This window comes from Tachyglossus aculeatus, chromosome 5, assembly GCF_015852505.1.
Source record: "Tachyglossus aculeatus isolate mTacAcu1 chromosome 5, mTacAcu1.pri, whole genome shotgun sequence".
NCBI classification, from domain to species: Eukaryota; Metazoa; Chordata; class Mammalia; order Monotremata; family Tachyglossidae; genus Tachyglossus; species Tachyglossus aculeatus.
The window spans coordinates 96800123-96871805 of record NC_052070.1 but is presented as its reverse complement, the minus strand read 5'-3'; the positions used below and the strand labels follow the sequence as shown (position 1 = coordinate 96871805).

At 45.2% G+C, this 71683-nt stretch overlaps 1 protein-coding gene, 1 long non-coding RNA gene and 1 other non-coding gene across 3 annotated transcripts; all 3 read left to right on the top strand.

The window, feature by feature from the left end:
• The first annotated feature begins 15288 nt into the window (after positions 1–15288).
• Positions 15289–47090, top strand: FAM174B (family with sequence similarity 174 member B). The gene is made up of 4 exons (XM_038747352.1): positions 15289–15626; positions 39395–39526; positions 40888–40995; positions 46577–47090. Exons 1-4 carry the CDS (start codon positions 15289–15291, stop codon positions 46644–46646), a joined length of 648 nt encoding a protein of 215 aa, XP_038603280.1. The 3' UTR covers positions 46647–47090.
• Positions 47091–47861: 771 nt separating this feature from the next.
• Positions 47862–51918, top strand: LOC119928149. The gene is made up of 2 exons (XR_005451049.1): positions 47862–48419; positions 50093–51918. It is a non-coding gene; the product is annotated as an uncharacterized LOC119928149 (long non-coding RNA).
• A 5193-nt stretch (positions 51919–57111) lies between these two features.
• On the top strand, positions 57112–57249 carry LOC119929317. The gene has a single exon (XR_005451447.1). It is a non-coding gene; the product is annotated as a small nucleolar RNA SNORA7 (small nucleolar RNA).
• The last annotated feature ends 14434 nt before the right edge of the window (positions 57250–71683 follow it).

The window sequence follows — 71683 nt, the reverse complement described above, 5'->3', positions numbered from 1 at the left end:
CACAAAATATAGGTATGTTCTTATTCTCAACTGCAATACTCAGTTCTGTACTATATGCTTCATTTTTCTCAGCACGCTGTCTTCTCAACTCAGAGTCCAGCTTTTGTCTGGCTCACTCTTAACCTTGCCAGGCAGTTTGATGAGGTAACTCAATCTCCACTAGCCGAAAGCTCTCACTTAATCTGGGGGATAAGGACACCAGCCTTGAATGTGGTGCTAAGAGAATAAGGTCCTGGAGGATCTGGAACAGGAATAAATTGGAAAGCAGGTTATTCATTCATCAAGCCCGACAATGTTTGTTAATTTTGTCATCTTGAGGAATCACGATCCTCTTTTCTGAGGGTAGTACCACCCATTGATGTTGCTATTCTGGTGACTGGTTCCCAGCAATGCCAGGGACCTTGCTAACAATTCAATACTAGTCAGTCAATCATATTTACAGAGCACTTACTGTATACAAAGCACTGTACTAAGAGCTTGGGAAGAGTACAATATAACAGATACATTCCCTGCCCATAGCGAACTTGTATTTTTTGTCACAATTCAGCAGAGTAGGATTCAAACTTATTAGCTGGATCTGAAGTAGGAGGGTTCTGTTTTCTGAGCGGTTCTTCTGGAATGACTTCGGATTAGTCAGGCCCTCCCTGATGAACACTTAGCCCAGCTGGAGGCTGGGAAGGTCAAAATGCCACTTGTTAATCAGGATAGGGTGGTAGGCAGGGCTAGTGATCTGCTGCACCAAATAATAATAATAATAATAATAACGATGACATTTGTTAAGTGGTTACTATGTGCCAAGCACTGTTCTAAGCAAATTCTGCCATGTCACAAACTCCACTGTTGTTATGTTACTGCCAAATGTTGTTGAGCACTGGGCAAAAATCACAATTTCCTACAGGAACAATTTTTAACAGTTAAAAATAACTGTTAGTAGTAATGACTGTTGGTAGTAAGATAATTTGTTAAGCATAATTAATAATAATAATTGTGGTATTCGTTAAGCGCTTACTATGTTCCAGGCACTGTATTAAGCGCTGGAGTAGATACGAGACAATTGGTTCCTGGCCTACGTAGGGCTCACAGTCTTAACCCCATTTTATAGATGAGGTAACTATGGCACAGAGAAGTTAAGTGACTTACCCAAAATCACACAGCAGACAAGTGGCAGAGCTGGGATTAGGACCCAGGTCCTTCTGACTCCCAGGCCTGTGCTCTATCCATTAGGCCAAGCTGCATCTCTGTACAAAATTCTATACTAAACACTGGGAAAAAAAATCCAAGTTTGAGAATTAGACACAGTCCCTGCCCCCCCACCCCACCCCCAAGGGACTCCCAAGAATGAAGTTGGGGAGAAGGACAGGCAGTAAATACATAAGGAAATATAAAGCAATATAAACATGGAAACACCACAGGAGAAGGACAGGGATAAATACAGCCTATAGGGGGAGGCAGACATTAATATAAATAAATTATGGATTAATTTAAATAAATTATGGATATGTATATAAGTGCTATGGGACAGAGGGGTGAATAATAGGTGTAAATCCAAGTGCAAAGGTGACCCAGAAGGGAGTGGGAGAGGTGGAAATGAGAACTTAGTCAGGGAAGGCCTCTTGGAGGAGATGTGCTTTTAAAAAGGTTTTGAAGGTGGAGAGATCTCCCTGTTGCTATGAAGAGGGAGGGAGTTCCAGGTCAGAGGCAGAAAGTGGGTGAGACATTGGCGGCAAGGTTAAATGAGATCAAGGTACAGCAAGAAGGTTAGCATTAGAGGAACGAAGTATGGAGGCTGGGTGGTGGTAGGAGAGTAGTGAGGTGGGAGGGGGCAAGATGACTGAGTGCTTTAAAGCCAAAGATAAGGAGTTTCCATTTAATGTGGAGGTGAATGAGCAACCACTGGGGGGTCTTGAGGAGTGGGGAAACTTGGATGGAATGATTTTGTAGAAAAATGATCTGGGCAACAGAGTGAAGTATGGATTGGAGTGGGGAGAGACAAGAGGCAGGGAGGTCAGCAAGGAAGCAGTTGCAGTAATCAGGGCAAGATAGGATAAATGCATGGATTAATGTGGTAGCAGTTCGGATGGAGAGGGAAGGACAGATTTTAGTGACGTTGTGACGGTTGAACCACCATGATTTGGTGACAGTTTGAATGTGTGGGTTGAATGGGAGAGATGAGTGGAGGATTACACCAAGGTTACAGGCTTGTGAGACAGGGAGGATGGTCATGCTGTTTACAGTGATGAGAAAATCGTGGGGAGGACAGGATTTGTATGGGAAGATAAGGAGTTTTGTTTTGAACATATTCAAGTTTCAGGTATCAGTAGGACATCCAGTTAAAGTCATCCCGAAGGCAGGAGCAAATGCCAGACTGCAGAGAAGAGAGTTCAGGGCTGGAGATGTAGATTTGGGAATCACTCATATACAGATAATAATGATAATAATAATAATTGTTGTATTAAGTGCTTACTATGTGCCAGGCACTGTATTAAGCACTGGGGTGGACACAAGCAAATCAGGTTGGACAAAGTCCAACAGTCCACAGAGACGGTAGTCGAAACCACGGGAGCAAATATGAAAGTAATAATACAAAGTTCTGTTCCTGGTTTTAGAGGAGAAAATTAGTTATATTAATGGCTGCCTCCCACTGTAGACTGTATTCGTCTTTATCATTGTTCTTCTCCTGTGGTGTTTCTGTGTTTATAGCCACAAATGAACCTGTCAGGCTGCTTATTTTCTAAGTAAAAGACTCCCCCTAGGATTAACTGCCCCCACAAAAAAGTGTGCAAGAATACTCAGTGCTGTGATAGATGCCTGATTAGTCAAGGAAAGTTATTCTGTATTCAGAATTACTGTGGTAGCTTATGCACAAAACAGATTCCTACCTTAGTTTCAGAGGCAACAAAATAGTTCTGGAATCTTAGGATCAACGGTTGGCAAATCTCATGGATTTAAGGGATATTTCTGGAGTAGAGACCATCTTTGAGATGAAATGTTTATTTATGAGGTACTAGCAAATTCAGTGACTCGCATTTTTGCAGTTCTGTTAATAACAGTTTGTGTGATGTCACTGAAAGGGGATTGTGAAATCACTTATTCCCAAGCAGAATGGGAAATCTGTCTAAGTTATGCACACAATATTTGAAATAATAGCAATGTCATGAGAAAAATCTCTGAAACCCCATTAAAGAATAAAAATAGTTCTCAAATGTTTTTTATTACTCACCAGTTACGGCAAACATACTTTCACCAAAAAATAGTCAAAAAGCATTCAATGGACAGAAACTAGAGGGTTGCGAGATCACTTCTGAAACAGTATTTGTAGTTAATGTTAATGATCCTTTTTTTAACCTAACTGTAAATGTCTTCTAAGGACTGATAAAACCCAAAACACAGTTCAAACACTTCAGAAATGCTGCAAAAACCTGGTTAAATCAAAGCCACCATAATGAAACAATCAGTCAGATGACTTTCCGCTACCAAAGGGGCATCAACCAAAGAGGATTTTAAAAATGATTTTAAAAATAGCTAACTATGCTTTTCATACATCAAGACTAGGACAGAACAGGAATTCCTTTCATCTTCTAGGATCCAGCAAGAGATGCTCTACAGACTAAAATTGGGGATTTTCCCCATACCACATTTAAAATCTCCTTAACTCATATTCTCATGCTAATTTTCTTCTACATTTTTCCTTTGACCTTCACTACCATGTACATAAAAGCAATGCAGCTCAGGGTCAAAACCAAAATAAGGTTACACATGGTTTGCTTCATGCCAGACAAATTCCAGCCCTGATGTTTCAAGCTGTGCCTTGATCATTTTTCTTGATGCTGAGAAAATGAGAACTCCGAAGTTTTTGTTTGGGAGAAGGGGGTAGAAGGAAGAGAGGAGGTAGAGAAAAACAAAACGTCTGGATTCCAATCTGCCTCTTAGCACATATCAAGGGATTTAGTAGCTTTGAGAGCGCTTACCCATTCTGAAGTTCGGACGGCTCTGCTACACAGTTCATTGCATTGTGAAAGCTGCTGTTAGGTCAGCCAGAGGGTCTTCTAGGGCAGTATCAGAATGGATTAGTCCTGAAGGAAATTAACTCAATGCTCAGAAAAGTGGTGGGGTTTTCTTAAGTGAGGTGGTCCTCTGCAGGCTTTACTGAAGCTAATTGACAGTCTCCTGTCCATTTTCTGGGTGGAGATTCTGAGTCTTGAAAAGATTAAGTGTTTTTCTTGAGACTTCCCCATGCCAACCTCGTTCACTTCAAGTTTATCCTTTCCTGCCTTAACTCAGCCCTCTCCGCTGCCAGACAAAACTATTTCTCCTCCCTTATTGACACCCAGGCCCATCATCCCTGTCAGCTCTTCCGTACATTCAACTCCCTTCTCAGGCCCCCGGTTCCTCCCCCTCCTCCTTCCCTCACCCCCAACGATCTGGCCTCCTACTTCATTAATAAAATTCAATCCATCAGGTCCGACCTCCCCAAAGTCACTCCCCCCCTTCTCCAACCCCCTGGCTCTCAACACTCTCTGCTACTCTCCCATCCTTCCCAGCAGTATCCTCAGAGGAACTCTCCTCCCACCTCTCAAGTGCTACTCCAGCCACCTGTGCTTCTGACCCCATTTCCTCTCATCTTATGAAATCTCTCGCTCCGTCCCTTCTCCCCTCAACTTCCATCTTCAACCGCTCATTCTCCACTGGTTTCTTCCCCTCTGCCTTCAAAGATGCCCATGTCTCTCCCATCCTAAAAAAACCCTCTCTTGACCCCACCTCACCTTCTAGTTATCACTCCATCTCCCTCCTACCATTCCTTTCCAAACTCCTTGAACGAGTTGTCTACACGTGCTGCCTCGAATTCCTCAACACCAACTCTCTCCTCGACCCCCTCCGGTCTGGCTTCCGTCCCCTACATTCCAGGGAAACTGCCCTCTCAAAGGTCACCAATGACCTCCTGCTTGCCAAATCCAACGGCTCATACTCTATCCTAATCTTCCTTGACCTCTCAGCTGCCTTCAACACTGTGGACCACCCCCTTCTCCTCAACACGCTATCCAACCTTGGCTTCACAGACTCCGTCCTTCCTGGTTCTCCTCTTATCTCTGCAGTCATTCATTCTCAGTCTCTTTTGCAGGTTCCTCCTCCTCCTCCCATCCCCTTACTGTGGGGGTTCCCCAAGGTTCAGTTCTCAGTCCCCTTTTGTTCTCCATCTACACTCACTCCCTTGGTGACCTCATTCGCTCCCACGGCTTCAACTATCATCTCTATGCTGATGACACTCAAATCTACATCTCTGTCCCTGCTCTCTCCCCCTCCCTCCAGGATCGCATCTCCTCCTGCCTTCAGGACATTTCCATCTGGATGTCTGCCCACCACCTAAAACTCAACATGTCCAAGACTGAACTCCTTGTCTTCTCTCCCAAACCCTGCCCTCTCCCTGACTTTCCCATCACTGTTGACGGCACTACCATCCTTCCCGTCTCACAAGCCCGTAACCTTGGTGTCATCCTCGACTCCACTCTCTCATTCACCACTCACATCCAAGCCATCACCAAAACCTGCCGGTCTCAGCTCCGCAACATTGCCAAGATCCGCCCTTTCCTCTCCATCCAAACCGCTACCCTGCTCGTTCAAGCTCTCATCTTATCCCGTCTGGACTACTGCATCAGCCTCCTCTCTGATCTCCCATCCTCGTGTCTCTCCCCACTTCAATCCATACTTCACGCCGCTGCCCGGACTGTCTTTGTCCAGAAACGCTCTGGGCATGTTACTCCCCTCTTTAAAAATCTCCAGTGGCTACCAATCAATCTGCGCATCAGGCAGAAACTCCTCACCCTCGGCTTCAAGGCTGTCCATCACCTTGCCCCCTCCTACCTCACCTCCCTTCTCTCCTTCTACAGCCCAGCCCGCACCCTCCGCTCCTTTGCCGCTAATCTCCTCACCGTGCCTCGTTCTTGCCTGTCCCGCCGTTGACCCCCGGCCCACATCACCCCCCTGGCCTGGAATGCCCTCCCTCCCCACATCCACCAAGCTAGCTCTCTTCCTCCCTTCAAGGCCCTACTGAGAGCTCACCTCCTCCAGGAGGCCTTCCCAGACTGATCCCCCTCCTTCCTCTCCCCCTCCTCCCCATCCCCCCATCTTACCTCCTTCCCTTCCCCACAGCACCTGTATACGTGTATATATGTTTGTACATATTTATTACTCGATTTATTCATTTTACTTGTACATATCTATTCTATTTATTTTATTTTGTTAATATGTTTGGTTTTGTTCTCTGTCTCCCCCTTCTAGACTGTGAGCCCACTGTTGGGTAGGGACCGTCTCTATATGTTGCCAACTTATACTTCCCAAGCACTTAGTACAGTGCTCTGCACACAGTAAGCGCTCAATAAATATGATTGATTGACTTCACGGGGGTGGGGGGTGAGGGGGTAGCAGAATAACCAGGAACAGGACACTCTAGGCTGTGAGCTTGTTGTGGGCAGGGAATGCGCATGTTTATTCTTATATTGTATTCTCCTGAGTGCTTAGTACAGTGCTTTGCACAGAGTATGCGCTCAATAAATATGAATTGAATGAAAGAAAAGAGAATAGGTGTCAGCTGCCTCTTCCAGTTGGAATTCTTTCCAAGCAGGTGCCCTTCCAGTGGGATTGTTTTCGGTTCTGAGCTGACCCCGGGACTCCATGGCAATGGGAAGGCTTGGCTGCCCCTCAAAGGGGAGCATGCCAGGGAGCAGAGGTGGCCCCGGGCACAGCACCAGCCCCTGCCCGAGGCCGCAGGAGCAGATACGTATGTGTTCCCGGGACCAGTCAGCCACCAGCAAGGCTCACGGACCGCTAATCAATCAGTAGTATTTACTGAGTGTTTACTGTGTGCAGAGGACCGTACTAAGCACTTGGGCAGGAACAATACAGTGATGTTGGTAGACATGACCCTTGCCAGGATGGAACTGGAGGGCAGGAGGGCCACTTTGGGAAGGGTGAGGGGGTTTGTGGGAAGCTGGCCCTGGCACGTGTAGCTCCCACTGTTTTTTGGCCTCTGGCATGGCTGGGGGACTCCAAGCCCCATGCCCCTATTTCCTGTGTTCTGAGAAACAGCGTGGCCTATTGGAAAGAGCAAGGGCCAGGGAGTTAGAGGACCTGGATTCTAACCCTGACTCCGCCACTTTTCTGCTGTTTGACCTTGGGCAAGTCAATTCACTTCTGTGTGTCTGTTACCTCTCCTGCAAAATGGAGATTAGGACTGTGAGTCCTATGTGGGACAGGAACTGTGCGTCCAACCTGCCATGAGTGCAAAGTCTTTGCAATGAGTTCTGTTACATTTCGGTCCTCTCTGAATCAATCTTCTTTTTGAATTGCTTGGTAGCTTCATTAGTAGTGTGATTATCTTCTAACCCAAGTCTTTGGGTAGGTGGTTAACTTTTAACTTTGCAATAAATAGAGGCCAGCAATCTCCTTCCAGGAGCTGCTTGACCTAGTGAGTTTAGTTCCTGGTGGTCATTCATCAACATTTGGATGGCTGAGAAGTGGGTATCTCTTAGATGAGCAGGTTAAAGTGCTCAGAATCCCAACTGACTTGTTATTCACCTCTGTAGTTGGTGGTTGCAACTTTGCAGATGTTGTCAGCAGTCATCCGCTAGATTTGCTCTCCTGAACCTTGAAAAACTGGGTAATGATATCTGTTTCAATACATCTTGCTGTGGGTGGGAAATGTGTCTGTGATAATGCACTCTCCCAAGTACTTGGGACAGTGTTCTGCACAACAGTAAATGCTCAATAAATCCGATCGATTGATTTATATGGGGAGAACAATCTTAGAGGACCCTTCTCTTTGTAGGCTAAAGAATTTTAGGGCTCCATCAAATGGGAGCTGAACTCAATAGGCAGGTACTCGCTCTCTCTTTTCCTGTTTCTCCTCACCAGCCAGCACAATGTAGTGCTTAAGTGTCAAAGTGAAATCTGAAATACGCTGTGTAGCAGCTGGCAGGTGTCCACTGAGCAGGTTGGGCCCATCCCCATAATACTGTTTACAAATAATAAATCAGAGGGTCTCACACAAACCTTTTGGGGAGGAGGGGATCCCGTTGAACTGTCCGGACCTGTCCAGCCGGTCTTTGCTACAGAAAGACCAATACAGGCTCTCAAGTAGAGCAGGGAAAATATTTACCCAGATAAGCAGCTGCAGCCAGATGGAACAAAGCTCCACTTCACAGGTTTTGTGCATGTTCCATATATTATGCCCTTTAATGTTTGTGGTCCCACTGAAATTCCTGAAAAAAGGCATTGCTTTACTAACTGGGTGGCACTAGATAATTTGATATGATTGGTTGCAAAGGTTTACTGAACCAGTACTATTTCATTGCTGGCTTCATCTGTCTCTCTTGGTGGGGGGGCTGGGGGGGATACTTAAGAATCGGAGAACAAATTACTTGTCTACTTGGCAAGACCTTGCAATTTTTGATGTTTTATGATTCTTTTGAAATGGTAACACCAGAAGATGTATAAAATTTGATGAAACGATAAATACAAGAGGACTTGAATTGGACGTGGCTAACAATCTCAGATAAACATGCTGAGAATAAATACATTGGTTTTCACTAGCTACAGCTTGAAATCAATGATCCTCTTATGTATGGTAGTGGTGTTCTTGTCATTAAAAAACCCCAAACCACTTTCTACAGAATAGAAAATGGAATTAATGAAACTACAAGAGGGTGGCAAGCTATTAAAACGTCATAGAGAGATGAAAATGGTATGGTCTGTGGCAGAACTCTTTTAATTCCAAGTTTCCCTGAGGCACTAAACAGGCCCTTCCCTCCTCAATTGTCCTCAAATTACCTGTGACCACAATTTCCACAAACACACTGTGTTTGAATAGTGTGTGAAAGAACTGCTTTTGTAAAATATGTAGATTTCTATACATGTTTATCTTGCTGATTTGGAACCCCTGATACTAAGCTCTCAAAGGAAGGTGATTGAATGTTTTGCTCTTGCAAGTGCTTAGAACAATGCTTCATACTCAGGGGCTCCATAAAAGCCAATAATGATGTTATCAGTATTAAAGTCAACCCCGAATTTCTGCATGCATCAAGTGTGCATCAACTGAGAGCTTAGAGGGATTTTTTTTTTCATGCTAAAAATAGGTGGAAAGTGTGTTTAAACTGCAGAAACCTCACACAATAGTCTGGACAGCTAGAACGTGATTATTTTATGAACACGGGACGCAGTGTGGCCTAGTGTAAAGAGCAAGGGACTGGGAGTTGGAAGACATGAGTTCTGATCCTAAAACTCAACATGTCCAAGACTGAAGTCCTTGTCTTCCCTCCCAAACCCTGCCCTCTCCCTGACTTTCCCATCACTGTTGACTGCACTACCATCCTTCCTGTCTCACAAGCCCGTAACCTTGGTGTCATCCTCGACTCAGCTCCCTCGTTCACCCCTCACATCCAAGCCGTCACCAAAACCTGCCGGTCTCAGCTCTGCAACATTGCCAAGAGCCACCCTTTCCTCCCCATCCAAACCGCTATCCTGCTCGTTCAAGCTCTCATCCTATCCCGTCTGGACTACTGTATCAGCCTCCTCTCCGATCTCCCATCCTCCTGTCTCTCCCCACTTCAATCCATACTTCACGCCGCTGCCCAGATCGTCTTTGTCCAGAAAAGCTCTGGGCATGTTACTCCCCTCCTCAAAAATCTCCAGTGGCTACCAATCAACCTACACATCAGGCAGAAACTCCTCATCCTAGGCTTCAAGGCTCTCCATCACCTTGCCCCCTCCTACCTCACCTCCCTTCTCTCCATCTACAGCCGAGCCCGCACCCTCCGCTCCTCTGCCGCTAAATCTCCTCACCGTGCCTTGTTCTCGCCTGTCCCGCCATCGACCCCCGGCCCACATCACCCCCCTGGCCTGGAATGCCCTCCCTCCCCACATCCACCAAGCTAGCTCTCTTCCTCCCTTCAAGGCCCTACTGAGAGCTCACCTCCTCCAGGAGGTCTTCCCAGACTGAGCCCCCTCCTTCCTCTCTCCCTCGTCCCCCTCTCCATCCCCCCATCTTACCTCCTTCCCTTACCCACAGCACCTGTATATATGCATATGTTTGTACATATTTATTACTCTATTGATTTATTTTACTTGTACATATTCATTCTATTTATTTTATTCTGTTAATGTGTTTTGTTTTGTTCTCTGTCTCCCCCTTCTAGACTGTGAGCCCACTGTTGGGTAGGGACCGTCTCTATATGTTGCCAAATTGTACTTCCCAAGCACTTAGTACAGTGCTCTGCACACAGTAAGCGCTCAGTAAATACCATTGATTGATCCTGCATCAGCCACTTCTCTGCTCTGTGACCTTGAGCAAGTCGCTTCACTTCTCTGTGCTCCACCTACCTCATCTGTAAAATTGGGATTAAGACGCTGAGCCCCATGTGGAACAGGGACTTTTTCCAACCTGATTAGCCTGAGTCCACCCCAGAGCTTTGTTACAGTGCCTGGCGCTTAGCTTAGCAAATACCATTTAAAAAGTAGTTAAATGGATAATTGGGCAGCAGGTGATCTGTTCGGGATCACTATAAACTTGTGGAGACTAGAAAAGCAAGGAGTTATCAGCTGAAGGGACTAAATGAATATGAAATTTAGGAAATCATGGAAAACTAAAACCAATCTTTTGCTCCTGCCTCTGTGACATTCAATTTTAATTTCCTCTACAAATTGAATGCAAAGTGGGAGGAAGAACAGTTGTGGGGTGGGGAAGGGATAGAGCAAACACCTACAGCTCAAATCTATATGTTGCCAAAATCTAGGAAAAAAGGTGTTTTTAGGGTAATGCATTAGTCTTTTTAAATGAAAAAAAAAAATCCAGAAATGGCTTGGTGGAGCAAGGAAGAGGTGGGGTGGGGAAAGAAAAAGAAAAGGGAGGCTGAAGGTGTGGGGAAGTGAGGGGAAAAAGAGAGAAGGTGAGGGTGAGGAATGTTAGGCTAACACACCCCTGGTGAATCCAGCAATTTCTTTCAGGTGCTGCAGCTGTTCTTCCAATACAAGGGATGAAAGCAAACCTCCATCATTCTTGAAAACCTTTAAACTGTATGAATATGATATCTCCTTCACCCACCTGAAGTCTCTCACTAAACAATAATAGTGATAGTATTTGTTAAGCACTTACTATGTGCCGTGCACTGTTCTAAGCGGGATAGTTACAAGGTAATCATCATCATCATCAATCGTATTTATTGAGCACTTACTATGTGCAGAGCACTGTACTAAGCGCTTGGGAAGTACAAATTGGCAACATATAGAGACAGTCCCTACCCAACAGTGGGCTCACAGTCTAAAAGGGGGAGACAGAGAACAAAACCAAACATACTAACAAAATAAAATAAATAATGAGGTTGTCCCACATGGGGCTCACAGTCTTAATCCCCATTTTACAGATGAGGGAACTGAGGCATATAGAAGTGATGTGACTTGCCCAAGGACACACAGTAACACTTTCCTGTAACTATTTACAGATGTAGAGATTTAGTAAGGAATATTGCATGTCCTGCTAGAATTTACTATAAAGGTGAATGATATAATTTCCTCAAATGTGCTGGTCACCCTAAAAGAAATTTAAGCATTTCCCAAAAACTGGAGTCAAAGGGGTAAGGGTTCAAATTACAGTTAGGGTCAGTTTAAATATGAAGCTATCACAATATACTTAAAAATAAAAAATATCCCCATCCTTCCATGTTGAGTTTTGAATCCCTTTGTCTGCACCTAGTGATTTTGCTAGCATAGGGCCCTGAAAAAGAGGCAACATATTAACTAATTAACTTGCACCTACCACAGCATTTTGAACACTGCTTGACACATAGTCAGCACTTAACAAATACCATTAAAAAAAAAAAAATCATTTTAGATCGTGAACCCCTGGAAAGGTGAGGACAGTGTCTAATTCCAACCAACGTATACTTTCCCAGTACTTAGTACAGTGCTCTCTGCACACAGTAAGCACTTATCAAATACTCTTACTGCTACTTCCTGAATTCCATCAAGTTGATCCCCAGAAGAAAGAGTAACCTGTTACCTTGACGCACTGGGGATGTTGGAGAGACAAAGTTTCATGGCCTAGTGGCAACAGCACGGGCTTGGGAGTCAGAGGTCGTGGTTGCTAATCTTGGCTCAGCCACTTGTCTGCTGTACAACCTTGGGTAAGTCACTTCACTTCTCTGTGCCTGTTACCTCATCTGTAAAATGGGGATTGAGACTGTGAGCCCCATGTGGGGCAGAGACTGTGTCCAACCTGATTACCTAGTATCTACCCCAGTGTTTACAGCAGTGCTTAGCACAGAGTAAGTGCTTAAATACCATAATTATTATTATTTCAATTTCCTGCTCTCAGTCTTGCCAGTGAACAATGAGTTAAGGGACCAACACATCAAGTACCTTCAAGATCATAGGTAGAGCCACATGGGTGGGATTTGACCAGGGAAGCAGCATGGCTCAGTGGAAAGAACACGGGCTTGGGAGTCAGAGGTTGTGGGTTCTAATCCTGACTCCACCACTTGTCAGCTGTGTGACTTTGTACAAGTCACTTTATGTCTTTGTGCCTCAGTTACCTTATCTGTAAAATGGGGATCAAGACTGTGACAACCTCATTACCTTGTATCTACCCCAGCACTTAGAACAGTGCTTGGCTCATAGTATATGCTTAACACATACCATTATCCCCTCCCCATCACCCCCACTCCCTCCCTCTGCCCTACCACCTTCCCCTCCCCACAGCACTTGTGTACATTTGTACATATTTATTACTCTATTTTATTAATGATGTGTATATAGCTATAATTCTATTTATTCTGATGGTATTGACACCTGTCTACTTGTTTTGTTTTGTTGCCTGTCTCCCCTTTCTAGAATGTGAGCCCGTGGTTGGGTAGGGACCATCTCTATATGTTGCCAATTTGTACTTCCCAAGTGCTCTGCTCACAGTAAGCGCTCAATAAATACGGTTTAATGAATGAATGAAGTGGCCAAACCTAAATGGCCCTGACTACAGCAAGCACGATAATGGCAAGCAGCTTCCCGAACCCTATTCATTCATTCAATCGTTTTTACTGAGCTCTGTGTGCAAAGCACTGTACTAAGCCCTTGGGAGAGTACACTAGAACAACAAACAGACACATTCCTGCCCACAGTGAGCTCACATGAGTTATATGATGGGGGCTAACTGATGGATCCGGAGGGAAAGTGGGGGAAATTCTGACACCTGCTCGCTCCCCCAACCCCTCCAGGTTCTGAACCTCTGCAGAAAACATCATCATTTTTATGTTCCATGGGACAAGTGGGGGACTTTCCCCTTCCCTGGGGCCCTCACTCCACAACTAGCATGGTTAAACTGATGAAGCAGTATGGCTTAGTGGATATAGCCCAGGCCCGGGAGTCCAAAGGTTATGGGTTCTAATCCCAGCTCGGCCATTTGTCAGCCGTGTGACCTTAGACAAGTCACTTCACTTCCTGGGCCTCAGTTTCCTCACCTGTAAACTGGGGACTGAGACGTGGACAGGGGACTGTGTCCAATACGACTTGATTGTATCCACCCCAGCATTTAGTACGGTGCCTGGCACATAGTGAGCGCTTAAACTGTACCATAACTATGACTTAGACTGTGAGCCCCCATTGTTGAGTAGGGATTGTCTCTGTTGCCGAATTGCACTCTCCCAAGCGCCTAGTACAGTGCTCTGCACACTAAGCGCTCAATAAATCCGATTGAAGGACTGAATTATGACCGTCTGTCCCCTTCCACCGATGGTAGCTCTGATGAATAGTTAGTCTGTACGGGCAGGTGGAGAGGGTCAGGGGCAGCGGAGATGTGTAGATCTGGAGGAAAGGCCAGGGCACGGGTGGGTCCCGGGGGCGAAGCAGCAGGCGGGGGCTCCATCGGTCCGCCTTCTGAGCCAAGGACAAATGATCCTGTAAGTTTGGAAGAGCAGAGGCGGCCCCCCGGTTGCGGAGCCGAGGCAGCGTCTGGGGCGGGAAAGCCTCCCCACCCCGGGCCGGGCCGCTCCCGACCCCCGCACAGCCCTCCCCTTTGAGCGCTCCCCCCTCCCCCTTCTCTTAGCCCCCTCCTCTTTCCTCTCCCCCGTCTCCCTTCTCCTCCTCCTCTCTCCCTCCCCCCTCCTCCTCTCCCCCCTCCCCTCCCCTCCCCCTCCCTCTTCTCTCCTCCCCTCCCCCCCCCTCTTCTCTCCTCCTCTCCCCCTCCCTCTTCTCTCCTCCTCTCCCCCTCCCCTCCTCCTCTCCCCCTCCCCTCCTCCTCTTCCCCTCCCCTCCTCCTCTTCCCCCTCCCCTTCTCTCCTCCTCTTCCCCCTCCCCTTCTCTCCTCCTCTCCCCCTCCCCTTCCCTCCTCCTCTCCCCCTCCCCTTCCCTCCTCCTCTCCCCCCTCCCCCTTCCCTCCTCCTCTCCCCCTCCCCCTTCCCTCCTCCTCTCCCCCCTCCCCCTTCCCTCCTCCTCTCCCCCCTCCCCTTCCCTCCTCCTCTCCCCTTCCCCTCCTCCTTCCCTCTTCCTCTCCCCCCACCCCCTTCCCTCTTCCTCTCCCCCCTTCCCCCTCCCCCTTTTCCCCTCCTCTCTCCCTCCCTCCCTCTTCTCCCTCCCTCCCTCTTCTCCCATCCGCCAAGCTAGCTCTCTTCCTCCCTTCAAGGCCCTACTGAGAGCTCACCTCCTCCAGGAGGCTTTCCCAGACTGAGCCCCTTCCTTCCTCTCCCCCTCGTCCCCCTCTCCATCCCCCCATCTTACCTCCTTCCCTTCCCCACAGCACCTGTATATATGTATATATGTTTGTACATATTTATTACTCTATTTATTTATTTTACTTGTACCTATCTATTCTATTTATTTTATTTTGTTAGTATGTTTGGTTTTGTTCTCTGTCTCCCCCTTCTAGACTGTGAGCCCACTGTTGGGTAGGGACTGTTTCTATATGTTGCCAGCTTGTACTTCCCAAGCGCTTAGTACAGTGCTGTGCACACAGTAAGCGCTCAATAAATACGATTGGTTGATTGATTCTACCCCCTCTCCCACTCTTCTCCCCCTCCTCCTCCCTTCCCCTCTCCCCCTCTCCCCTCCCCTCCACCGCAGAGCACTCACGTGGGGCCGCAGCCCGTCGAATGAGTCGGTGCGACGTGTGTCGGCGGGCGGGCAGGCGGGCTGGAGGGCTTCCGGGCTCGGCGGCTGTTGCAGCGCGGCCCGGCGCAGGCTGCAGCCCCGACCCGCTCCCCGAGCCCCCCCGGCCGCCGGACCCAGGCGTCCGGGGCGCCCCGCCGCCGCCGCACCATGCGCCTCCCGCGGCCGCTCCCGGCCGTGCCCTTGCCTGTGCCCGTGCCCCTTCCCCTGCTCCTGGTCCTGCTCCCGCTCCTGCTCCCGCTCCGGCTCCCGGCCGCGCCGTCCCCCGCCCGGGGCTTCCCGCCCCCCGGGCCGCCCGCGCCCAACACCACTCGGGCCCGCGGCCCGCCCCCGCCCCCAACCGCCGCCGCGGCCGCCAACCGCACCGACGCCCTGCTCACCCGCATTTCCAGTCTCCTGCGGGACCTGCCCACCCTCAAGGCGGCCGTCATCGGGGCCTGCGCCTTCACCTCCTTCCTCATCGCCTGCCTGCTGCTCCGGGTCTTCAGGTACCGCCCTGCCCTGCCCTGCCCTTGCCCACTCTCCTCAGGTGGCCGGCAGCCGCAGCATCATCATCAATCGTATTTATTGAGCGCTTACTATGTGCAGAGCACTGTACTAAGCGCTTAATCCTTCCCCCTACTCCTCTTTCCTCTCCCTCCTTCCCGCATCTCCTTGGGAGAGTATGATACAACAGAGAAGCAGCGTGGCCCAGTGGAAAAGAGCCCGGGCTTTGGAGTCAGAGGTCGTGGGTTCAAATCCCGGCTTCGCCACTTGTCAGCTGTGTGACTTTGGGCAAGGCACTTAACTTCTCTGGGCCTCAGTTACCGCATCTGTAAAATGGGGATGAAGACTGTGAGCCCCCCCTCCCCCCCCCCGGGACAACCTGATCACCTTGTAACCTCCCCAGCGCTTAGAACAGTGATTTGCACATAGTAAGCGCTTAATAAATGCCATTATTATCATCGCCCCGCCTGCCCCCCATCGCCTGCCCAGGTGGGCTCTGGGGTGGGCAGAGGGAACCTTACCCGGCGGCTTGGGGGTGCGGGTGCAAACCGCGGGGGGAAGGATTAGGGGGAAGGAGGGAACCAAGCCGGTCACCGGGCTCAGGTTAAGCCTCTCCCTTCATTTAGTGCCAGGGTGGCATTGGCAAGTATGTCATGTCACTCGGTGGTATTGATTGAGGGCTTACTCTGGGCAGACGACTGTACGAAGCCCTTGGGAGAGTATGGTACAACAGTTGGTAGATAGGGTCCCTGCCCACAATAAGCTGGCTGCCCCTGCCCGCTCATGCCCTTCTTTGGCCGTGCCAGCCCAGAAGCCATCACATTGCAGCTGGAGATCCGGTCTAGTACGGTGGTTCGCACCATTTGAAATTTGGCATCGCTAGCACTAAAAAGTTCTCCCCTAATCTCTTCCTGCCTGGGAGGGTGCCGTCTCTTCTGGCCTCCAGCCGTAGCGTTGCTTGGCGGGCACCTTGACCACTTTGAGCATTATCTCCAACTCCCTGCCCCGCCTTCCCCATGTTTGACAGGGAAGCAGCATGGCGTAGTGGACAGAGCCCAGGCCTGGGAATCCGAAGGTCAGGGGTTCTCGGCTCTGCCGCTTGTCTGCTGTGCGGCCCTGGGCAAGTCACTTCACTTCTCCGAACCTCAGCGATCTCACCTGTAAAATGGGGGTTAAGACTAGGAGTCCTATGCAGGACAGGGACTGTGTCCAACCTGATTTCCTTGTACCTAACCCAGTGCTTAGGACAGTGCCTGGCACATGGTAAGTGTTTAATAAATACCAGAATTATTATTTAAGTGCTTAGGACAGTGCTCTGCACACGATAAGCACCCAATAAATACGATTGAATGAATGGATGAATAAGACTCCTTGCTGAGACTACTACTTTCAGGCTCAGCCCTGCAGCTTCCAGGCGACCCCCAACTAAAGGCCTCTGACACTTTTCCTCCTTTATGCCCTAAAGACCCCCTTCAGGAATTGTAGTTAGTGCTCCCGGGAAGCCAAACCTCACTTTGGGGGAACTACGATCTCATGTTCAGGAGTTCAGGATCAGGATGTCAGGAGACTTGAGTTTTCATCTTCACTCCAGCTGGTTTTCTTCTGTGGCCTCCAGTAGATCCCTGGGTGTCTGTTTCCCCATCTTCGAAATGGGGATAAATTATTCCTGGGCCCAATTCCCGTTGCATAAAGTCTATTGTAAAAATTAATGAGGCTAAAAATAATTACATGTCTGCTCATCCAGGTTGCACAAATCAAGATGTATAAAGCCCTCTCAGTTCCTTGGAAGCAGTTAACGTTTAAAGAAAATTACAATTCCTCAATGTGGTAAATGGAGCAGCACTGGCACGCTGTGTGTGTGTGTGTACGTGTACAGTGCCTGAGACATTGTGAAGTGTCATGTGTCCCATTGAAATAGTGTGGCTCAAAACAAATTAGTCTTATGACACTGCATAGTTCCCCAGAGTCCACAGGAGATTGGGTTGTCCTTCAGCCTCGACTTTGAAGTTTGTCTGGTGAAGGAAGGGGTTGGGAATCAGGTCATTGAGTCACCTGCTGTTTATTTATGTGGCTTTGGGCAAGCTACTGGCCTTCCTGGTGGGTAAAATGGAAATTGGATGTACAAAGAATGAATTCGTGGCTCCAAAAACTAGACTATGAGGTGTTAATTTATTGTTACTAGTAGAAGTACCGAATAAAGAAGAATGAAAAGCGAAGGGAAAATAGAGTTGCTCAAAGTCCAGGATTTTAAGATTCTTCAGAAATAGCGAAGAAAATTGAAATGTGAAAGACTTGAAAAGCTTTATACCTAGTTGCCTGTGTTTCAACTTCGTTTCTCTGTGCCTCAGTTTCTTTGTCAGTAAAATGGGGATTAAATACCTGTTCTCCCTCCTGCTTAGTTTGAGCCCCATGAGGAATAGGGACTGTGTCCCTGCCACGGCAGAGCACTGTTGGCAGAAAGCTGCCTATCAAATCAGGCTTTTGCCCCTTCACTTCACCCTTGCTTGTTACAGCTCTGGTCTTTCTTCCACTCAGCAACATTATTTCTCCTCCTTCATTCGTTCATTGTCATATTTATTGAGTGCTTACCATGTGCAGAACACTGTACTAAATGCTTGGGAGAGTACAGTACAATAACAGACACATTCCCTGCCCACAACTAGCTTGCAGTTTAGAGGCAGGGGAGACAGAGGGTAACACAAACAAATAAATTACCACTATGTACCCAAGTGCTGTGGGGCTGCCTGTTGTTGGGTAGGGATTGTCTTAGTTGCTGAATTGTACTTTCCAAACACTTATTACAAGTGTTCCACACACAGTAAGCACTCAATAAATACAATTGAATGAATGAATGAATGGGAAGGGGGAAGAACAACGGGAACAAGTCAGGGTGACTTGGAGTGGGAGAAGAGGAAAGGTGAGGGGGGGCTTAGGGAAGGCCTCCTTGAGTAGAAATGCCTTTGATAAGGCTCTGAAGCAGGGAGAGTAATGGTCTCTTGGATTTGAGAAGGGAGGGTGTTGCTGGACATCCGGAGAGGGATCAGCTCCCCATCACCCATTGCTCCATGCCAATTCTTCCAGTTAATCAATCAGTGACATTCATTGAACATTTACTGTGTGCAAAGCTCTGTATTGAGGGCTTGGGAAGGTGCATTACAACACAGTTGGCAGACACCTTCCCTGACCACAAGGACCTTACAGTCTAGAGGGGCAGATAGACTCAAAAAGAAATTATGCATAGGTACATAAGTGATGTGGGGTGACAGTCAAGTGCTTGAGAGGTACAGATCCCAGGGCATGGGTGGGAAAGGAAGGCTTAGTTGTGGAAGGGCTCTTCCAGACCTTGACCTCCTTCCTAAAGCTCCTGTTGCCCTTTTCTCCACCCCTCTTGCTCATAGTAATCTCACCAACTACTTCACTGACAAAAATTGAAAGCATCAGTTGTGAGCTCCCCAAAGTTCTCTCTCACTATCTCAATTCCCCACAACCCAACATCCCCTTTCTTTTCTTTCTATATCTAAATGATAAGCAGCGTGGCTCAGTGGAAAGAGCACAGGCTTTGGAATCAGAGGTCATGGGTTCCAATCCTGGCTCTGCCAATTGTCAGCTGTGTGACTTTGGACAAGTTATTTAACTTCTCTGTGCCTCAGTTACCTCATCTGTAAAATGGAGATTAAGACTGTGAGCCTCTGTGGGACAACCTGATCACCTTGTAACTTCCCCAGCACTTAGAACAGTGCTTTGCACATAGTAAGCGCTTAATAAAATGCCATCATTATTATCTATCAATCAATCAGTCGGTATCTGAGTGCTTACTGTGTGCTTACTGTGTGTGTGTACAGTACTGTGTGTACTGTGTACAAAGTGGGAGAGTACAGTGGAGTTGGGAGATATTAACCCTGCCCTCAAGGAGCTTACAGTTGAGTGGGAGAGACAGATATTAAAAGAAATTACAGATAGGCCAGTTCTGCCCGTGCCTGTGACCCCATTTCCCTCAATTTCTAAAAGTGTTTGCTCCTACTCTTCTACCCTTCCTAACTTCTGTCTGCAAACACTCTTTCTGGTAGCTCCTTCCCCTTTGTCTTCAAACCAGCTGAAGTCTCCTCTATACTAAACAAAGCTTTCATTGAATCCCCCCAGTACCTTCCATCAATTGCTCTTTTCCCCACTCCCATTCTTATTCAGATTCCCCAAATGGCTTGTATAGACCCTCTGCCTTCCCTTCCTCTCCTTCATCTCCTTCTTGACCCACTGCAATCTAATCTCCCTACCCCAGACTATACTTCCTGAGGTAATGACCTCCCCTTTGCCTGGTCTAATGGACTCTGTCCTATTCCTTGACTTCTGAGCCACCTTTGATAACCCACCTCTATTGGAAATACTACCCAGCCTATTGATAAATTCACTTAATTTCTGACCTTGTAGGGGAAACAGCGGAATCAGCCTACAAGACTGACTTGCACTTTTGAAAGTCAAGTTATTCATCTGGTCTGGAAGCAACATAGCCTAGTGGATAGAGCATGAGCCTGGGAGTCAGAAGGACCCAGGTTCTAATCCTGCTTCTGCCATTTATCGGCTTTGTGACCTTGGGCAACTCCCTGAACTTCTCTGTGCCTCAGTTACCTCATCCCGTAAAATGGGAATTAAGGTTGTGAACCCCATGTGGGACAGGGACTGTGTCCAACCTGATTACTTTCTACCTACCCCTGCACTTCGTACAGTGCCTGGCACATAGTAAGTGCTTAACAAATACTTTTCCCCCAGAAATGAAAAGTGCTCTCTTGGGAGAGGACTAACTAATTCTTCTCCTCTCCCAAACCCTTTGAATTTGAGTTAGGCTGTAAATGACTGGTGGGACACAAAGAGGAGATCACCAACTGCCCTGCATCTGTCCACATTAGAAGGGTATTAGCCACAGCTTTCTTCTCAGTCTTTAAAGGGAAAGACTGCTTTCAAGAAATTCACTTCTTGTTTCCTGGTGCTTCTGCATGTCTCATTGTCACAAGGCCAGGGAAGAGCTGTTGCCAGAAACTCATGTCAGATAGAACTTGAACAGTTTTCTCCTGGGAAGTAGGAAGCACCGGGGGGAAACAATATTCATTTTAGGCTTGAGAACCGGTGGCTGGAGTGACTTGCCTCCAGGAGTAGTGGACCCAAACTGTTCAATTAAAAAAACTAAAGTGTGCATTTAAGCAAATCTTTTAATGTTTCTAACTTCAGGATTAGATAATCTGCTAGCTTTCTCACTCTCCTCCTGCCACTGAAATCCAAATTTGTGCTCAATCTATTTTGCCATCTCTGATGATGATAGGCAAACTTGTTAGATTGTTCCACCCTTTGGTTTACAATTTTTGGACACTTTTAAAGGAAATATGGAATCCTGTCATCTCCTGCATTAGCATAAGCCTTCGGGGACCTTAAATCTCAAAAGACTCTATTATCTGAGTTTTAAAGCCATACCAAACAAACTCTCTCAGGGACAAAGTACGGTATAAGGTGGATTCTCTGCTCTTCATAAAAGGAATTTTGAGTTGCATATACAGACTCCCTAGGAAGCAATTATCTGCTATCCACAAAGTGAGAACACAAAATTCCAGTCAAGCTATCTGACACGCTGAAGGTGTCCAGTACCCAGAGAGATAAAGGCTTTCAGAATTTGACAACCTGTAGAGGAAAATAACAAAAACAAAAACACTAAGCATTGTTACCCTTACTGTAGACAAAGCACAGATATAAACAATCTCAGATTAAGAGATTGTTTATATTTCAAAGAGGCAAGTAGGGGGTTTGTCATAGGGGATAGTGTACTTGTATAAAAAATTCACCCCCAATAATAGCCTCAAATGAACTAAATGTTGAAAAAAAACTGTCGAGTACCCAGCTTAGAGTCCTTTCAACTTCAGAGGACTTGTCAAACAAATTTGTTCTAACACTTTGACAGTGCTCTATCTGATGGCCCGAAAAATCAGGACATTTTAATAGTAACTCTCTTGCACTTGCCCCAGAACTTGAAAAGGGATTCCTGCACTTCAAGGGGTTCAAAAACACCATTAATTGGGTGGCCATATTTCAGGTTTGGAGAAGAAGGGACCAGGCTGTCAGCCTGGCTTCACCAACCTTCCATTCCTATGCAGAATCAAGAGGCCTGTCAATCACATACAGGGTCATTTGGTGCCATCTTCTTTTGGGGGGGAGGGGGGTTGGTTGAGACAAGACAGGGAAATAGGAGGCAATCCCATATGTGTCTGGGAACCATTAACATTAGCCCCACAACCACTAGGAACAACTGGAAAGTGGAAGTTTTGTCCTAGAGAACTGCTTCGCTGTCGGCTTCCTTTAAGAGTGAACCAGAATAGCATCTGAATGAAGCTCTTGGGGTTGCCCGGGCCTCCAGCACGTAAGAAACATGGACCACCCCTTCTTGTAGCTCTGCCATTGATCCAACCACAAAAAGGAAACATTAGATGGCCCAGAATTGTTTTGTTCAATTGCCATAAAAGAAAATTCTCCTTTGGGTTATGAAAAGATTTCAGAACAATCTCTCAACAGGAGGCCATTGGTAACTGCCAGGAGGAGGCTAGGAGAAAAGAGGCTCGATAGGAGTATTTGAGAGACTGATAAAACTAAGCCCTGAAGTCAGGATGAAAGCAAACTCTAGCCTCTATTCACTTACAAATTCTTGAAAAATAATGAGCTCAATTCCCCTACGTTTTGAAGACTGTATAAATTCAGATAGGCAGGAGTGAATGGGGCAAATCCCCTCATCCCAGCCGTGCCACCCCACTTATTTGATCTCACAGGCTTTCAGAATCAGGCCTTGCTGAATCTCTTCTCAACAGCCAACTGGAGGGTCAGGAGGAGCAAATTTGAGCAAGATCAACCAATGGGATTTGAGTGCTGACTGTGTGCAAAGCACTGAACTAAGGGATAATCCTGATCCCTGCCCTACATCTAGCAGGGTTTGCATCCAATTTCTTAGGACACACGGGTAATTTCTTTGGCCTCCTTTTTTGTCACCCACTCCTTTTTTGTCACCACTTTTGTCATCCAAATAAATACAAATACAAATAGAATTACAGTCCTTCTGAACCCTAAGCCTGTGCTCTCTCCACTGGGCCACACTGCTTCTTACTAGGCCATGTTACTTTATAGACTGGAAGCTTCTGGTGGGCAGGGAACATGTCTATCAACTCTGTTGTACTGATTTCTCCTGAGCACTTAGTACAGTGCTCTGCATATAGGAGTTACTCAATAAATATCATTGATGATGATGTTGTACCCAAGGGTTGGGAAAAGTGATAAGACCGTCTCACAACCAGCCCACTGTCTTACTACTCCCCTAAAAGGGATGAGGGATGTGTGAAAAGGCGAGAAGAGAGGAAGGGGTAAAAATGTGTCAGTTATTTGCCACAGGTTCCCATTTAGCCTTCATTGTAAGAAACCAGACATCACCTCTGCGACCTGTCTTTCAATCCACCCTTGAAATGTCCAGGTTGTGATTCTTTCAGCCCTAAAGATTGGTGCTGCTATTGAACCATCATCAGTGGTACTTACAGAGCACTTACTGTGTTTAAAACAGTGTACCAAGTGCTTGGGAGAGGACACTATAATGGAGTTGGTAGGCACATTCCCTGCCCACCGTCGTTTCCTTCTCGTTGGTTTTACCAAACCATAAAACTCAATGCCAGTGGTGGCTAAATGTGTCCCCAGCCTTTTATATGCACACTCAAGAGCTAGAGGAACTTGTCCCGAGGAATTATCTGTTACACTCAGGCACATGACAGCTCTGACTAATTGTTCAGGTGCAGAGCTGTGCAGATCCGGTTGGTTGTCAGAGTGACTAGGAAAGGGAGGCTCAGGCAAGCTTCATTGTCATTTCTTTAAGGAATGGTGGAGTGGGACTGAAGGTAGAGGGTGCTGCAGTCTTTTAAAGAAAGTGCGGCACCCCCCCCCCCCCCCCCCGCCCAATTTCGGAATTGAACTGTTAGTATTGCTTGCCTTATGTTACACTCCAAGAGCTCTAGGGCAAGGATCTTTATTGCACTGAGCACTTTGTGGGCACTAGCATATTAAACGGCAACCATATGCTGCTTCTTTAAAATAGTGTTTTTATGAGCAGTCTGTTAAATGTGGTAACTTTTAAGAGCCATTGTGCAGGGTCGTTCTGGGGGAGTCTGTTATTTTGTAGCAATGATTAACATCCTTTTCCTGACCTGTAGGCAAGTCTAGAATATTCAAGGCAACCCACGTAGGTGTCTGTGAGGCAGGTGTCTGTGAGGCGGGTTCTAGCTATTTAAGGGTTAGTGAAAAATTTTGGAAACGTGGAGGTTTCCTCTGCATCTGTTTGCACGGTTACATGAAGATTATACCAACAGGCCATCCAGTGGAACTTTTCCAAAGGATCTGATTATCATTAATATATAATACAATGATTACATTAATGTATCATACATATAATTATAATAATCATGGTTATTTGTTAACCAGTGGCATTTATTGAGTGCTTACTGTGTGTATAGCTTTGTACTAAATGCTTGGGAGAGTTAACACAGCAGACTTTGGTAGACACGTTTCCTCCTCACAAATAACTTCAAGTGCCTACTCTATGCCAGGTAATTTACTGAGCACTGAGGTAGATACAGATAATGTACTAAGCGCTTAGCACAGTGCTCTGCACATGGTAAGCGCTCAATAAATACAATTGAATGAATGAATAATGTGGTCAGACACAGTTCCTGGCTCATTGGAGGCTCAGCAGGAGGGGAAATGGGTATTTATTTGCCATTTTATAGGAGAGGAAATTGAGGCACAGATAACCAGATAACTTGCCCAGAGTCCCACAGCAGAGAAGTGGTGGAGCAGAGGTTAACTAGAACCCTGGTCCCTGAGGGGGATTTTCCTCCAGGACTTCCTTTCACTGGGAAGAGCAGCCCTAAATTGAAAATTGAAAATGTGCAGGTAGAGGGAAATTTAAGTAACTCGTAATGATGCTTGCATGTGCCCTAATGGTACATACTGAGTCATATAAAACCAACTATCTGTCAAAAGGTGGTGAGTTAAATTTTTAAATTCCTCTTCTTGTTATGTTTTCATTGGAAACCTCAGCAAAACATTACTGTGGGGTTTTATGTTGGATTGAGAAATAGCTTTTTTCCCCTCAAAACAATAGCAGCAGCTGCTTGATTGAATCTGGCTTCAGTAGCAGATATATTTCTTAAACAGTACATCTAGTTTCTCTGCTTCAGGATGCATTTTATTAAGTAATTGGGAAATATAAATCTCCCTTTTATAGTTCTTTCAATTGCTTGGAGTTTATGTATTTAAACCATTCAAAATTTAGAAAGTACTAGGAGTGGTTTGTGGTAGAGTGTTCTACTAGGGGAGCAGAACACTCTAAAAGAACCACTCCAGGCCCCTTGAGAAAGGTATCGGGAGTGGGGTGCATAGGTTCAGTGATTTAATTCACAGCCAACATGCCCCCCAAAATACATTTGGTATGGGTTTTTTCTTCTGTGCCTTTTTTTAAGCATCTTCCAATCAGTGTTAAAAATTTAGTACTTCTGTAATTCTCTGTTCCAGAAAGTAAAAAGCAAATTCTGAAAACCCAATAGAGCAATCAATCATTGGTACTTGTTGTGTGCGTACTTTATGCAGACCACTGTACTAAGCTCATGGAGAGTAAAAATATAACGGAATTGGTAGACATGTTCCCTGCCCAGTCTAGAGGATTGTTGATTGCCTAATATTCCCAATAGATTCCTCTTCTCCCACTCCCATCTGCGTTGCCCTGACTTGTTCCCTTTGTTCATCCCCACTCCCAGCCCCACAGCATTCATGTATTCATTTTAATCGATATCTATCTCCCCTGTCTTTAGACTGTAAGCTCACTGTGGGCGGGGAATGTGTCTGCTTATCGTCGTATCATATTCTCTCAAGTGCTGAGTTCCCTGCACACAGTAAGCACTCAATAAATACGATTTAATGAATGAATGAAAATAGAAGGATAGACAGGAAAAGAAAGCTGCATTGGTGAGCCACCATATTTTAGGTTCTGAAACTCAATTCTTCTCCCAGCAGAGAAAAAGCTAGCCCTGCTAGTGTCCCTGAACGAGAAGAAGTCCTCGTCATTACATTGTCAGAATGAACACATGGGGATGGGGGTCAGACTCAATGCGTGGTCATTAACAACTCACTAGCCAACAGGTTGAAATTGTCAAGTGGGGTCCCAAAGAGACCGGACCTGGGAAGGAGGACCTAATGGATGGAATCGAGAGGGATACCAGAAATATCCCCCTCCCTACAACTGAGAAGTCCCAGTGTGGTTCTCAACTTAGGTGGTGTGGGATTGTGACCTTTTTGTGATTTCTTGGAAGTAAATGCTTGGAGATTTTTTCCCATTGCTAGAGCACTTGAGTAGGTAGTCCCTCTGCCAAAAGCTCCTGTGGTCAGGGAATGTGTCTATCAACTGTGTTGCATTGTACGCTCCCAAGCGCTTAGTACAGTGTTCTCCACATAGCATTCAATAAAGACTATTGATTGATTGCTGTCAAATAATTGTTACAGCGTGGTTAAGAGCATATGATCTTCGTGTTTACTAATGACATTATTTGGGCCAAGTTGCTAACAGTATGTAGGGCAGAAATTGAATTAAACTGCTTTTCCAACTTGCGTAAATCACACAAAAAATCAGGATGGAAGCCAATAGGGAAAAGGGCAGATGGGAATGAAAAAACTTGCAGAGAAAGATCTAAGGGTCTGAGTTGGCCAGGAGCAGCAAAGTAGTTTTCTCATTAAAAAGCCAGCATGACTCTGGGACGCATCGGCAGCAGTAGGAAGTGTGAGACTTAAAGAACAACATCTCTGCCACGCTATACGCTAGTCAGATCCTTATTAGGGTACTGCATCCAGACCTGACCATTGCCATTTCTTAAAAAAAGAAAAGAGAGAAACTGGAGAGGGTACAGAGGAGATCGGTTGAACTTGGCTTAATGGGTTGGGAAGTAGGCTTTATAAGTAAAGGCTAGAAGAATTGGAGTTTACCCCAGAGAAATACAGGCTAAGGGATGACAGTGCTCTTCCAGTCTATGAATCAATCAATCAATGGCATTTATTGAGTGCTTACTAATGTACAGAGCACTGAATTAAGCACTTTTTTTTGATGGCATTTACTAAGCACTTACTATGTGCAAAGCACTGTTCTAAGTGCTGGGGAGGTTACAAGGTGATCAGGTTGTCCCACGGGGGGGCTCACAGTCTTCATCCCCATTTTACAGATGAGGTAACTGAGGCCCAGAGAAGTTAAGTGACTTGCCCAAAGTCACACAGCTGACAGTTGGTGGAGCCGGGATTCGAACCCATGACCTCTGACTCCAAAGCCCGTGCTCTTTCCACTGATCCACAGTGCTTCTCACTTGGGAAAGTATACTGCAACAGAGTTGGTAGACACAGTCTCTGTCCTCAAGGAGCTTATGGTGTCCACAGAGGGAGACAGACATTAAAATAGATCAGGGATAGGGGACTAAACAAATGCATGTGTGAATATATACACACACACACACATATTGGATGTCCAAATTGCTCGCATAAATAATCAGTCTTGATTTGGCATGTATTTAGCTCTGCCTATATCTTCTCTGTCCTTTATTTCACCACCCAGTTATACCTGAGAGGGGAAGGGAACCCGGTAATTATTGTGTGAACTTCCCAAGGATGAAGGAGGTCAATCAATCAGTTGTATTTATTAAGTGCTTACTGTGTGCAGAACACTCTACTAAGCACTTGGTCTCCTGAGTTTCTGCTCTCTGTTAAGGGCTCAGTTTCCCAGCCTCCTTGCCTGGATCCAGGACAGGTGCATGCCTTTGATGTAAGCCATGGGGTGAGGGGTGGGAAAAGACAGATTTCCCTGAGGCTCCAGCCCCTGGTGGTCCCCAAGAGCTGCCCTGAGTATGAAATAAGGTGGGGGGGCAAAACCCTTCACAGGAGTGGTCCCAAATCCAAGACTATCATGCTAAAGGAAGCATGACCATCCTTCCTTTAGCATGATGGTCAATGCAAAACAGCATTTCTGCTTTCCTACTTGAAGAGTTCTTAATGGGAAACATGATGGCCACTTGCACAGTGAGGACTGAAAAGACAGAAATGGGTTCAAGACCTATTTTGGTCAGGCATAAGGAAGCATTTCTTGACTGGCTGGACTGTGAGAAAAATTGGCTAGGCTAACAAGGGACCATGACAACCAATCGATAGCATTTTTTTAGTGCCTACCAGGTGCACTGCACAATAGTAAGTAATGGTGTTTGTTAAGCGCTATGTAGTGGGCACTGTACTAAGCACTGGGGTAAATACAAGCCAATCAGTTCCTGTCCCACACAGGGCTTAGAGTCTTAATCCCCATTTTACAGATAGGGAACTGAGGCCCAGTGAAGTGATTTGCCCAAGATCATGCAGTAGACAAGTGGCAGCCAGGATTAGAACTCAGGGCCTTCTGATTTCTAGCATGGCCTAGTGGAAAGAGATTGGGTCTGGGAGCCAGAAGGACCTGGGTTCTAATCCCAGCTCTGCCACTTGTCTGCTGTGTAACCTTTGGTATATCTTTGTGGGCAGGGATTGTGTCTGTTTATTGTTATATTGTATTCTCCCAAGTGCTTGGTGCAGTGCTCTGCACACAGCACTCAATGAATATGATTGACAACTTCTCTGTGCCTCAGTTACCGCATCTGTAAAATGGGGAGTAGGATTGGGAGCCCCTTGTGGGACAGGAACTCTGTCTAATCTGATTAATTTGTATCTTCCCCGTCACTAAGCACAGTGCTTGATACATAGTCAATGCTTAACAAAGACCGTTATTATTCCAGGTCCCTGCTCTATTGACTAGGCTAAGTTGCTTCTCAGGTGCTTGGGAAAAGACAGTGGAGATCAAAGTCAGTCTGTATCCTCAAGGAATTTATAATCTGATGGGGGAGACAGGCAGGCACCAATTATATGCAATTATTGGGAGTGGGAGGAAAATAAAGATACCCATTGAAATAGCAAGAGTAAGCGGTTGAATAAATAGAACAAACAGATTGATCCAGCCTCAGAGATCTTGAAGGAGAGTGCAGCAGGGGACTGGTCCTAATGAAACCACAATCCAAATTTGATGATTACAAGTGCAGTTCCTTACTCTTTGCCCCAGGCCAAGTGCTGAAGCACTTCAGGTTTGATGAAATCTGGTTTGAATCTAGTAATGAGGAAACTGAAGAATGGGGCCAAGGAGCCTATTAATGACCTGTACCATTTTGAACCTGGGTAGCATTTTTTTCAACTGTCTTTTGTTATTGCATTTTAGGCACATTGGGTGGTTAGTAAGGGGAGTGGAACTGTCCCCCTTAATGATGTCTTTAGAGTCTTCAAAGCTTTCCCTTGCACTGTGTGGTCTTGCTACCAGCAGGTGAACATGACTCCAGGGAAATTCCTGTATATCTGTGGTCTCCTCTTTGAACTTCCAAAGGCTTTGCTTTTACCCTGAGCTTAATACTCTTGTTGTGGACAAAGTTGCATTAATCAATGGTTGAAACTAATCAACTTAAAAATTCTGAATTGGATTTAGTCTGGCCCAGATTTGGTCGATTAAAAATCAAGGCTTGGATTGTAGATAGGGTTGCTTTGTAAGACCACTTTCCAGATTGGTGCATCCAGACATGGCTGTAAATCCCCAAACTCTCCTAATTTATCTGTAAAAGTCCATGTCATTCTGTTTGTTTGTAAACACTAATCTAGCTAGCAGTTGTGAGAAACTTTTCAATAATAAACTCCCCTGGCACGGATGATCACCTTGGGAAGGAAGTATTTTGGATTGTCTTCTTGGAAACAGCTGTGGGGAGAGAGGAAGAAGGTTTTATGCATCTTTGTGTGTTGGTTAAAATGGAAAAATACTTTGTTGTTTCATTTAAAACTTTGGATCTGGGCTTCGTTATTTTTATAAAAAGGAAAACCAGAACTTGCTCAGAGCACTTCAGATATTTTTAGTTTTAGAAAGAAAGCGAGTAGTTGAAGTGGATGCTGCCGTATTTCTGCCCATGATTGAACCACATCTGCTGATCCAAGGGCTGATCTTTTGTGATTTAAACCCGAGTATGTGGCCCTCCTGGGCCCACCTTCTCACAGTTTAGCTTGTGGAGACATGAAGAAGTGAATTTTTAGTTGGGGATGGGAGATAAAATAGCTAAAGCACAGTTCTTGGGTCTATGAATCTTAATGGAATGGTGTCTTGGATATCCCGGGAATTGTGTTTTGGGTGTGGGGAAAGGAAAAATTGCACTTTTTAGATGTGGGGGCCCCTTGGTTTTTGGTATAGAAAGTCCACTCTATTTAATAATAATAATTTTGGTATTAAGTGCTTACTATCTGCCAGGCACTGTACTAAGTACTGGAGTGGGTACAAGCAAATCAAGCCCCACGTGGGGCTCACAGTTTCAATCCCTGTTTTACAGATGAAGGAACTGAGACCCAGAGAAGTGAAGTGACTTGCCCAAGGTCACACAGCAGACAAATGGCAGAACTGGGGTAATAACCCATGACTTTCTGACTCCCAGGCCCATGCTGCTTCCCCAGCATTGCTTCCCCAGCAATGGTATCTCAGCTGTCTTAACTTATTTTGGACTCCCGTGTACAAACACATCTCACGTCTAATGGAGATTTGCCCCCTTCTGGATTGGGTGGAGGGAGGGGAAGAGCATTAAAAATGTTCCAATTTCAATTCACAGTCAGGACTTAAGAAATGGGATAAATGATTAGATCTGGGGAACAAAGAGGAAGCTGTTTAGGTGATTTGGGGAGGGAAGAAGTTCTAAGGAAAGGAGATAGAAACTTCCTTCAGGATTGTTGGAATGGCTTGTAGGGTTATAATGAAAACCTTCCAAGATAATGATCCTGATTCTAATGAGAAGCAGCATGGCCTAGTGGACAGAGCACAGGGTTGGGAGTCAGAAGGTCGTGGGTTCTAGTCCCGGCTTTGCCATTTGTCTGCTGTGTGACCATGGGAAAATCACTTAACTTCTCTGTGCTTGTTACCTCATTTGTGAAATGGGAATTAAGACTATGAGCCCCATGTGGGACAGGGGCTTTGTCCAACATGATTAGCGCACATGTACCCCAGTTCTTAGTACAGTGCCTGGCACATAGTATGTGCTTAAAAAATACCATAAAAAATAATACCAGCCAAAATCAGTCCCTGGAGAATGTGCTTAGGAAGGGCACGGGCCTAGGAGTCAGAGGGCCCAGGTTTTAATCCCCAGCTCCACCACCTGTCTGCGGAGTGACCTTGGGCATGTTATTTCAGTTCTCTGTGCCTTGGTTACCTCATGTGTAAAATGGGGATTAAGACTATGAACCTTGTTAGGGACATGGACTGTGTTAGCTTGTATCTACCCCACGGCTTAGTATAGTGCCTGGCACATAGTAAGCACTTAAATGCCACTAAAGAAAAAGCTATACAATACTCGCCTGGGGGCTGCAGAATAAGTAACTCTGCCTTTTTTTTTCCCTTTTCATATTTCTTATTGTTTCTGTTGCACCCAACGTTTACCACTGCTACTAATAATAGTGGTATTTATTTAAGTGCTTACTATGTGTCAAGCAATGTATTAAGCACTGGGGTACATAATCAAGTCAGGCTCAACCCATGGCCTACATGGGGCTCACAGTCTAAGAGGGAACAAGTATCTAATTGACATTTTATAGCTGAGGTAGCTGAAGCATAGAGAAGTGAAGTGATATGCCCCTGTCACACAACAGGCAAGTAGTGGAGCCAGGATTAGAGCCCAGGTGCACCGATTCCCAGGCCTGTGCTCTTTTCACTAGCCATGCTATTTATCACATTTCACATCTAGCCTCTAGACCTCCCTCCTCATGTACTGGGTTTTCTTAGGAGAAGGAAGTAGAAAAACAGCAGATGTTGCATAGTATCTTTAGTGATTATGGTTGGGCTCTGTCTAGGGATGTGATAAATGGAATATGGGTGGGGGTGCTGACTTATGGTTTTGAGTGCAGAGCTTTACACGCAGCCAGGGTCGCTGAGGAGCATTGAAGGGGGAAGCAGTGGGATGGGGCTTTAAGTTGTCAGAAAGTTATGCTCGGAGCAGGGAAAGGGGAACTAGAGTAGGGGAAAGGGAAAGGGAAAAAGAAGAGGTGATGAAGGGGTAGAGGGGAAAGGGAAAGAGAAGCAGCCTGGCCTATTGGATTAGAGTAAAGGACTGAGTGTCAGGAGCCCTGAGTTCTAATCCATTCCACCGCTTGCTTGCCCTGTGACGCTGGGCAAGTTACTTAACACCTCTCTGCCTCAGTTTGCTCATCTTTAAAATGGAGATTGAATAAGTGTTCTCCCTCCTCCTTGACTGAACCCTGTGTGGGACAAGGACTGTGTCCTAACTGATCATTACTCATCATGGCCATGTTTTTTCAAATCCTCACTATTCAGTTGTATTTATTGAACGCTTACTATCTTGTGAACAGGTAATCACAGTCTCTAGGCCAGGGAGCAGTTTGGAAGTGCATCTCCACGGGCTTTAAATGAGCACTGGGGTTTCTGAGCTGTGACCACCTGGTACGTCCCGGGGAATCTCTAAGCTGTCTGGGTGGACTGGGCAGAAGTGAGGTGGGTGGGCTGTTTGCTGTCGGAGACCCTCAGTCTCTGTATGCCCCACAAGGATGAGAAAAGCGGGGTAGTGCCATCCTCCCTCTCTGTCCCACTGGTGGGCAAGGGGTAGAGACAAGATGCCCTTTTGCAGCTCCAAGTGACAAAGTGGGCTAACTGTGGTGGTCCCTTTGCCCTGTCAGGGTCAGTACCGTGGAAGCCTTCGCCTCATTTGCCCATATGGAGTTGACACCTATGGGTTTGGGGATGGAGGAGGAAAGTAAGGGAAGAATGGGATCTGGGGCAACAGGACCTCTTTTGTGTTTATTTTGACACCTGATGGTGCCCCATTGGTAGCCCTCCATTTATTCATACCTCTCCCCTCTTCTAATTGGCTGTCAGCCACTGAAGGCAGGACGTTGTATTTTTAATTTGGAAATATACAAAGATGGATGATCCCTGCTTCCTGTCAGAATCTTGACTGTATGCACAACACATTTTGCTTAAATGCTCCTGGCACTGTATAAAGTCTTTCGATCCAGCTGTATTTTCAGCTCCTACCAGGCATTACCTCTAATTGAGCTATCAGTAAGAACTCATCTAGTTGTCATTAAAGTTTTCAAAAGTCTCAATTTTCCTTTATTAACACGCAGAGCAGTTGAGCAGCATAAATGGCTCTTTTGTGAAGTGTGTTCTGTCTGGGAGAGTTGATTGTTGGAAGTGTAATTTTTTCCGTTCGTTACATCAAAATCTGTGTCTAAAGCATTCATGAAGGTTCTCTCTAATGGCCTTTTGTGTAATTTCGAGTTTAAAATCATCTTAGAGATGGTATGGCTAGAAAGGGCCAACTAGAAAGTTTAAATGCTGGTAAACTATAGCTGATGAAGTAAAAGTCTTTAAAGTCCTGTATGGTTATTCTTTTTTTTGTTTCCCCTGTGTGTTCAGACACCGTTCAGCAGATTGTTTTATTGGGTACTGTGACAAGGAAACTATCTGGGAAGAAGAGCAACAGTTAGTCCAAAGCTTTGAGAGACTCCTCCTATCCTTAGAATGCCAATCAAGTCATCAAGGATGGGATCACCAATAGTAGATGGTTCATACTCTTTTCCCTGAGAGGTCAACAACAGCTCTGCCTGTGAACCTCAGGGTTAATGATGAAAATTGTTGGAAATTTGAATCACTGCCTTCACTAGACTGTTGGAACTTCAAATCTGTCTAGTGAAGGCAGTGATTCAAATTTCTTTGACCACATGGGACTTCAAAAGAGGCATGAAGAGCTGCATGTGACTTTGACTCTGAAAGGCAGAGTGATACAAGTAAAGAGGTATCTTAGCACTCCTGCTGGGCTTTCACCTTTCTCCAGTGCTTTGTACCTTTATTTGCACAAGGTGAAATTTCAAAGTCTGCCTTCTCCATATTGATTTTGTAGCTGGTTTCTGCCACATGGCAGGAGGTGTGTAAGTGAGAGAGCATTGCCTTGGGTAACCGTGAAAACTCTTTGAATGGCTATCACCAGGAGTTCTGTCTACCACTGGGAGCTCTGTCTACCTGCCGAAATGTAGTCGAGTTGGAGAAACAGCATGGCTTAGTGGGAAAAGTATGGGCTTGGGAGTCAGAGGACCTGGGTTCTAATCCTGATCTGTCCCTGGTCTGTGTGTGAGTAGGCAAGTAACTTCACTGAGCCTAGATTTCCTCATTTGTAAAACAGGGTTTAAATTATAGTCCCCCCTACTTAGCCTGCCTTTCCTGTGTGAGACACTGATTATTAGCAGAAATGAAGACAAGCAACTCTTATGGGTCTGCCAGAAGAAACTATAGTATAACCTTGGTCATTTGAGAGAAGCAGTATGGCTTAGTGGAAAGAGCACGGTCTTGGGAGTCAGAGGCTATGGGTTCTAATCCTGGCTCTGCCACTTATCAGCTGAGTGACTTTGAGCAAGTCACTTCTCTCTGCCTCAGTTACCTCATCTGTAAAATGGGGATTAAGACTGTGCCCGACGTGGGACAAACTGATTACCTTGAATCTACCCCAGTGCTTAGAACAGTGCTTGGCATGTAGTAAGTGCTTAACAAATACCATCATTATTCTTATTATTTGGACCCCAAAATTTGGAATTTGAAATAAGTATAATAATTCAGCTACAGTATTTATTTCCTGCTTCCTCTTACTTTCTGTACTGCTGCCAAATTCAAGCAAATGTGGGGCTAAAATAGAATGCTCTGGGGCCACTAGAGCATTTTTCGTACAGCCTCATTTAGTGAGTGATAATTAAAGCATCTCCCCACCAATGTATCCACACCCAACTGCCACCTGCCACTTCAGCATTTCTGGGCAACCTAAGCATTTGGATACTAATCTTCCCTCAATCTTCCTCCAGTCTGTGATTTCTTTTAAGATCGGTCTCCCCTAGATTACAAGCTCCCTTAGAACCCTTCACACAATAAACATCCAATAAATACCACTGATTAATTTTAACCTCCCTCTCCCCCTCTAGATTATAAACCCCTTGTGAGCAGGGAACATGTCTACCAACTGTATTATATTGTACTCTCTCAAGCGCTTAGTACAGTGATCTGCACACAGTAAGCACTCAGGTAATACCACAACGGTGAATAGTACATTTCTTTAAATAACTACATTTTGGTGTGATCACTAAGAGAGGCTTCCTACTCTTTAGTCTTAATTGGCTAAGTTTAACAGTATAGGGAATATTAAATCAGAATAGTTTTCATAAACTCTTCCACACACAGCCAACTGAGGAATTATGTAGAAAGCTTGGACTCAGTTAGCTTCTAGTTGGCCAGGACTTCAACAGATCCTACTGTTATAAAAAGTGTAAGCAGAAGTGAGAATGGGGCTTATGGCTCTCTCTCCATGGGGTAAGAGAGAAAGAAGGACGAGTCCCAGATAGTTTTTCCGCAGGTTTTGATGTCATTAGGTTTATTGACTTAGCAACCACTTCTCAGTCAAACTAAAACCCAAACCTATTTTCACCCTTTATTAAAAAGGGTGGCTGGGAATTGCTGGGTGTAATGAGATTTTTCCTCCCCATTTTCTTTTCAAGGGATGATGCGCCTTTATAGAATTTAGTCTCCAGGATTCGATATACACTCAAGTCTCGAACGCTAGAAGCTTTGCATTTTCCAGTTGAGATGAATGAATATTTGGATGTTCCAAGCTGTAGCAGTCCCCTTCTCCAATTACTTCCAGGTCCAAAAATACGAAGAAAAAAGTGCACTTTAGGGTAAAGTGCATGCACTAGGATCAAAATAGGAGAATGGTAATCAAAACCTGGAATTTTGATTTTACTGAGCACCAGAGTTTTTTTTTTTAACTAAACATAACCTGGGTATGCCTCACCCCATATCGTATGGCCAGAACATGTTGGAGCATTCTAAGCAAGAAGAGGCAGCATTTTTCCAGTGAGAGTCACTAACAAAAACAAATACATATTTACAAACAAACCCTTTAAGCTTCATGATTTAGGCATGACAGACTGTGCTTAAAGCCACACTCAGTCTAAAGGGGAAGCTGATTGTGAGCATGGCAAGTTACTGCAAAAGGCTATCACCCACTGAAGAGGCAAGCAGGGGAAAGATTACTGTTGGGCACAACTGGAATTCATAGATGTGGCTTAGTCCCAGGGGAAATGCCAATGAGTAATTCTCAAGGTACCAGGGCATTTGTTGGGGGCCCAAGAGACCGCCCTGGAGTAGATCATTTTTTCGAGTGGGAAGAGATGGGGCTTTAGGGAAGTAGGGTGGTCACTTCAAAACCGATGCTGATTTAAAGACATCCAAGTCTGAGAATGCTTTGAAAAACATTGATAGTCACCAGCAGAAAGAATTCCCTCCCTCCCGCTCTCAAGGGTTTGGATTTGGACCAGTAAACCCTGGAAATCGGGACTGAGAACTGGAAAAGCCACTTAGATAAATAGAAAAGAACATGAGCCAGTGTTGTTACCATAGAGGAATACTGGCAATGGAGCTTGGAGGAAATGAAATATTGCAGAGCCTCTTTGGATGTACCCTGATTTCAGTGAATCCTGTTATCCGTGCACTCTCACAGTTACCAACAACACAACCAGGCTCACAGATCATTTACTAAATGTACTTTGGAGGTGTAGAGCACTAGATTAGTAGTGGAACGAGAAGTGATAGCATTTATTGAGCAAACTTTGGGTACAGTGCATTATACTATGCTCTTGGGATGATTCTCTGCCCACAAGGAGCTTACACTGTAATGGAAGAAAAAGACATAAAAGTGTATAGAGAGTAATCAAAAGAAAAAGCTGAATGCAGAATTGAAAAGCACATGTGTACATAAGTGCTAAGGAGGGGTATGTTAATGCCATTAATCAAAGGTATTTGTTGAACGCTTACTGAGTGCATGATGCTATACAAAGTGCTTGGGACAATACAATCACAGAGTGCTAGCGATGGGTGATGGGTTGCTATGATTTGTGATGCTGGGAATTATTCAGAGGAGGCATGTTGAAGGAGGTGAGTTTTCAAGTGGGCTTGGAATAAAGAGAGGACTGTAGTCTAATCGGATTTAGGTTGGGAGGGAGTTCCAAGCTGGGAGAACAGCATAAGCGAGAGCATGGAGGTAGGAGAGTTGAGAGTGAGGTGCAGTTAGCAGGTTGACTTAAAATTAGGGATAGGGGAAAATGAAAATAAAGCTAGAAGACAAAATCCATGCCCTCAATGAGTTTACAGATGAAGGGAGTAGAGTGCGAGGGAAAGGTCAAAGAGGAAAATTTAATTCTAAAAAATCCCACCAAAGCCTCCAAGAACACGCCAGTAACCCTGCATGAAGACATGTCTTAAAAGGTCCCACGAAGGAAGTGCATCTTTATGGACAACAATCATGCTAGTAGAAGCAGCATGGCCTAGTAGATAGAGCACGGGCCTGGTAGTCCGAAGGACCTGGGTTCTAATCCCAGCTCTGCCACCTGTCAGCTGTATTAACTTGGGCAGGTCACTTAACTTCTCTGTGCCTCAGTTACCTCATCTGTAAAATGGGTATTAATGCTGTAAGCCCCATGTGGGACATGGACAATCTCCAACCTGACTAGCTTGTATCTCCCCAGTGCTTAGAACAGTGCCTAGCACATAGTAAGCACTTAACGAGTACCATCATTATTTGGCACATCCCTCCTTGATATTCTGATAAAAGGTCACAATTTTGCTGACTCACTGACTGTCCAAGCCCTTTAACTTCACAGTTGCAATGCTAGCAGAGTGAGGATGGTGCAGAGTGGAAAGGCGGGGTTTAACTTCTGCTGCCCTCCAGAGCCAGCCACCCTGCCCGTTCTCCCTTGGGAAGGCAGCGCCAAGCTCCCTTCTTCCACCCTCTCCAGAGGAGCTGAGAGCCACCAGCCCAGGCTTCAGGCTCATGGGGGAGAATTGTGGAGAGTCAGGTGTGGGGGGAGCCAGGAGTTGGGGCTGCAGTAAACTACGCTTTCTCCAGCCAGCCTGCTCTCTCCTATGTCGAAGCCCCCCTCCAGAAACTATCTCCCCAGCAGCCAGGTCAGTGGCTGTAGAGGCACATTGTGACTGACCAATCCTGCTGCCTCCGTTGCCTTACTTGGTACTTTATCAAAGGCACAGGTTTCTCGGGGTTGCCCCCCCCCCCCCCCCCCCCGGGACCAAAGGTGACGAATGACCTTTCCTAGCTAAGGTGATGAGCCCAAGGTCTCAGAATTTCCCTTTTTTCCCCAACCTTCTAAAATGGTAGGAAGACCCAGCTTTGTCTGTGCCCCTCAATTCCCTACACTGTCTTCTTAGAAAGGTTTGCTGTTGGCATGGGGTTTCAAGAAGCTCCACTTTCGGGATGCCATATCTTTCAGCGAGAGAAGCTTGAGGCACCAGTGGATTACAGTGACTAGTTTAAAGTGCAGAAAAACAGAAACACTTCCTGCATCCCTCACTCAAATGTGAACACTGTATATCTCCCTCTAGCCTGCCAATCAACTGATCAGTGGTATTTATTGAGTGCTTACTGTGTGAAGAGTGCTGTCCTAAGCTCTTGGGAGAGTATCATCCAACAGTTGGTAGATATGTTCCCTGCCCACAATGAGTTTGTATTCTAGAGACTTTAATGATATGTTACAAGCTAATGATAATAGAATTACTATATACTATAACAATATATTGTATGATAGGTAATATAATCTATTGTATGATATGTAATAATTACATTATAATATAACGTGATCATTATGGGTCTTAAGCACTTACTATGTGCCAAGCCCTGTACTTAGCACTGGTGTAGATACATGATAATCAGGTTCATTCATTCATTCATTCAGTCGTATTTTTTGAGCACTTACTGTATGCAGAGCACTGTACTAAGTGCTTGGGAAGTACAAGTTGGCAACATATAGAGACGGTCCCTACCCAACAGTGGGCTCACAGTCTAGAAGGAGGAGACAGAGAACAAAACAAATTAACAAAATAAAATAAGTAGAATAAATATGTACACGTAAAATAAGTAGAGTAATAAATACGTACAAACATATATACGTATATACAGGTTATGTGGCGAAGGGAAGGAGGTAAGGCGGGGGGATGGAGGGGGGGAGGAGGGGGAGAGGAAGGAGGGGGCTCAGTCTGGGAAGGCCTCCTGGAGGAGGTGAGCTCTCGGGCCTTGAAGGGAGGAAGAGAGCTAGCTTGGCAGATGTGGGGAGGGAGGGCATTCCAGGCCAGGGGGATGACATGGGCCGGGGGTCGACGGCGGGACAGGCGAGAACGAGGCACGGTGAGGAGATTAGTGGCAGAGGAGCGGAGGGAGTGGGCTGGGCTGTAGAAGGAGAGAAGGGAGGTGAGGTAGGAGGGGGCGAGGTGATGGAGAGCACAATCACAAGCACAATCCTTGTCCAGGCATCTCCAATGATTAGGCTCCGATGATTAAACACCTTTATTATGTACCTAGCAAGAGGTCAGTGACCTGTCTTATTTAGCTCGCACCCTGGCAAAAAACTAAGCTTTCAGTATAAGCTGAGTGAGTGATTCAAAGAAAGGAATATGGGGGATGGAGACGAGAGCCTGGATATTCAGTGTTTGATTACTGCAGTTAGTGTGGTCACTATTTAGAGCAGGGTATACTCTCTCATGCATTTCTTTCCTTTTTTGTGTTCTTCTTTCTTCTTCTAGGTCTGGAAAGAGGATAAAGAAAACCCGGAAATATGACATCATCACTACGCCGGCTGAGCGTGTAGAAATGGCCCCTTTAAATGAAGAGGATGATGATGAGGAAGACTCAACAGTGTTTGATGTCAAATACAGGTACATTTACAGGTACAATACCAATAGTTAAAATGCTAGTCGGGTCTGGTAATAGCTTCCTTCCTAGTTGCTAGTGTCCAAACAATCGTTCAATTAGTGGTATTTATTGAGCGCTTACTACATGTAGAGCACTGTATTAAGTCCTTAGGATAGAATAGCACAATATAGTAGGCACAATCCTTGGCCTCAAGGAGCTTAAAGTCTAGTGGGGGAGATCATCATCATCATCAATCGTATTTATTGAGCGCTTACTGTGTGCAGAGCACTGTACTAAGCGCTTGGGAAGTACAAATTGGCAACGTATAGATACAGTCCCTACCCAACATTGGGCTCACAAGTCTAAAAGGGAGACGGACAATAAAGCACATTACAGACATATTAAAATATAATACTGTGTGTTCTGCCAAGAGTAAGTGTTCAATAAATATGGCTAATGACAGATAGGGGAAGTAGCAGGGTATCAGTTGGAGCAGGGGGCAATCATCTCCATGTTATGAAAGTCACTCTCCAAAGCACTGTGTACCTGATCCAGCCTTTGCTGTCTTGAACTGTCTGATCTTCATGGTCTCTCATTCTTCTAAGTTATCTTCAGGAGTTCCACTTGTGAAAGTTCACTGTTCATGTCTGTTCCCAGAGGTCGTATTATTTCCTAGCAAGATAAAGAGCACAGCTAGGTGGCTAGTTCCTGCCCCGTAGTTTAGTAGGCATTTCTGTCTCACTGTCCCTTTTCTGTAGAAGAAACTGGGGCATAGGCTAGGTCTACCCAGAACAAAACAAATGGTTTTCTGAAAGAAAATTAGAGGGCCTCTGACTTTTTTGATGACCCAAACTTTAGCATGAAAGGAGAATTTACTGCTGTTTTTTGTTGTTGTTGCAAGTTTTCTAGGTGACATTAAAAACTTGCATACAGACAGGTTTTGAATTTTCTTTCCAATGAGAACCTTCTTATGTATGACTTCTCTTTGGCTCCAGAGTCTCCCAGATTGACAATCACTGCCCAGGGGTGCTGCATCTAACTTTGCCCTTATTGGCTAAAGGTTTTGTGAAGATTTGCCATTTAGATCACCCCTCAGCAAGGGGAAGATGGATTTAGGGAATAAATAAGTACTCCTCCATGGACAGTTTTTCTTCTGTGTTTCAACTAATGGCAGGCATCCCAAGTAATAAGGTTGTAAACAAAATTCTGATTGTAACCCTGCTTTTTACCTTATAGTGGCACTATAAGAGGACCACAGTTTTTTCTTAATGTTTTAGGTCTATTATAATGTGTCATCTTAAAGTTTGAATGTATATATGATACTGTGCAGTGCTTGTATGGGAAGTTTATTTCCTGTGCTATTCGCTTTTGCTTGCATTGACAGTCTCTACAGAAACCCACTTTTCCACACTGATCCTGTAAGCAAGGGGGCATTTTCAAACTTCTGGCCTCTGAAGCTCTGTGCTGCTATTAAAGGAGGGCCAATAGGGAGGTGAGTTGAAAGAAAGTCTTGTGGAGGTGGTGGAAAGGAGTAGAGAAAGATCCTCCACCAAACTAATGGCTTCAGGACCAGCACCAACCTGAAGCCAAAAAGCAGCAGAAAGAAGCTGATCACAGATATTACATTTTGTGATATTTGTTACATGCTTAGTATGTGCCAAGTCCCATGCTAAATGCTGGGGGAGAAACAATAGAATGAGATAAAGCACAGTCCCCATCCCACGTGAGAAGCAGCGTAGCCTAGTGGATAGAGCACTGACCTGGGAGTTGGAGGGCCTGTGTTCTAATCCCAGCTCTGCCACTTGCCTGCTGTGTGACCTGGGGTAAGTCACTTAACTGCTCTGGGCCTCAGTTTCCTCATCCTTAAAATGAGGATTCAACAGCTGAAGGCCCTCCTTTTGTTATTAGTAGTAGCAAATTCACACATACACACATACCACACATACACCCCCCCCCCCCCCAAGAAATCCAGTGAGTGGATCCATAGAAACAGGGCTGAGATTTGTTCCCAATGAGGGAAGAGTTGGCTGAAGAGTTGGCAGAAAAGTGGTGTGAAGGAATAAATGTATTTCTCCCTCTTTTGACAAAAATAAGGACTCTTGGTAGTGCAGACTCCAAGCTATTAAAAGATGATTATTCTAATTTCTGTTTATTCCTTAACCATAGTTCATGAACAGCTTTGCTGATGCCTTCAAATAGCTCATGGTATCTGCTGATAAGCTTCTAGTAGTTTCCCTGTCACCTACTTTGGTTACTATTTCTCTGTGGTTTCATTTGGGATTGATTTCAGATGAGGTTGCTGTTGTCCAAGGTTCTCCTAGCCATTATCGCAAGCTAGCACCAGTGTTCGGTTTCAGATTTCTAGACTGTGAGCCTGTCGTTGGGTATGGATTGTCTCTACCTGTTGCCAAATTGTACTTTCCAAGCGCTTAGTACAGTGCTCTGCACACAGTAAGCGCTCAATAAATACAATTGAGAATGACTGCGAGCCCCACGTGGGACAGGAACTGTGTCTGACTTGATTAACTTATCTCTACCTCCACACTTAGAATAGTGTGGTCACAGACCAGGCAGGGATTAGAACGTTGATCTAAATCTGTTCAAACTGAGGCCATTTGCCATCTCATTCTCAGAGAGGGTGCTGCCATCATGTTTGTCTGGTGTGTGCAGTTGTTCCTGGGAGCTGCTATGACCTGAAGTTCCCACAGACCATGAAAACATCCTCATATATGTAGCAGTGTGCCAGGCACCACCTTTCAAGCCCCCCCGCCCTTGTGCCACTGAGACTGGCCTGAAGCTAGCAGGAATTGCCATGGCCCCACCAGACTTAGCTTTGGGTCTCAGGACCTGCTTGATCCAGTGTGTTTTCCCATCCGGATGGTATTCCACAGGCCTGGGAGATGTCCAATTCCCCCTCCCCCACCACGTGACACTCCATTCTCCGTTTAAAAGCAACTTACCAAAAGTCCTTGGTCGGGATTTAGGAAAAAGTTTAATTTTAATGCTAGGATGTGGCTGATTCATGACCCTGTGGCTCCGTGGATCTGACATGCAACGTTTCACCTGCCCTACAGAGTTGAGGGAAGAGAGAAATCTGTGTTCAGTGCCAGGGCAGAAGGGCCTTTTGTTTTCTATACAGTTCGTGAATAACATCATGGACCGATGTCCTGCAAAGATAAGCCAGGTTTTGGGTGTTTTTTTTCTCCAGAGTCCCAGCCAGATTCTCATGGATATTTGGACAATAAAAGGAGTGGGCTAGGCATATCTGCTTCGATTAGAATACCCTTTCCCCTTCTCTACACTCTTGGCCTCTCCTGAGTGAAGGCCTTGGGTTTGCAAAGGCCTCCCTGAAGTTGTGGGCTTCAGCCCCACAACTCTCCATCCAGTCTGGATGAAAGAGCCTATTCTCTAAGAACCTGCATGTGAAATCTCCAGGGGCTTTAAACAATTCCTTGCACGATTCCAGAGGTGCTTGTATCTGTTCGGTTTGCTTTGGTGATTTGGGCCAGGCTATTGTGTATCTCTAATTTGCTTGTAGGGGCTGGGACTTGGGTCCTAGAGGGAATTTGCTGAACATCTCCACATCTTTATTCTGACGTACAGTTTATCCAGCAGGAAACACCTGTAGTTTTGACCGTTGTAGCAGGCTTCCAGAGCAGGGGAGCTGGGAATTTCATAAGCAGAGAGGCCTAGGTATGTATGAAAATGGAGATACCCCTACTTTTATGGCTGGGCCATCAGCTGGAATGGGAAGGGGAAACTCCAGGATTCCTCAGGCTCTTCACATCAGATTCCTAGGGGTCGGGGAGGAGATTAGAAACACTTGTCCCTGGTGACTGCATGTGGAATACTGAAGTCGGGGCCCAGAAGCTTGTGTGTCTGATAAGAAGCGTTTGCAGTCTGACATTCCCTAGAGTGTAGATTGGCACCAATAGGAGCCCAGCAGGCCAGAAGCAAGACAGAGCAGAAGCATCTCACTATCGCCCCTCGTACACCAGGGGGCTTTGTTCAACTTGTGTAACTGTGGCTGCGCAAGTGAGGATTTTGTCAGCACCCCACCTCTCTCACAGTGGAATTGGGATGGCTTCTTTCCTGCCCTGCCCCTGGTCCCATCCTAATAGCAGCAGCAGCAGCCAGTGCCATTGACATAACCTTTTCTGGAGCAATCACTGACCCAGGATGGAGTAATAACCACAGGACTCCTGGAAGGAATCATGGACAACTCTATTTCTCTCTTTGCCTCTCTCCTCCTCCCTTCCTCCTTCTTCCCTCCTCCACACCTCACATAATAATAATAATAATATTAATAATAGTAATAACAATGGTATTAAATGCTTTCCATGTGCCAGCCACAGTACTAAGCGCCAGGGTGGTTACAAGCAAATCGGGTTTGACACAGTCCTTGTCCCATTTGGGGCTCACAGTCTCAATCCCCATTTTACAGATGAGGCAACTGAGGCCTAGAGAAGTGAAGTGACTTGCCCATGGTCACGCAGCAGACAAGTGGCAGAGCCGGGATTAAAACCCATGATCTTCTGACTCCCAGGCCCGCGCTCTATCCACTATATCATGCTGCTTCTCTCCGCTCACACCCTTCAACCTCCCAAGGAGGACAAATTTAAGTTCTTGGCATGTCCTTGAATAGGTCAGAATAGGCATATTTCAGGGCTCAGAGTCAGAGTGTATCCCAGAGATCGGAATTGGGAACTGAGTTGGGGCAGCTTCGCGATCTGAGAGATGAAAATAAGATGTGGCTTTGAACCAGGCCCATAACCACTCATGGCCTTTGTTTCTGCATTTTCTCAAGGCTCACCTGACCCAGTGGGCATCCTAAGGGCTTGTGCAGATAATTGCAGAACCTCATAGCCTCACCCTCAGACAGTGTATATGGGTACATTGGTTAGTGGCTTTCTATCCCAGCATGGCCTAGTGGAAAGAGCACGGGCCTGGGAGTGGGAGTCAGAGGAACTGGATTCTAATTTTGGCTCTGATACTTGTCTGCAGTGTGACCTTGGGCAAGTCACTTCCCTTTTCTGTGCCTCAGTTACCTCATCTGTAAAAAGGGATCAAGGCTATGAGCCCCGTGTGGGACGTGGGCTGTGTCCAACCTGATTAGCTTTTATCTACCCCAGCGTTTGGTAGATGGGTATTTAAGTGTTTGTATCTACTCCAACTTTTAGTACGGTGCCTGGCACACAGTAAGTGCTTAACAAATTGCAGTAAAGAAAAATCTCCTCTCCTCCCTTCCCCACTCCCTGCCTAGTGTTCCAAACTTACAGAGATTTCATAAGAAGTGGGGCACTTAAAGGGATATTTGAGCTTCCATCAGGAACAAAGGTGAGCAATGAAATGGGGTGTAGAATGGAAGTTGGTGGGTGTCTGTCTTCTGGTTCCCCACAGAGAAAGAGTACTGACTTGGATCCCTCAATTCACAAATCCCCATCTTCCAAAATGACCCAGCGGTTTCAAAAATAAACAAAACCAAGCCACAGTCTTTTGGAGCAATTTCAGGGAAATAAATGAAAACTTTTGGATTATTCCCACACTTTGCTGCTTGGGGAATCTTATTTATGGATCAGTTTCGATCCAGGGTATATGAGAGAGTTATGCCAGCTCTGATACTTGTGAATGCCATTCTAGGAGGTCTCAAAGGCTCACTTTGGAGGTAGGCTACCTATGGGCCCTTTCCCACAGGCTGCAGGATTGCCTTCTGTAAGGGGCTGGAAACCCCAGATCCCCGTATAGACCATCTACTACAGCAAGGTAGAAAGCAAAGTTAAGGAGGCCAGCATGTCCTTTAGAAGACTGACAGGATGTGGTGACAGCAAGACGTTACGATCCAGACCAAGGTGAAGATATCCAGGACTGTTAGGGTATGCAGCCCTCTCAATGCCACAGAAATACAGCCAGCTTTTCAGGCAGCTCCTGTGACCCTTCCTTACTCAGCATCAGATGTGAAGACAGGCTCACAAACAGCCATATCCTGTAACACGATCATTCGAAACAATTGTCCTCACAACACGGCTTCTCTGGGCGGGTTGTGTGCAGAATGTTGATGGCACCAAATAGCCCAAGAACATTTTAATCAAGGGGGTGGGAGTGTGGATGTGGGGGTCCCCAAATCAGGGAGGGCCGAAGAAATGTGCTAAAGATGCCGTAGAGATGCACCCCTCTTATGATGTGGCAGAGTTTTGCCCTGTGGGAGCAAGTCAGGGCCATGCAGAAGGGTGTGGGAGAAAAGGAAAAGAGGGCTCAGTCAGGGTAGGCTTCTTGGAGGAGGTGTGCTTTCAATAAGGCTTTGAAGAGGGGGAGAATAATTGTCTGTTGCATATGAAGAGGGAAGGCATTCCAGTCAGAGGCAGGACATGGGTGAGAGATTGGTGGTGAGATAGATGAGGTCGAGGTACAGTGAATGGGTTGGCGTTGGTACAGTGAATTTGTTGGCATTAGGAGAGCCAAGTGTGCAGGTTGGGTTGTAATAGGAGAGTAGTGAGGTGAGGGAGGAGGGGGCAAGGTGATTGAATGCTTTAAAGTGGATGGTAAGGAGTGTTTGTTTCATGTGGAGGAGAATCAATGAAGGAGCATCCTAGTAATTAGTAACAGTAATAAGAACTATGACATTAACGTGCTTACTAGGTGCCATGCACTGTACTAAATCCTGGGAGAGAGAAAAGATAATCAGGTCCCACATGGGCCTCACAGTCTAAATAGGAGTGAGAACAGATATTGAATTCCCCTTTCACAGATGAGGAAACTGAGGTGCAGTGAAATTGACTTGCCCAAGGTCACACAGCAGGAATGTGGCAGAGCTGGGATTAGAACCCAGGTCCTCTGACTTACAGACCCTGCTCTTTGCACTAGGCCACGATGCTTCTGGAGACAGAATGCCTGAAAATGTGGCTTGCAGAAACCAGTTGCTTTTTTTTTCCCCACCCTACCAATGGTTTGAGGTTTTGGGAGTGAGGGAAGTAGATGGATATTTTCATCCACAATTTTATGGGCCTCAAAGAGTAGGAACAGTGTGGTTTAAAAGTTAAGACCCTTTTATGATTTAATTTTATTTTTTATTGTAGGTGGAAAATGACTCCTGCTGGAATGACTCATGGGAAATGTGGAATGAGGACAAGCAAAATGATCCTTTGAGGGATTTGGGAATAGGAAAGCCAGTGTGTCTTAGTGAAAGGGTTAGAATTGGGTCTACAGTTTATCCAGGCATCGTGGAGAGTTTGACATGAAAAACAAGAGAAATGGGAGGCTATTTCAACATCATTCCCCTCTCCTGTTAAAAATGTTTTTGTCTTGCTTTATCCTAAGAACACAAGGATAAAGAACACATTTGGCTTTATAAAACTCATTGCTTGAAGAGGCAGGAAAAATCTGGATGAGGTTTAGAATTGCCATTAGCCCTATTTCAAAATATCCTCACTTGTAGCCCTGAGACATGCGGCCTAGAGGGAAGACCTTGGGTCTGGAATTCAGGAGACCTGGATTCAGTTCTTAGATGTGCCACACTACCTTCTGCATGATCACGTGCAAATCATTTAAGTTCTCTGTGCCTCAGTCTTGTCATCTGCAAAATCAGTATCAATCAACCAAAGCATTTTATTGAGCACCTGTGGGCAGAGCACTGTACGAACGTGCCCTCAAGGAGCTATTTCCAGCTCTGCCAGTTGCCTGCTCTATGATCTTGGGCAAGTTGCTTAACTCCTCTGGGTCTCAGTTTCCTCATTTGTAAAATCATCATCAGTGGTATTTATTGAGCGCTTTACAGTGTGCAGAGCATTGTACTAAGCGCTTGGAAGAGTACAATAAATGGGGATTCAATACCCCTTCTCTCTCCTACTTAGACTGTGAGTCTCATGTGGGACAGGGATTGTATCCAACATGATTAACTTGTACCTATCTCAGTACTTACAGCAATGCTTGATATATAGTGCTTACCATATACCATAATAATTATTATTGTGTTCAGTAGTGGTGGTAGTAGTAGTAATAAAAGCACTTAATTGAGAGCCTACTGGGTTCTGTGCCCCATTCTAATCACTTGGAAAGTGAGAAACTACTACTATTCTCTGCCCTTTCCCCAACATGTTTTTTCAGCAGGCCTCAGTTTAGCTCACCCATGGAGAAGCCTCTGGCTGAATGGCTAGTATCCCCTTTTTTAATAATAATGATGGTATTTGTTAAGCACTTACTATGTGCCAAGTACTGTTCTAAACACTGGGGAGGATACAAGGTGATTGGCTTGTGACACGTGGGGCTTACAGTCTTATTCCCCATTTTACAGATGAGGTAACTGAGGCACAGAGAAGTTAAGTGACTTGCCCAAAGTCACACAGCTGACAAGTGGTGGAGCTGGATTTGAACCCATGACCTCCAACTCCAAAGCCTGGGCTCTTTCCACTTAACCATGCCGCTTTTTTGATGCCTGCATATTCTCCTGAGGCACTCTTTCCCCATTTTCCTCCCAACCTCACCTGGCTTAGGCCTGGCCGCTTTGCTGTGCTGATGGGATTCCATCCCAAACTGCTGTGGCTGAAACCCACTTTAATAAGCGACATCAGCATCGGCCCAGTGAGTCTCCGTGGCCAGCACCAAGCCCAGATCGGTGATGGACGCATTAAATAAAGCAAGGTAGTGGTGCTCAGAATAGTGGCGGCAAAAGGAGAGTCCTTCGAGGGAAAGTTAAGGATTTGTATTATGTCTTTCTTGAATTGCCCTGGATTTGTTCTGTAGCTTTTCATGGGTTTTTTCCCCCCACCACTGGCATCTGGATGCAAGGTGCCACATAAATATAAGATGCTATTTACAGTCGTGAGGTGGGATGGGAAATGACACAATAAATCATTCACTCTTGGAAGCCAAACCAATTACATAAAGTTCCAGAGCTGGTAGTAAAGATTTCCTGACAAGCAGGTGAGGCTTCTGATGCCAGGGATGTCTCCAAGCCTGCCTTCTTTATTTCATTCTCTCTGTCTCTCTCTGTCTCTCTCTCTCCCCCCCACTCCTTTTTTTTTTAGTTGCATGATATGTGGGTTTCAGTCCTCCAGGCTGAAGAAAGTGCCCTCCTATTCCCATTTCAATCCCCCATAGAGCCAGGCATTGCCCAGTTACTTTAACATGTAGCTTGGGTGAAATTGGGGTCTGACAACCTGAACAGAGCTATGCCCCCTTTGGGGTTTGCTGCTGAGCCTGCTTATTCATTTATTGATTTATTATGGTGTATATTAAGCTTTTACTATGTGTTAAGTGCTGTGGTTGATAGCCAATAATCAGATCAGACACAGCCCCGTCCCACTTGGGAGGCCCAAGTCTAAGAGGTAGGGAGAGCAGGAATTATACACCCACTTTGCAGGTGAGGAAATTGAGGCACAGAAAGTCCAAGTGACAGAGCTTGGACTAGAACCCAGGTCTCCCGACTCCCAGTCCCTGGCTCTTTTCACCAGACCAGGCTGCCTTTTTTAGTGAGAGGGGATGTTTTAGCAGCAAGCAAACAGGCAACCCCTCCCCACTGTGTCTCATGAAGGGTACCTCATTTCCCATTCACTGTGATGTTTGCACAGAACAGATGGTCATCCTGACTCCAATATTCACACAGTAAGCTGCATGGAACTCTCTTTTTTCCCCAACTCTTGAAAAGCGAAGGGTTGAATTGCCTTTGCTGCTGGGATTTGAACTGGGTGTTTGGCTTTATGTGTGTTCCCCCATTGATGCTTGAAAGCCTTCTTCTCAGGAAGTAGATAAAATTATGTTCTGCTGAATTAAGTACTTGATGAATTTAGAGTTTTATTTTTACCCTGTCAAAAAAAAAATGGGCAAAAGACCAGCAGCAGCTTGAGCTTATGGAATGAGAAACACATAGAAACCATCAGGCTCCGGTTTCACAGTTGGGGAGTGCCTGAAATTGGAGTGCCTGAGAGCAAATCTTCTAATGCATTTGGGACTTAAGTGTTCTGACCTGTAGTACTAATTCTGATTCAGTGTTTAAGAGCTTAGGTATAGGAAGTTTGAGGGAGTTTGTTTTCTTAAGTGGCTGGTTCCATCAGAGCTACATTGTTCTGTCTCCTTAATTGTTAGATTTCTTGGTGTGATATTTCACAAGACCCATCTCTGAAGATCGTGTTAACACACTCCTTTAAATATGCTGGATGTGTCCTTAAAGAATCAAAATGTGTCTGGGGGTTCATTTGTTTTTTCTTCACCGTATTTTATTTTTGAAGCTAGTTGACCCTGGAATACCTAGGTCTCTTAATGCTGTTGAAGAAACTTCCTGCTGTGTAATAAACCTAACACTTGATTAGGACGATTGCTTTGAACAGGAGCCTAGGTTTTGTCAACTTCCATGATCTCTTCTCTGATCTGCAAGTATAATATCATCTCATGACCTTCCCTAACAAGGGACTAACTAAACAAAGGGAAGTAGTGGGCAGTAAGGGTCTCTACAGGATGCCCATTCTATAGTGGAAGGATAGGCTTTCTCCTCTTTGTCTTACTACTTAATTTCCTCTTAGAAGAGTTCTCGAATGGATCTAGACAAAAACGTTTGCCTGCCGATAGCCCTTATATTTCCTTCTCTTCTTTCCCTGTAGGTAAGATCACCTGGAGCTCCAGCAATGCTATGGAAAGTCAGTCAGTCACTGAGAGTCCTGCTGAAGTCAGAATGGTGAAAGGAGGGGATGGACATTGTCATCTCTGCACCATTGAAACCCAAACAAGGACTCCCTCATCCGTGGTCTTATTTCTAAATTGTTTGGCAGAAGGCATGCCCATGCTGATCGAACTCATGCACACAATGTCACCGTTAAGGTCCTCAATTTCAAACAGCCACACTAGAGCACCCTGTGTCATTCTCTTGAGTGTCTGTCTCTCCTTCAAAAGCCATCCTCGCTCCCCTGTTTTGAAGAGGCTCACGAGAGGGGCGCAGGGTGGAAACTCTCAGTTTCCTCCTTTAAAGCAAGTTTCGGCAAAAGGGAAAAACAAACACACGCAAAAATTGTGGACACAAGCAGGGTATTCTACTGTAAGTTTACCATTGGATGGATGGCTTATCTGGATCGCTACTCTCTGGGTTGGAAGGTGTATTAATCTGAAGGCACGCCGCAGTTCCATGGCCGTATTCTCTGACCGGCATGTATGGTGGAAACACAGCGTGAATAGAGAAGAGTTGGAGAAGCCCTGATACCAGCTTTTTCAGATTAGTATGTAGGTGGGGTAGACCCGGGCATAGAAAATTGTGATTACTTGCTACTGACTTCAATAATTGCACTATAACCTCCTAAAAGCATCCTATTCCTCATGCTCCAGTGGAGCTGATCTGGACCCGAAATGAAGAAGTAGTTCTTGTCAGACTTATTTTTAAAGCCAGCGTGAGATTGGCAGAATTTGGCAAGGTTGGTTCAAAGGCAATTGTGAATTTCAAGAAAAAAACTTTTTAAGAATTTCTCCCTGTAGGGGGGAATAAAGAGTATAAGTCTTTTTTAGTTAATACTATAGTGTGTGCCATTTGACGTCTCCTCCTCTCGCCACGGCTTTGTTTGATCTTTATGTATATTTGACATGTAATCTTTGATTTTGTTTAATCTTGAAAAGGAGATGTTTGGACAGGAGGAAAAAAAGGAATATGGGTAGAAATTACTTTTGAAATATACTTGGCTGGATGGAGGGGAGAGTATTTCACTGAATCAAACTGGAAGCATTCCCAACACTGGGTGGATAAATCTCATTTTAGTGTAGTATTCATACATAGATATATGTTTATCTATCTCTATATATAATGTTTTTCTCTATCTCACAATCTGAGATGATTTGTGTGAACGTGTGCTCTGAAAATTAGGTGATCATAATCACCACAGACTGATGATCTCAGCACCCATGAAATATATGCAGGGGTTTTGTGCTGGTTGTTTGAAGTTCCCATGTTTCCTTCAGAGCTGCTAGCTGAGCCACTCTGTGTCAGAGCCATTCTGTTACTGAGTGGAGAGTTTCCTAATTACGAGGCCCCACACTTGACCTGACATCATTCTTTTGGGTGTCATCCCAAAGTCTGTTAGCACCAGCCTGTTTTCTTTTTTTAAAAAAAAAAAACAAAACACCTGGGGATTTTAGTCTTGTCAAGAGGCTCGTTTTGGTTGGCTCCGTCACTCCAAGGTTTGTAAACATCTCTTTTCACTTTTGAGATTGCTGCTGTGAAGGCAGCAAGAGAACCACTATTCTTGGACACGTTTGGCTTCTGGGGGCTGTGCTGCTAATTTGTTCCCCCACGGCACCCTCTCTGAGCTGCCTAAGCATATGTGGTGTGGGCCTGGGGATTCTTGCCCCTGCCCTTGGGTCTGTTCACTGAGGCAAGCCATCTTCTGTGGAGTGGGCTGGTGGATTAGAATCTAGCACTATGATTAGAGAGGGGCCCTTGTGAGGGTTTCTCTGAACACAACAGTGACCCTTAGTGAGGATTTAGATGAGACTTTGTAACTGGTGAAGTGGACTCGCAGTTCACTTGTCCCCAGAACCAACGTACCCCTTCCGTTGGCTTTGTTAGCCAATTATTTTTGGCCATCTATGAGAGGGTGGGGTTAGAAACGGAGAGGGCTAGGAACACTGCATTTCTTTTCTGGGTAGGGCAGTTATCAGGCAGGGTGGGGCCTGAACAAATGGTACCTCCCTACCTGGCACCTGTCCCCTCTTTACCTTTGATCTAGGGTGCTGAGGCACTCTGTCATTTTTGAATGTCCTCCTCCGTCCCCTTCCCCCTCCCCCTCTCCCGACCCCCCCCCCCCACCACCACCCAAATCAAATATAAGTGCAAAAAAGGCACCAAACTGGATTTGACTCTCTCTCTGGGGCCTGGGCTCTTCACTGTCTTCACTGTTGTTTGTGAAGTCAGGATCTTCAAACCCCCTGGGGAACCTAGGGAGACAGTCTAATAAATCCCACTGGGATAGAACCTTTCCAGAGAGGCAAGCTTAGCAATCAAGGAAATGCCTCTGCCCTCAGGAAAGCTACTGATCATCCTGCCATTTACCATTGAGGGGCAGAAGTGGCCTTGCGAAGTACCCCTGCGACTCAAGAATGTTCAGGAGAATGTTTGAGAACTAGACTGACAGTGAGTCCAAGGGACTGCCTTGGCCATCACAACAGAAACTGTGGAACCATGATATGGTGAACCCATTCTCTCTGTGGAAAACTTCTGAAGAGGAATTTTTGCTTTTCCGAAAAGAATGCACTCCTTCCTGGTTATGGTTGGGTCACTTGCCTTTACCTTTTTCATGGCCTGAGTTAAGCTCCCTCTGAGGTACTGCTGGAGTGATATTTCCTAGGTGTGTAAGGAAAAAGAAAGGGCATGAAGGCCAAGAGTTGATGAGCTCAAGAGATGGTGAGACTTGAACTGATTGACTGTGATTTCTCTCTCTGCAGGAGGTTTGGGAAACCCATCTTGGGTGGTCCATGGGGGCTTCCTAAGCTTGGGATAATGCTCTCTGGAAATTCTTGAAGAAACGCCTGTCTTCACTCATGGTTGAGATGGGAAGCCAGTTTGCGATGTCTAATTCCTCCCTTTCTTAGGAGAGGAAGAAGACAAGAGGTACAGAACCCTGATGAGAGCAGGGGCCATTCTAGAGGATGGTTATTCCCCTTTGCAGAGGTGCCCAGAACCCAAGCCGACATCCTGACTTTGTCATGGCATCATTTAAATACTCACTCGCTGGAGCCCACAGTGTTTCCCACCCCGACAGTTCACTTGCTCAGACTTGTTTATGAAGTCATAGAACCCCCTGGGGGAAGGAAGAGGTTGGTTTCCTCCTCATTGCCCTGGGTTTGGTCTAGAAAGGCTATCTGTGAATATCCCTGCCAGCATTCCTTCTGCATCTGTGCAGTGGAAAAAAAAAAACAGTGACCCTGTGGACCTCTCACCTGGAGAGCACCTGAGATTAGAGTTTGTTCGTCTGTTTTCCCATTCGGCAGGATGGCCAAAAGGGAACCACTACTGGATAAACAATGGAAGAACATAATGGCACCCAAAAATGTGGCTCACAAATAAAAGGTGATCTTGTTTTTGCCTCTTATTCCTCTTCCTGTGGGAGGGAAATAACCTGGAAGTGTCATGAGAATGTCTCAAAGTGGCATTAGAATATAATATACAGCCCCCCAAAAAAGATTTGGAGGTTCCTCTGGTAACTTTTCCGTCAGAGACCCACCTTATAAACACTGCTATTTCAAAGAAAAAGAGGCACCAGAAGGAAAGGAAAAGGCGACTCATGGGAGCATTAATCCTGTGGCAAATGTGATTCTAGTCAGCATTTACTGAGCAGCGATTGCTTCAGAGCTGCCCATTACTGTGGCTCTTTGGTTCTTCGAGGAATCAACAAAGCAGGTTTTGGCTCGAAATAGGAGGTGGCTCCTTCAGAGCAAACTGATAGAGACTAAAAGTCCTTTTGCAGAGAATAAAAGTAATTATAGGGGTTCATTACAATGCCAACCTCTGAAGTGTTGTTGGAGCTCCCAGGACAAACTTTTCCTGGAACTGACAAAGTCAGAATTCACATGTCGGGTGACCAGAGAAAGGGGTTGGAGTTACAGTAGCCCTAGCCATTACCTGTTGAAGGAGCTCACCTCTAGCAAGTATTGATCTTGCTGATCCTGGCCCCTTGTTTACCTCATAAAAAAGCAGTGCTATGTGTTTCCAGTTAAAGAGAGTTTCTATCACCTTGATTTTTAAAATTCTTATGGTTTTTATTTAGCCAAGAGGGTAAGACTCCTTGACGTCACCCCTTTGATTGGAGATATGGTATGTGAGACTTACAAAAACAAACAGAAAAATTGGAAATTGTCGCATTCTGGTTGGAAGAGATTGTCGGTGCCTCTGGACGACTGGTCATTAACCACTCCAGTGATGGTAAAAATGTTGCTGGCTCCTGTTTCTCTTATACCACAAAGCATCAGTGTGGATGTAGTGGACATAATATCTCGATATTTGCTGCTCTTTTGTGTGGTGTCCTGAGCTGGCTTTATTGCTGTTGTTTTTCAAGTGATTAGAAAATGAGTGGCGCAGAGTAGAGGAGGTACATTAATTCCTTGTGAACTATGTCATGAATGTGTGAACCGACCTAGGATATTTTCACTTTTCTTTGAAAAATGGTAGATTAAATAAAATGGAGAGAAAATGGCTTGTTGCCTTCTGGGCTAAAGTGCCTGAGGTCAAGACCACCCATCCTTCATTCTCATGGAGTCCCACTTTGGGAGTCTGCGTTCAAAGAAGTTAGGAAAACTGAAGAACCTGCCCTTGAAATACCCTTAGGAATTAGGAATTTGCCTCCTTTGGAACGGCATCACTTTTGCCCTCAGGATGGCCTAAAGCTCCTCAGGAGGTCCAGCACAGCCCCACTTGTAAGGTTCTCCTTGTCTGTACACCTCCTGAAGCAGGATTGGGTGCTTCCTTGGTCTGTGAATTCAGCATAATTGTTGAAATTTATTGTAAACTGGACTTAATAGCATTTTTCTAAAACATAAAGATCTCTGGTAAGTGGCTGAACAGAATCCTGGGGCCAAGATAATGCTGAATGTGCTGTATTGTAAAGTACTTCTGTAGGGGGGAAAGCCAACTCTTGGTTTCCTCCCCTTCCAGCTCCTCCCCAAACCCACAAGTTTCCTGGCATCATCACCATCATCACCTGCTTCCATTTCTCTCAAACCAGAAGATGGGTTTACAGATTATACTTTCATCATGACGTTTGGGCTTGGCTAAGAGCCATTTGTTTGAGCTCTGTAAATTTTTGACCATGACTGATTGGTTGAGTCAGCTCAACAGACAGCTGCCCCTGCCACTGCCAGCTCATCTGGACTCTGGAGGGGGCAGGACATAGGGCAGGAAGGGCCCCAGGCAGATGCATGGGTGTAAAGTGGAGCCAGGCTTTGAAAGTTGGACTATAGGTGTATGTGGCACCAAATACATCATTTCCCTCTGCTAGGTGCTGGCCTCACCAATGTCACCTTGACACAGAGGGTGAGATTTGGGTAATGAGAGAGGAATTTGCCATGGCAAAAATAATTAGGAGACATATTTCCCCAAGCCAACCCATCCAATGTGACTATGGATTCCTCAAGATTAGGTTGGGATTCGTTGGTCACTTTAGTTTCCTTTATAGTTGTTGAAATTCATTTGGCCATTTTCTTTGCTTCAAAGCTAGCAATGTTTATTTTGGATAAAGCATCCTGTTTTGTATACATAAGAGATGTTGAGAATATTGGTAATAAAATCTGTTTTGACAGAAGCTGCAGATTGTGGTGGTGTTTCTTTTTATGTTTTCTTTTAGAGACCTGATGAACTCAGTGTACTTCTCTCTGCACTTGGAGCCATTGACCTGGAAACTGGATTGCTTGGTATTTTCATTTCAGGAGGAAGAATGAGAGTGAATAGGCATATAAAATAATTAATGGAATGGACTAATGAGTCTTCAAGATCCGTTCTTATTGGTACCCCTCACTGCTCTGGGTTCCTTATCATATGGTAAATATTTGTGTTAGGGCCTCTATACTTGACAGAAAGGTAAACATGATCCTTCCCAGTAGCATAAAAAGCCAAGACACCAAAAACAGTCATTAAAGATGGGTGGCATCAGGGTTCATTGCCTCTGCTTAACCACAGTCATACATTATTATTGTATTAAGCACTCCCTGTGTGTCAAGAACTGTTCTAAGTCCTGGAGTAGATACAAGGGAATCTAGTTGGACAAAGTCCTTGTTCCACATGGGGCTCAGTCTAAGTAGGAGGGAGAACAGGTAGGTGTAGCTAAAGTGCAAGTGCCTGGGTTCAGTGGGGATTGTGCTGCCCTATAATCTTCAGGGTGCAACAGGAATAAATTGTATTAGCACTGCCTAGTCCTGCGTTTGAAGTAGGGAGGAGGGGGGATGTAAATTTCTAATGAAATCTACTGAAATTAAGGCTAGCATCAGTCTAAAGCTGCTACCTCAATCTACCAATTGTATTTATATACAAAGCACTGTACTAAGCCTTGGGAGAGTACAACAGAATCAGCAGACACATTCCCTGCCCATAATGAGCTAAATCAATCAATGGTATTTAATGAGTGCTTACTGTGTGCAGAGCATTGCACTAAGCAGTTGGGAAACAACAATACAATAGAAGCACTGTGGCCTAGTCAGAAGCAGTGTAACCTATTGGAAAGAGCACAGGCCTGGAAGTCAGGAGACCTGGGTTCTAATTCTGGCTCTGCCACTTGGTGGCTGTGTGACCTTGGGCAGGTCATTTAACTTCTCTGTGCCTCAGTTAACTTAATAAAATGGGATTTTTTAAAATGACATTTAAGTGCTTACTATGTGCCAGGCACTGCACTAAGAACTGGAGTAGATAGAAGCTAATCAGGTTGTATGCAGTTCTTGTCCCACATGGAGCTTACAGTCTTAAACCTCATTTTACAGTGTTGCAGTGCTTACTGGAGAGCCTGGAATATAATAAGTGCTTAACAAATGCTGTTTAAAAAAAAATACAGTGGAGTAAGGAGATGGATTCCCTGCCCTCAAGGAGTTTACAGTCTAGTGGATTGTAACCTTAACTTTGTGCCCAGGACTGTATTAAGCCCTTGGGTAGCCACAAGATCCCCACTCAGCATTGCACCTGGAGAGTTTCCAGTACTCTACTCGTTACGACTATATGAGGGAGAGTCAAGCAGAGGCATACCCATTCCATTCCTAGCTAGGGCAGTGGCTAGCGAGTGGAAGGCAATCTGCTACAAGTGAAAACTTACTTGTGCTGGCAGCAGTGGCACGGGAGAGATTTGAGGGCATAGACTTCTTTACTGTGTGGAAGGAGGCAATGATAAGCCACTTCCGTATTTTTATCAAGAAAACTCCATGGATACACTATCAGAACAATTGCAGATGGAAGTCGGGCCTTCCAGGAGAGATGTGTCTGGCGTCGTTATGAGTCGGACATGACTCGATAACATAAGACAACATCAGATACAAGATAATTAGGTTTGAAGCAGTTCCTGTTCCACCCAGGTCTCATGAGCTGAGTAGGAAGGAAAACTGGTATTGAAGTCCCATTTTATGGCTGAAGAAATAGAAGTACAGGGACTGTAAGTTCCTTGTGGGTAGGGATTGTGTCTACCAACTCTATCGTTCTGTGCTCTCAAAGCTTAATACAGTGCTCTGCACACAGTAAGGGCTCAATAAATACAATTGATCAATTGATTGACTTGCTATCCTGGAGTTCAGGTTGTCTGTCAGTCTTCATCATAATCTCTATGGGAAAAGATTGTTCAAAATCAATCTCTACTGTTTTACACATTTTGCCCTGCAAATCGGCTAGCTATAGCCCAGGCCCAGAGTTGATGTGGTTATTTCAGTCTGGAAATACAGCTACTGTTCCTGGTGCAACATTGACTAGATGCTTAAATCGCTGCAGGGAGGAAAATGAAGAAAGAGCTGAAACAGAGGCCAAGGCTGAAAGTGTAATTGAGTGGTCCAGAGAGGACAGGAAACAGACGATGGAACTTCGTATTTTTCAACCTGGCGCCGAGCCTGACAGAAAAGGTTGTAAGGTTGATTGATGATGATGGGCTTAGCAGTTAAAACAGATTAGCCTCCTGACTTGTTGATGACAGACCCTCCAGGATTGGCTATTTTTCCCTGTCTCCCTCTGGAGGTTTGTGGGTAGCTTCAGACTCGCAGAGTTTGTGAGATTTGTCATAATGTTAGGGTTTCATGCCTTTTAATCCCAGTTTTGTTATTCCTTTGGTGCTGGAAGATGGAATATTAAGTTTTGAAAGAAGGAAAACTCAGACACTTCTGTTTTTGGTTTGCTGCTTAGTCTCTGCAGAACTCTGTCATGCTCAGTTCACGTCTCCCCACGCCTCAGGAGCCTCCAGTGGTTGCCCAACCACTTCTGTTGTCAAGCAGAAACTCCTTTACCATGAGCTTTAAAGCCTTCTATCGGCTCTCCTCTCCAACTTTGCTGATTTCCTACTACAACCTAGCTCGCATACTCCACTTCTCTTTACACCAGCTAACTAACCTCAGTCTTGTCGATCTCACTGCCGACCCCTCGCCCTCGTTTTCCCTCAGGCCTGGAACTCCCTCCCCCTTCATATATGAGAGAATATCACTCTCCCCACACTCAGTGCCTTGCTAAAATCACATCACCTTCAAGAAGCTTTCACTGACTAAACCCTCATTCTTCTTACTCCCCGTCCCTTCTGGGTCACCTATGCACTTGGATTTGTACCTTTAAGGTCTTGATAGTCACCCCATACTCAGCCCCACAGCACTTATCTGTGGGTAGAGGGACATGTTCACCAACTCGGTTGTATTGTACACTCCCAAGTGGTTGGTACAGTGCTTTGGTCACCTAATAAATACTATTAATTGGTGATAAAGGATACCTTGTCCTTTCCTCTCAGGGGCAGTTCTGTCAAGCTACAAAATCCTCCAATTTTCTTAGATGCTGCTTGTGAATAAACATCTTCTCCCCTTTGGCCTACACTTCTTTCTTCTCCTCTTCTTCTCCCCCCTCCTCTTTCTCATCATCTATCATCAGTGGTCTTTATTAAGCATTTACTGTGGGCATAGCATTATACTAAGCGCTTGGGAGAGTATAATACAACAGAGTTGGTAGACACATCCTCTGCCTACAACAAGCTTATACAGTCTAGAGGGGAAGACATACATTGGTATAAACAAATATATGTAATTTATAATATATAATTTAAAGATATGTACCTAAGTGCTGTAGGGTTGAGGGTGGGGCAGATATCAAATGCCCAAAGGCCACAGATTCAAGTGCATCTGGATGTCCTACTTCTCCTTTTCCTCTGCATGCTGTAAAAGAGCAGGTGAAGAGAAACATTATGAAATTGCAAAACTTGGTGGAGACCCTTGAAGCTAATCCTTAAGTATTTGGATGGATAGCAAAGACAACAATCATCACATGATTCCTTCAAGCATCCTTGAGGCCATTTTGAAGCTAGAACAGTAGGTAGACTGGACCAATGTTCAGACCTAATTAGAGCGAGGCCCATGTTTGTAAGCAACTGCATAGTAAGCACTCAATGAATACCATTGATTGATTGATCAAGACATCAGTCTCCACTGTTGCAGAAATGGTCCTGCCTAGAAGCTGCTGGCTGGACCTGACCCTTCTAGTCCTATGAGGCCAGGTTTATTTTTTTATATAATATGCTGCCTTGGGTAGCATCGGATTTATGTACTTTTGAATTAAAATAATTTGATTTCAGGATTCAATGTGATACCTAAGTACTTGAAAGAAAATTTCTGAAGGATTAGTCATTTATTTCTTATGGCCTTCATGGTTCAAATAAAAATGGTGATTAGTATAATTCAGGGTAGAGAAGCAGCATGGTGTAGTGGATAAAGCACGGGCCTGGGAGTCAGAAGGTCATGGGTTCTAACCACGGCTCCACCACTTGTCTACTGTGTGACCTTGAGCAAGTCACTTAACTTCTCTGAGCCTCAGTTGCCTCATCTGTAAAATGGGGATTGAGATTGTGAGCCCCACATGGGACAACCTGTTTACCTCATATCCATCCCAGCGCTTAGTAGAGTGCGTGGCATGTAATAAGTGCTTAACAAAAACCATGATTATTTATTACTGTTATGTGAATAGCTATGGAAGTAGGAGCTGGACAGCTCCTATTTACTATTCTCATTGGTAACTCTTTTAGGTGCTAAATGGATTTCCATATATATAAATTATAGTTACGGCATGTTGTTCATATTCAAAGGGACAAATGATTTGCTTTTATGTAACAACTATCAGAAGTAAATTCTTCAATATTCATTACTTGTAGGTTATAAAGGAATCTGGATTTACTTAGAATTTTCCTCCCCCTTGTCACTTTAGGGCATGCTTTAATGTTCCCCATCACAGGGAATTCATGGCATTGACTAATCGTATGATTTGCATATTTATAAACACTTTGATTTTTACTAATGGGATATTTCATCGTAAGATTACCATTTTTCTCACATCGTCATCATTCCTCAAAGAAAGGCTGATGTGTCAGGTAATGCAAACTAGAAACTGATTCAACAACAAAGGCAATTGACTATACAGAATGGAAAAGGGGGGCAGTTATATCCCCCAGAAGCTCTGTTAACCTGGCTTCCTCTGGAATGGTGGTGGTTCGATCCCTGGGTAGCTTCACTGCTCTTGTAACGTTTCATCTGATTGGACACAGAACAGAGTGCTCAAGGCTAAGAGAGGCCACACACAGGAGATGAGGTCTCTTCAGTGCTTCTTCAAATTACCCTTGACCTAAGACAAAAATTATCTTAGGATCACCTAGCTGGACCAGAACTGGAGCCATCATTGTGGTGCACAATAATGAGGGTTGGAGGTTAAGAACTCTAGTAGGAGGAAGACTCTTGACCCAGAACAGAGATAATACAATGGATCCACAGGGGTAGGAGGGAAACTAAATGAATTACTGTAAAGAAATAATTCAAAACATGATCCTGGTGACAAGGGTCACTGGTGGGTTCCGCTAGGGGAATCTGATGAGCGGAACTTGTGATGGAGATGCTGAGGATGCGTCTGCTCCTGGTTCCTTGATAAATTGCATTCTTGATCAATTAATTCTATTTGAGTGCTTATTGTATACAGAGAACCGTACTAAGTGCTTGGCAGAGTACAAGATAACAGAGTTGGTAGATACGTTCCCAGCCTGTGGTGAGTTTACAGTCTAGATTGTGAACTTCTTGAGGACAGGGATCTAGTCTACAAACTTAATTGTATTGTACTCTCTTAAGTGCTTGTTAAGAGCTCAATAAATACCACTGATTGATGGTCCTGAAAGACTGAACACTTGGAATGCTCTTAGTGATAATCAATCAATTAATGGTATGTATTAAGTGCTCACTGTGTGCAGAACACTGTACTAAGTGCTTGGAAGAGTGTAATACAACAGAGTTGGCAGACTCTAGGCCAGAATTTCATCATGGTCTTCCTAATGAGGCACAAAGGGGTTGAAAATAATAAAAATAATTGTGGTATTTCCTAAGTGCTTACTTTGGGCCAGGTACTGTACTAAGCACTGGGATGGATACCAGTAAATCAGATTGGACACAATCCCTGTCCTACATGGGGTTCACTGTCTTAATCTATGGATCTCTCACCCACAGAAGGGGCCATGGAGTTAATCCCATACAGGAAATCCTCCGTGCTAACACAGTCCTCCATCCAAAGGTCTCAACACCCATGTTACTACCTGTTTTCTCTGTCTGGTTCTTGAGGACCTCACTTTAGCAACTTGGGATGTGAGCATCTGTCAGATGTAGTGCTGTCTCTCCTCCCTGCAGCATGGTAGCAGAAAGGCAAACTCTGACTGAATATAGACACCTCACCCCTCACCCCAACCCTTCTTCAACCAACAGTGTGCAATTACAACACAAAGGCATGTCTGATGGCAAGTGATCAAGAGCTGCACATCAGCATTAACTAGTTTACATTGGTGATGGTTAAAAAATTACAAAGTGTTGCTCTTTCTATTGCTATCTGCCACAGTTTTGGAGGAGGCTACAGTGGTTTAGGGTTTTTCCTCTGATTGTCAAAGGCACAAGTGATTTCTCTCCTGGAATTCTCTCCTGGATGCTTTAGCTGTCCTGTAGGGGAGACAGAAGCCTGGCCGCTTGATGGGCAGGGAGGATAGAATGTGAGAGCAGTCTAGACTATAAGCTTGTAGTGGCAGGGAGCATATCTATTATTATTACTATGGTATTTGTTAAGCATTTACTATGTGCCAAGCACTGTTCTAGACACTGGTGTAGATACAAGTCAGTCAGGTTGGACACAATCTCTGTTGCATATTCATTCATTCAATCTTATTTATTGAGCGCTTACTGTGTGCAGAGCACCGTACTGTACTGGAGCTCATACTTTTATTCCCCATTGACAGATGAGGTAACTGAGGCCCAGGAAAGTTAAGTGATTTGCCCAAGGACACGCAGCAGACATGTGATGGAACCCAGATTAGAACTCAGGACCTTCTGAATCCCAGGCCTGTGTTCTATTCACTAAGCACATTGCTCCTCTGTACCAACTGCTTCTTCTACCAACTCTCTTGCATCATAGTCTTCCAAGTGCTTAGAGAAGCAGCATGGCTCAGTGAAAAGAACCCGGGCTTTGGAGTCAGAGGTCATGGATTCAAATCCCAGCTCTGCCAATTGTCAGCTATGTGACTTTGGGCAAGTCACTTAACTTCTCTGTGCCTGTTACCTCAATTGTAAAAGGGGGGTTAAGACTGTGAGCCCCACGTGGGATAACCTGATCACCTTGTAACCTCCCCAGCACTTAGAACAGTGCCTTGCACATAGTAAGCACTTAATAAATGCCATTATTATTATTATTATTATTATTAATTGTGGTATTTAAGTGCTTACTATGTGCCAAGCACTGTACTAAGCACTGGGGCTCACAGCCTAAGTAGGAGGGAGAACAGAGATTGAATCCCCATTTTGCAAATGAGGGGACTGAGGCCCAGAGAAGGGAAGTGACTAGGCCAAGGTCACACAGCCAATAAGTGGTGGTGCCATGCCCTCTGACTCCCAGGCCCATATTTGTCCCACTGGCCATGATCTGCACCCAGTAAGAGCTCAATAAATATCATTGATTGATTGAATGGGTAGCAGCAGCAAACACTAACCCTTATAGTTAGTGGATGACCATTAAGATTTAGAGTCACGGGCATGGTTTTAAGGAAATGATATTTTTAGGAGTTGTGCAGCCTTCTGGCCTGTCATCTGTAAACTAGCCTGGCATTTGCATTGCATTTATTTATTTATTTATTTATCTTACTTGTACATATCTATTCTATTTATTTTATTTTGTTAGTATGTTTGGTTTTGTTCTCTGTCTCCCCCTTTTAGACTGTGAGCCCACTGTTGGGTAGGGACTGTCTCTATATGTTGCCAATTTGTACTTCCCAAGTGCTTAGTACAGTGCTCTGCACATAGTAAGCGCTCAATACGATTGATGATGATGATGATGATTTGCAGTCGATCTATGCATCCTCTCCTTCCTCAAACAATGCCTAGTTCTTTTCTCCTATCAGTCAGTCAATCAGTGGTATTTGTTGAGTGTGTGCTGAGCACTGTACTAAGAGCTTGGGAAAGTACAGTACAGCAGAATTGGTGGACCTGATCCTGAGACTCTAGAAAGCTCATAGAGTTCCCTGGACCATCTGCACTGTGGCTCGTGTCAGATAGATACACACAGATACACCTATTCCCCATCCTCCCCACCACAATTCTCTGCCATGTCTAATTAAGAGCAGATTCAATTCTTGTGGTAAAGCTAAGTTGGAATATGAAGTTACTCTTCTTTTCTTCCCCACACTGTATACCAGCCTAATCGCTGAGAAGAGGGAACCCATGATATTCACCTGGGTTTTTGACCCCAGTAGTCCTTTCTACCCACTTACTAAATTATGTGTTTTATAATTGTTCTTCATATTCAAGAAAGACATCACTGTGGGGAAGTTCACCTATGAGAGAGAGAGATTGAGAGAGAGAGAGGGACAGAGAGAGAGAGAGAGAGAGAGTGTGTGTGTGTGTGTGTGTGTGTGTGTGTGTGTGAAAATGTCAATGCAGGACCCTCAGCCCTGGCCACATCGGACACACGAAAAGGCTGTCCATTGTGTGGTCATGCTTAATGTTTGCAGTGCCTGACCCTGGTTTTCTTTTGTCTCCTTGTCTCCTACTTTATGAAGCTTTTAATGGAAGAGGGCCACTCCTTTCTTGATGCCATTGTACAGTGCAGGTCCATTCTCAGCAACTGACTCCTAGTTTTCAGCTGGGATACAACCTGGTCTATGCCTTTGTTTTCTTCTGCCCCTTTTTTCTTTCTCAATTTCAGCTCACCATACATGACCAATTTGGATATACTACTGCCTCTCATTCTCTTCATGTACCACCCAGTGAAGCCTTGTTAAGGCGAGCACAACTTTTTAAGTTATCATTCCTCATAAATACCACATTTTCCCCAAACCAAACGAACCAGGATTTAAAGCACAATCCTGTGCTTGATTTGTATGTCTTCAGTGACATGTCCTCTCCTTCTCAGTCTCTTTCATGGGCTCATCCTCCACCTCCCACCCCCTAAATGTGGGGGTTCCTCAAGGCTCAGTTCAGAGTCAGAAAGGCCTGATTTCTAATCCTGGCTCCACCACTTGTCTGCTGTGTGACCTAGGGTGTCACGTCATTTCACTTCCGTAGTGGTTAGAGAATGTTCTGTTAATTGTTATATTATACTCTCCCAAGTGCATAGTATAGTGCTTTGCACACAGTAAGTGCTCAAAAATACAATTGAATGAATGAACTTCTCTATGCCTTAGTTCCCTCATCTGCAAAGTGGGGATTTGATAACTGTTATCCCTCCTACTTAGACTTTGAGCCCTTTGTGGGACCTGATTAACTTGAATCTATCCCAGCACTTAGAACAGTGCTTGTCACACGGTAAGCACTTAACAAATACAATAATTATGACCATTATCACATCTCTTTCCATCCCTTAAACTTACTGAAACCCCTCCTCCTCCTCCCCCTCCTCCTCCAGGAAGCCTTTTCTGTTTAATTCCCAACATCCTAAGTCGTAGCATTCCCAATAGTTCCATTAGCATTTACGTATATAGCCCTAACTCCTGCATGTACGAATATATCGATAGATACGTTGGTGGTACATTCATTCATTCAATCGTATTTTTTGAGCACTTACTGTGTGCAGAGCACTGTACTAAGCACTTGGTAAGTACAATAATAATCTACTTCTACTGCTTACTTTTTCATTGGCCATCTTTTGTGCCTTGCTTCTGCTCCTCCTCTTGTTCATTCATTCATTCAATCATATTTATTGAGCAGTTACTGTGTGCAGAGCACTGTACTAAGCACTTGGGAAGTACAAGTTGGCAACATATAGAGACGGTCCCTACCCAACAGTGGGCTCACAGTCTAGAAGGGGGAGACAGAGAACAAAACAAAACATATTAACAAAATAAAATAAATAGAATAAACATGTACAAATAAAATAAATAAATGAATAGAGTAATAAATACCTACAAACATATATACATATGTACAGGTGCTGTGGGGAGGGGAAGGAGGTAAGGCGGGGGCGAGGGGGCTCAGTCTGGGAAGGCCTCCTGGAGGAGGCGAGCTCTCAGTAGGGCCTTGAAGGGAGGAAGAGAGCGAGCTCGGCAGACGTGGGGAGGGAGGGCATTCCAGGCCAGGGGGATGACGTGGGCCGGGGGTCGACTGCGGGACAGGCGAGAACGAGGCACGTTGAGGAGATTAGTGGCTTGCTGAATTCTTTGTGTCACCCCTAGGATGAGACAGTGATCTTTCCTTCCTAAATGCTTACTATGAGCCAAGTACTGTCCTGAGGGCTGGGGAAGAGATGAAATAATTAAGATGGCCAGAGTCCCTGGCTTGTCTGCTCCGCGTCACCTTGGGCACGTTATTTATTTAGCTTCTCTGTGCCTCAGTTACCTCATCTGTGAAATGGGGATGAATACTGTGAGTCCCATGTGGGACATGGGACTCTGTCCAACTTGATTATCTTGTATCTGTCCCAGTGCTCAGTACAGTCCCTGACACATAATAAAGTGCTTAACAAATACCATTAAAAAAAAGGGAGAACAGGTATTAAATCCCCATTTTAAAGATGAAGAAACCGAGGCACAGAGAGGTTTAAGTCACTTCAACCCAGCTCACACAGAAGGCAAGTGGTGGAGGTAGGATTGGAACTCAGGTCTTCTGACTCCCAGATCAGCAACATCTCCATCAGGTGACCCGGCTTTCTGCTATCTCTGATAGGAATGGCCTCCTTCAACTTTCTGAGCCCCAGGGTGACAGAACCGGGCCTTGACCTTCTTTTCCCAGCAGGCTTCATTTCTGGAGAGGATCCTAGTGGCCCCCATGGAGGATGGGGCCCGTTCTACCCTTCCCCCTAGGGTCCCATTCCCCCGGCACCCCTTCCCAGACACCAGGCTGCCGTGCAAATGGGAGGAAATCTCTCCAGCGCGGGGCTTCTGGCTAGAAACTAGACCGTAAGTTCATGTGGGTGGGGGATGTGTCTGTTGGTTGTTGTAGTGTACTCTTCCAATCTCTTGGTACAGTGCTTTGTACCCAGTGAGCACTCGATAAACACGATTGAATGAATGAATGTTGTGGGCAGGAAACCTGGGCATCAACTCTATCATCCTGTACTCTCCCAAGCACTTAGTACAGTGCTCTGTACACAGGAAGTGCTCAACGAATACCATTGATTGAGAAAGACCCTCCAAGATAAACTGCAACAGAGAGTACTCAGGACAGGGAGTGAGGTATTAAACCCATATCAGGGTGCAGACAAGGTCTTCAAGGGTAGATCTGCTGCCTCCAGGCAAGGATTAAGTGGATGAGACCTGCAGGGCTCTCAACTGGAAGAGCCTCAGCAAGTGTTGCACAGCCCTTAAAGAGGGCACTGACTAGGTGTTGGGGAGCTGTGTGACTTTGGGCAAGTCACGTCACTTCTCAGTGCCTCCGTTACCTCAACTGTAAAATGGGGATTGAGACTATGAGCCCCACATGGGACAGGGACTGTGTCCAACCTGATTTGCTTATATCCACCACAGCACTAAGTACAGTGCTTGGCACACAGTAAGCGCTTAACAAATACCACAGTTATTAGAGCTGGTGGCCATAAATGAGCAGCGATTCTGCTGCCTGCAAAGACTGCAAGAGGTTTCCAGGTGAGTGTTCTGTCTCACCAATGCTTTTTTTACCATGTTATTGTTTTAGCCCGGTGAGGTTCAGTGGTGTTTAGGAGAATGCATCCAAGCTCCTTGGGGAGACGCAGCAGTGTTCATCTGTCGTAAATTTGCAACAAAATGGGAAGCAGTGTGGCCAAGTGGGTAGATTACGGGCCTGAGAGTGAGAAAGATCTGGGTTCTAATTCCGGCTCTGCCACTTGTCTGCTGGGTGACCTTGGGCAAGTCATTCACTTTTTTGTACCTGTTACCTCATTTGTAAAATGGGGTTTGCCGTGACTCCATGAGGACAGTTGACCGTGTCCAGCCTGCTTAGCTTGTATCTACCCCAGCGCTTAGTACAATGCCTGGAATGTACTGCTTAACAAATAACATAAAAAAACCAAAGGGCAACTCCCCCATAAAAACAGAAAAGATTAGGAGAATTCTTGCTATGGAAAAGTGTAGAATTGTTGAGTTTGATTCTCCCATTCTTTCCACAGGCAGGAAAGAGCCTCTTCACCTGTCTACATGTTTTGTTTTGTTGTCTGTCTCCCCCTTCTAATACTACTAATAATAATGATGGTATTTGTTAAGTGCTTACTATGTGCAAAGCACTGTTCTAAGCACTGGGGAGCTGATCAGGTTGTCCCACGAGGGGCTCACAGTCTTAATCCCCATTTTACAGATGAGGTCACTGAGGCCCAGAGAAGTTAAGTGACTTGCCCAAAGTCACACAGCTGACAACTGGCGGAGCTGGAATTTGAACCCATGACCTCTGACTTCAAATCCCATGCTCTTTCCACTGAGCCACGCTGCTTTCCTGTGAGCCCATTGTTGGGTAGGGACCATCTGTATATGTTGCCGACTTGTACTTCCCAAGTGCTTAGTACAGTGCTCTGCACACAGTAAGAGCTCAATAAATACAATTGAATGAATGAAAGTGGCAGCCTTCTCTGAAGGAGCACAACACAACCAAGAAGGTAAGCAGACACCATAGCCTAACACCCAGTTTCTGGTGTCCAAACCCCTATTCTACCCCCCCAAACTCCAGTGCTGGTGACCCCCAGAAAGATGGGGCCTTAGGAACCAACAGACTGGAACCTGAAAGTTTGGCTTGTTTTTTGCAGGCAACATCACTTACTACGTAATACTGTGTTGCCTTAGAGTAAAGGGGAGGATTGTTCTGCTTTGACTTGGACTTGGCTTGGATCAAAACGGATGTATTGAATATCCCACCACGTTTTCCTATCAATTATCTCTCATTTTGCCCTCACAATGTCCTTGTGAAGCTGAAAGGCAGCAGCTGAGAGCAGCTGCCTTAGCATTTAGTTAACAGCTGCTTGTGTGTTTGTGTGTGTGTGTATACATACACCCATGTTAAGGCCATCAATTTATGTGCTCTATCTATTGAAAATTGCTTTTTAGATCCACATTTTGCTGCTTTAAACTTTGTAGCTCCATTTGGCAGATGAGATTGCACAAGTGGGCTAAGCACAGAAAGTTCTAAACTGTAAGCTCACCTCTAGACTGTAAATTGGCTGTGGGCAAGGAACATGTCTACTAACTCTGGATTGTAGCCTTCCAAGTGCTTAGTACTGTGGTTTGCATACAGTAAATGCTCAATAAAAACAATGAGTGAAGTATTTGCTCCTAGGCTAAGCCTGGAGACCAAGGTATCTGTATTCTAGCAGGTAATAATAATTGTGGTATTTGTTAAGCACTTACTATGTTCATTCAGTTGTATTTATTGAGCATTTACTGTGTGCAGTTCACTTTACTGGGCACTTGGGAAAGATAGACACCTTCCCTGCCCACAATGAGCTTACTGTGTGCCAAGCACTGTACTAAGTACTGGGACAGATGCAAAATAATTGAGCTGGACAAAGCCCCTGCCCCACATGAGGTTCACAGTCTTAGTCCCCATTTTGCAGATGAGGTAAGTGAGGCACAGAGAAGTTAAGAATTGCCCAAGGTCACAGAGCAGTCAAGTGGCAGAGCTGGGAGTAAAACCCACATCCTTTTGACTCCCAGGTGGGTGCTCTATCCACTCTGCCATGCTGATTCTCCATTTCTTATTCCATTTCTTCCACCAACTCTATTATATTATAGTCTCCCAAGCACTTAGTACAATGCTCTGCACTCAGTAAGTGGTGAATAAATATGATTAATTGAGAAAGACCCGTGAAGATAAACTCCACCAGAGAGTATTCAGAAGGGGAATTGAAGTATTAAACCTGTACCAAGGTGCAGAGAAGGTCTTAAAAGGCAGACCTGATTCTTCCAGGAAAGAGTTAAGTGGCTGTGCTGTCTCAGGTGGTGCTGCCACTCTGAGGCTCCACCCACTAGATGACCTGCATTGCTCTCACCTGGGAGACTGAGGCTCACCAATCCAAAGTCACTGCAGTCTTGGAGGGAGCCCAGTCCAACCCAACCGAGAAGGTAAGAAGACACCTTTGCCTAACTCCCAGTTTCTGATTTCCAAACCTCCATTCTACCTCTGAAACTCCAGGGTGGGTGACCCCCAGATAGATGGGGCCTTAGGAACCATTGGACAGGAACCTGAAAGTTTGGCTTGTTTCTCACAGGCGCTGTCGCCTACTGCAGAGAACTATCTTGACTTAGAATCAAGGGGAAGATCATTCTGTTTTGACTTAAATCTGTAGTTTTTTTTCAAGTTGTGGAATGATGGGTCCAGAGGTATTTCACCCTAGGGTCACAAAATCCTGAGGAAAAGAAAACTTGCTAGATGATTTGGTAAGCACTGAGTTGTGTTTGCAATCGCCTCCCTGCACAGTGACACAACTGTTGAAGAGCAGTCTGCTCTGTGACCTTAGGTAAGTCACTTAACTTCTCTGGGCCTCAGTTGCCTTATCTGTAAAATGGGTATTGGAAGTGTGAGCCCCATATGGGACAACTTGATTACCCTGTATCTACCTTAGGGCCTAGAACAATGCTTGGCACATAGTAAGTGCTTAACAAGCACCATCATCATTATCAACAATTATTGTTGTTGTTATTATTAGAGCCCGTTGTTGCGTAGGGACCATCTCTATATGTTGCCAGCTTGTACTTTCCAAGAGCTTAGTACAGTGCTCTGCACACAGTAAGCGCTCAATATGATTTAATGAATGAATGAATTAGTGCTCCATCTTGGATGGAGTTTTGAAAGCCAATCTGTTCAGCTCCTATTTGAGCTCCTGCCCTCCCTCCCCACATGCATGAGGCCTTCAGGTCCAGAGCTCATCAAGGCTGAAGGAGAATTTGCCCTAAGCTGGTATGGAAGTGGCTCAGGCCTCATTTGGGGATGGGGCTACAGGACACGTGCGGTGATTTCAAGTATGGGGTTCTGGGATTTGCACTGTTAATAGCCCACTGAAACAACACTCAGGCGCAGCAAGCAGTCAGCTGCTCAGTCATATTTATTGAGTGCTTACTGAGTGCTTACCATGTGCAGAGCACTGTACTAAGCTCTAGGGAGAGTAAAATGCAACACAAAAATAAAGACACATTTCCTGCCCACAATGAGTTTACAGTACAGTGAGTGAATAGGACAGTTCATGCACCATGCTGTAGACTCTGCAGCCCCAAATGACTGAACATGACTTAGTGGATCTACTAAGCCTGGGCCTGGGAATCAGGAGGATCTGGGTTCTAATCCTGACTCTGCCACTTGTTTGCTGTATGATCTTGGACAGGTCACTTCACTTCTCTGCATCTGTTACCTCATCCGTAAAATGGGGATTAAGACTGTGAGCTCCATGTGGGACAGGGACTCTGTCCGACCTGATTAGCTCATATCTACCCCAGCGCTTAGAACCGTGCTTGACACATAGAAAGTGCTTAATAAATACCATCATAATTAAGTGCCTCAGAGAAGCAGGACTGTCAAACCTGTCAGGTTTACCCTTACCAGGGCTGGCCTCTAACACCCTGGCAGAACCAGCATGGCCAGTTATCCAAATTTATGCCAGCTAGTATAGTTTTCAGCTGGCCTGTCGCTTACCAGCTACAGATGTGACATTAAGAACTGAGCTTGCCTCTGCTCCTGACACTGAGTTCTGTGGCTTGGAAATGCTTGCCTTTGTTCTGAGAGACCTGAAAGGTGAACACAGAGCCTCTGGAGGGAGTTGGGGGTTCAGGTGGTCCACTGAAAAATACTCCCGATTCAAGCCACCTGGGCAGATTCCACAAAATGGAGTGTATAATAACAATGATGGCATTTATTCAGCACTTGCTATGTGTCAAGCACTGTTCTAAGCACCTCGGTAGATACAAGTTAATTAGGTTATATGCAGTCCCTGACCCACAAGAAGCTCACAGTCTTAATCCCCATTTTACAGATGAGGTAATTGAGACATAGAGAAGTGAATAATAATTGTGGTATTAGTTAAGCACTTACTATATGCCAGGCACTGTACTAAGCAC

What these genes read in the sequence shown, in the direction of transcription:
- FAM174B (XM_038747352.1), top strand. Translation starts at nt 15,289, where the DNA reads ATGCGCCTCCCGCGGCCGCTCCCGGCCGTGCCCTTGCCTGTGCCCGTG. An exon ending in CTGCTGCTCCGGGTCTTCAG is followed by an intron (nt 15,627 to 39,394) that starts GTACCGCCCTGC and finishes TTCTTCTTCTAG; the next exon opens with GTCTGGAAAGAGGATAAAGA. An exon ending in GTGTTTGATGTCAAATACAG is followed by an intron (nt 39,527 to 40,887) that starts GTACATTTACAG and finishes TTGCATTGACAG; the next exon opens with TCTCTACAGAAACCCACTTT.